The sequence below is a fragment of the Bicyclus anynana genome, chromosome 8 (assembly GCF_947172395.1).
Source record: "Bicyclus anynana chromosome 8, ilBicAnyn1.1, whole genome shotgun sequence".
Lineage (NCBI taxonomy): Eukaryota > Metazoa > Arthropoda > Insecta > Lepidoptera > Nymphalidae > Bicyclus > Bicyclus anynana.
Genome location: NC_069090.1, coordinates 12,306,249 through 12,378,337, shown reverse-complemented (window position 1 = coordinate 12,378,337; position 72,089 = coordinate 12,306,249). Strand labels below are relative to the sequence as shown.

The following is a 72,089-nucleotide window of genomic DNA, read 5'->3' as shown; positions in this document are numbered from 1 at the left end:
ACTGCATCATCGCTTACTATCAGGTGAGATTATAGTCAAGGGCTAACTTGTAAAGAATAAAAAAAAACACTTAATATTCCCTGTACCTTTGTGCGATTCGTATAACTAACTACACTATTCATTCTCAAGTCTAGTCATTAACAATATAAAAATTCACATTTTTGGCAATTTGGTTACATTACAAACAAACCACTGGCCGTAATATTGAGATTAACACATTTCATCTTAATCTATTCTTAATTATTTATCGCTTACGTTTTATTAGCCCGGTCAATTTAGACATTCGAAGGAGCATAAAATCCCAACAAGCTGAAAATGAGTAAAATTGTTCAAAACATAATTATAGACTATGTTCAAAAGTCTAGCCCTGCGAATGATCAATCTGCATGCCCAGCGTGGTTACTCATGGGCTATACCTTGTATGAATAGAAAAACACAAAAATAGCCCCTAGTCTAGTTTGAAATCTCAGAAACGGTGGCTCGTATGAAATAAGTATTGATACATTTTTATAGATACTTTTATGATCTACAATGTTTGTCTCAGGTAATTTTATGATAAAATTTATCGTTTTTCTGAAAATCGCGAAAAAATAATTTTTTGACCTTTGACCTTGAATATTTTTTTTTCCATACATGAGAATGATGGGGAACTTTTAAATATTCTTTATAATTATGTTTTGAACAATTTTACTGATTTTCAGCTTGTTAGGATTTTATGTACCTTCACTCTCATTTGTTGGTCTAGATTGACCGATCTATAATATGTAGATAATACATAGTTATCTTTAACCATTTGCTTATATTTGGGCTAAAACCAGTCATTTTCAAAATTCAATCAACGCTTAACGTTCTGAACGATCCTGGCATTCCCAAATACTGATCGGCTTCCGTCGCAGAGAGTCTTAAATTTTCATCGGTTTTCGCCTTTTTAATTTCTCTTAGATGAGCAGTGAAACTGTCAGAAGATAATACCTCCAAATTTTTTTCTGAAACATAAAAATTATATCGTTTTGTATCACCCAGCTTGTTTATTATTGTTATGTTTGGGACGTGCCGCGTTGCAAGAACCAGCTCGTGACTAAGGGCCCCGTATGTGTTGTAAACTAATCGGGCATACTCCGACGTTGAATTACGTGAGTTTTAGCCGTGTTTCATAATTAATAAATCTCTCAGCTTCTTAAAATAATGGATTCCATTTAGTTGTATAAAAATATTATGTCAAAACTTATAAAGCTATTAGTTATTAGCTGATCCACCAAACGTTGTTTTGCCTTATAATAAAAAAATGTAATGCAAAACAACAAACTTTAAAATATTAGTACCTATAAATTAGAAAAATATCTATAGATATGCATCTGCGGAATAATATTATTTTGGGATGTAAAATTAATAAAACATTCATATTACTCGAGTTCCCCGGGATTTTCATTTTTTGTTATTATTATCAACCCATATTCGGCTCACTGCTAAGCTCCAGTCTCCTCTCAGAATGAGAGGGGTAGGCCAATAGTCTACCACGCTGCCCAATGCCAATTGGCAGACTTCTCATACGCAGTGGATTTTCTTACTTGTACTCAGAAGTATATGTAAGTAGAAGGCAGTATAAGTAGCGTTTACAACTTAATTTTTATATACTCACTATGTAGTTCAATCAGAGGTTTTTCTTTGCCACCATATTCCACAGGTATAATATCTTTGTCTATAATATTTGCTACTTCGTCAATACTTTTGTGCGTATACAAACGTCCAGCCACCTTGGCACTCAGCACTTGTTTGAAAATGGCTACCATAGCATCTAAAGCTTTGGAACCTGATAGAAGGTGGATACCTTTTATCCTCATACCGTAACCTTCCTGAAAATTCGTTCAAATTTAATTTCCTCAAATCTCTATTTCCCTTAGTGCTGCCATATCAACAGCTAACATAAGAATAACTTAACGTGTGTGTGTGTGTGTGTGTGTGTGTGTGTGTGTGTGTGTGTGTGTGTGTGTGTGACGACCTCTGTGGCGCAGTGGTATGCGCGGTGGATTAACAAGACGGAGGTCCTGGGTTCGATCCCCGGCTGGGCCGATTGAGATTTTCTTAATTGGTCCAGGTCTGGCTGGTCCAGACCTGGACCAATTAAGAACCACCCTACCGGCAAAGACGTACCGCCAAGCGATTTAGCGTTCCGGTACGACGTCGTGTAGAAACCGAAAAGGAGTGTGGATTTTCATCCTCCTCCTAACAAGTTAGCCCGCTACCATCTTAGACTGCATCATCACTTACCATCAGGTGAGATTGTAGTCAAGGGCTAACTTGTAAACAATAAAATAAAAAAAAACCTATTTTTTGCATATTTACTAAAACTTTACAAAAGCTGAAGACGGAGCTAAGCTGGTGTAGTTAATTTAATCCATGTCTGAAAGAACTACATGAAAGAACACTGGCTGAAAAACCTAAATCTTTATGATATTTTACATGGCTTGAATAAATCGGGCTAGCACCTTTCCTTTGCCTTCAAACTGATCATCAGTTAGTACATAATATGATATATAGAACTTAGAAAGATATTATTTTTTAGTATGTTATATGTTTTTTAAAGTCGGTTGAAATTTTTTTATTAAATTTTTTTATTTGATGTCATCTTTTATCCTTATACCGTAGTACTTTTTTTTATTCAAAGTCAAAGTCAAAATTCATTTATTTTAAATAGGTTCAGTTTACAAGCTCTTTCGAAACGTCAGGTAATATTATTAAACTGAAGATAATGGTGATAATAATCATTCGAAAACTTTAAATTAAAGTTACGAGGGTTCCAAGTGCGCCTTGGTCCGAGAAGAGCCCACAACAAACAGTCAAGGTTTATTTTTTTTATATTTATCACCATTTTACTAACTTATTTAAAATATTATATATATTTATTCTTTACAAGTTAGCCCTTGATTACGATATCACCTGTTAAAATTTCGTAAAAATTTAATTTTATATCTCTTATAACTAGGCAACCTATTTGCAATGTGTCCAATGTGAATATTTTCTATCATTTATTTTTTCATCCCAAATACCAGATGAAGATAAGAAGGCTTATATCTCGTACTAATAATTGTATTTAACTTGAATGTTCTTTTAATAGTAATCCTAATTCACTTACCCTCAGAAGTGTAAGTGATTCTCGCACATCAACAGCGTTGAACCATTTGAGGACTTCCAACATGTTTGCTTCCGTGTAGTCTGCTACTGCTATAATACCGTTACAATAATCGTGTGCTTGGACATATTCACATTGCTGTAACAGGAGGTTTAAATCCATTAACATCATTCACACAACCCTTAACCTTCATAGAGTCTTCGGGTCTTTTTTGACCCATTTTAGGAATAAAAGAAAGTTTTCTCTGAGGCTCCTTTTCAGATTTGTTTCATATATAATTTAATTAAAATTCCTTTTATTTTTAGACCTACAATTTTTTTTACCTTTACGTCCCTTGGGTCAAATTTGACCCAAATCATTAGTTAATGTATTCATTATTAATTTTATCCATTAATACACTGTATTATTTTATTCTAAGCTCCAATGTCTTGAAATGTACGTAAATATTTGATAGAATTTCAAGTGGATAATTCAGAAACTGAACATATGACTTAATTTTTTCTATTTAATTTTTTTAAAGATTTAATTCGAATTTTGCTAGAACAACTTATATTCATGGTACAGGCTCATTATAAAATATAGATGAATGATTATAATTAATTTAAATAACATAATTTTCTATCTAGAATAGATACATATATAAAATAAACTTACAAATATTAAATTTATAATGTTTATTAATATTGGTAAAAATTATTTTTATTATTATTATTTTTAATAAAATATTATTTACTTAAGTATAATGAATACTATACTAAAAAAAAATATTTAATAAAATAACAGGCAATCATTATCTACTCTAAATAAATAATATCAATAACATAATAAAATAAATTTAAAATACTTTACTAATAAAAAAAACATTAATACTTTACCATGAAAAAATAACGATAGTAGTTAATAAGGCCCGCTTTTAGTGTTTTGGCATTGCATTTGAATATGTATATTCTATAATGATCTTTTGTTAGTTTGGGCAGGAAACAACCATACCTTAAAACATAAAATAAAATTTAAATTTCTGTAGATTCATAATATTATTTAACTTTGACAGACCGCAGTATAAATAGAAATATTTCGTATAGAACTTACAACCATCAAGAGATATTGTAGTCAAGGGCTTACTTGTAAAGACTAATAGAAACGAAATAAAGGTTCAATTTAAGGTCCAGTATATTATATAAAATGCCGCTGGATGCTGTAGCCGCTGTATGTTGGCGGCTCGAGACCATTGTGCTTCGAGGTCCATGCAAGAGGCCTATGTCTAGCAAAGGACGTCCATCAGCTGATGATGATGATGATGATATTATATTAAGTAGTCATCGCCTACAGCAGAACAATTATCTGGACATGTTCGCAAGAATCATGTTGAATAATCATAATACCGATGTATTTTGATTATTCAACACTACTACACTACATTCGTACACACTCTACCGACATGGGAAAGGAATAAAACCCCAATAGTTTAATAGTAGGAGCGGTCGGACTCTTCACGGAGGGGTGACGGTTCGATCCCCGCTCCTGTGGTCTATCGTCGTGCTCTCTTCAGACACAGTCTTTCTCGACTAGTTTGAGGGGTATGGGACTATTGGTCTTATTTAAGCAAAAAAAAAACAAAAGACATGACAAACACTCTTTAAAAAAAAGAATATATTAAGTAAGTAAAGTAAACTCACATATCTTCCAATAAATCTGGATTTTTCAAATCGATTTCTTCATAAAAATGTGGTAGGACTGTTCTAGAAGTGCATAATTTATCCAGTTTAGTCTTAGCTCGTTCTACTGATCCTTTGCTAATAATGATCGTCCGTTCCAAGTAGTCTCGTGCTGTTATTAATTAACATTTTGTAAAAAGAAATAAAAAGTTTAATATTTAATTTATTATGAAATGCGGCTAAAACTCACGTGATTAAATTTTTTTAATCATGCCGCTTTGCAAAAACCAGCTCATGACTAAGGGCGTATAAATTTGAAACTCGGGCATACTCCGACGTTGAATCATGTGAGTTTTAACCGTGTTTTAATATAAATAGTTTAAATTAAAAAAAAAACAATTTTTAATGTAATAAAAATAAAAAATATCAGAATTTTATTTTATGATTTTAGTTCTTAAGTAGGCAATGTTTTTAATTTTTCCTATTTAGTTACTTCATTTAGATGATCATTTTATATTTATCAATACATAATCCTAAAAAAATATGTACCTACCTAATCCGTGAAACATTCAAAATAATTTCCATTTTGTATAAAAACATTCAAACGTGCGCTATTGAAAAAAAAACGTCAAGTAAAATACCTATATTTTAAATAGAAATGAAATCGATACGATACATAAAGAATTCGATTATGAGCAAAATAAATGTGGTTTGTACCCGTCTGACCAAAAATGGCCACTAGACCGAAATAAACATTTTAATCTTTTTTCAACATGGCGGCTAATGTTAAGGTGTTAAGATCCCGAAAACTTAGAATTAAGCTCGCCTAGATAAATAGGTAACTACCCCTTACGCCGTTTTTTATTTCATTCATGAATTGTCTGGAACGCTGTTGTCGAGAGGATTCTATTAGTTTGGATTAAAAAAACTGCACAAGTTTTGGTACTAAAATTAACTGCAAAAAATTATATAACTGCTGGTTATTATCTCTCTCTACTATATAAAAATAAGTCAGGTTTTCCTTCCTGACGCTATAACTCCAGAACGCACGAACCGATTTTCACGGTTTTGCATTCGTTAGAAAGGTCTCGAGCTCTGTAAGGTTTATAGCAAAAAAAAGGGGTAGGGTAGGGGTAGGGGTAGGCGTAAGTCAAAGCGAAGCTTGACCGAGTCCGCTAGTTAGATATAAAAAGGAAATTAATGGTGTAAGGTAACGTGCATCTTACCTAACCAGTTACTTGAAGTTACTTGATTACCTTGATAGCTTGCGCACAACAGGCTAAGAAAATAGGCTAATAATGGTAATGTACGACCCTGTGACACTGACCCAAATATTTTGCTGCTTTTTTTTAGTTGTATATGCAATTTCGAAAAGGGCACATGTCGGATATTCTGTATGTATCTCACAAATATAAAATATATAACAACATGTTTAGATTATTATTAAAATAAATAATTTTCGAAGGCTAATTAACACCAAAATGTTACACAATAGTTACTATTACAAATTATACAATGGTTTGAAAAATAATTACTTTATCTTTTTAATTCCTGGAGATTTAAAATTTTCAGACACGTGCCCTTTTCGAAATCGCATATTCAATTTAATTATCTGAGAAAATTGTATATACATTACACTATTAATCCTTACATCTATGTCACACTAATATTATAAAGGCAAAAGTTCGTGTGTGTAAGTGTGTAAGTATGTTCCTCCTTTACGCTGCGGCTACTGAAGCGATTTGGCTGAAATTTGGAATGGAAATAGATTTTACTCTGGATTAACATATAGACTACTTTTTATCCCGAAAAAATCTATGGTTCCCGCGGGATTTGTGAATAACTGAATTCCACGCGGACGAAGTCGCGGGCGTCCGCTAGTAGCTTATAAAACATAATTAGGAAGTTTTAAATGCGTAATGAATTACCTTAATAGTAGAGGCAATCCGACGCACTTTGTATAGGGCTATAAAAAATGGTAATTATAATGAGCGCGACCCTGTATTTTGTATATATTTTATGTACCTATGCTCATAGAATTTTGTCTAATATAAAATATGTTTTTTTTTTTTCATTTTAAACAAGAAGTTAATTATAATAAATCTTGTGTGTGTGTAATGTATTCTCATTATTATTATATAAAAAAAGATTGAATATTACATTCTTTATTTTAAGTTAGTAAATAGCTTTAAGTAGTATATAATATTTATTTTTTAAACCATATCACCGCACTCCCGCAATTACGTTCGTGTGAAAATCTGTTTTTGACAAATCTGTCAGGACCCTTGCATGTCTCGAGATAAAAAAATAATTTTGAATAAGGGGGTTATTATTACAAAGGCATGAAATTATTAATTACAATCTTGATCAAGTCATCAACATTCTCTTTCAATGCGATTTGTCGACTTCTCTTCCAATCATATTTGTCGATATTCGGTTATTCTTCCCCACTTTAACCCCCCAGAACTTTAAAAGCGCTCAACCGATTTTCATGAAACTCTTTCAAAATGTCTATGAACACTCGCACATAAATCACATTTCATACAAAACTAAACTGAAATCGCTTTGTCCGTTTGGGAGCTATGGTGCCACAGACAGACTGACAGACAGACGGGGCTAAAAAGTAGTCTATGTTCTGATGTTAGGTTATACGATTTATCTCTATACCAAATTTCACACAAATCGGTTAGTGTGTGGATTAAATAGTCAATAATAATTCAATATAACTTATTCTTTGAATTTTAACATTTGCTTATTAATAAAGCAGACAAGAAAAAAATTCTAATAAAATTTATTATCTACGAATATTTGTGTCGGGACGGAATTAACATGCGATGATAATAAAGTTTAGAAATTGGTCCACAGGAAGGTGATAATAATCATTTAACAATTGTAATTGGAATAATTTTAACATCATTGCTACGAATTTATCAATTTGCTTATTTAATATTTGATCTTAATAATTAGGAATATTTATTTTATTAATTCTATTTATTATGTTGTTAGTAGACAAGTAAATATTAAGTAACTTAAATATTTACTAACGTTAATGTAAATAACAAAATAATAAACGAGGCTTTCATCCGTAGAGAGGTTTATAATGAATAAGGAAAAAACTATTGGAAAATTTTGTTATTTTATTCATGCACATAATATTACAAGTACATTATAAGTAGGTAATATTATCTTATTTATTTATAAAACTAAAAAAGGCGTTCAGTCAAAGGTCACTTGGTCAACTAGTTTATGAATAAATAAAAAATATATTTTATGTAAGTAAACCACCTACTAATACTTTATTTTGAAATTGTACCTTAACACTGCTGTAGTGCCTAATACCTCGACTACTTAGAAAAACTACTTAGAAAAGTCAAAATCAAAATTTATAACCTCAATAGATCAACGGTAAGGCGGTCGGACTCATCACCGAAGGGTGGTGGTTCGTTCCCCATCCCGTTGGAATTGTCGTACTCACACATAATACAGTTTTTCCCGACTAGTTGGAAAGGAAATTAAAAAAAGTAGTATTAGCATCAGAAAAAAGTTCCAGCTCAGCATTGTGCTGCATATAAAAAGCAAATAGTATGCATAGATCGCTGACTAATACCTCGAACCAGGTGACATCACAGAAATGCCTTGCCATAGCGATAAAACAATTTTAAATAAAATGTCTTATCTAGTTCGTGAACGATTTTTTTAATGAGTAATAAAATTATTGTACGGTTTACTTACTAAAACTTTTAACTGTAAAGTGATTCTGCTTTTTAATCCAATCCTCCAATATATCAATGGCTTCATCAATCCTCCCGGGTTTGTCGAGATCATATTGCTTCCTCAAATAAACCAAAGTGTCGGGATTGAATTCAAATAAAGTATCTTGCGGTATTGACTCCATAACTGAAGCGATGCAATGTTTACACAACTAACTACTGACACGCAATGAAGCTTGATAAATAACACAGTGTCTGAAGCGAACCACTATCAAAACTGGTTACGGCCATAAAAAAAGTATACGAATAAAAAAAGAAGAATAATATTTAAATGTGCTCGTCAAAGCGTAGAGTCTATGGGCGCACGTCGTGAGATTCTGATGCTAGCGAATTTGTATCATCCGCACTATATTAGGTAGCTACCTATATTAGTGTATTACAAGGTTAAAGACCTACAATATTGAGGAACGGCCAACAAGGCAGTTTATTCCATTCGTTTGCGATATAAATTGAATAGCTGACCCAACAAACTCTGAACTGGATGTAGACAGCAATTTTTGTAAAAAGCGCGAGTCAGACTTGCTCATCGAGGGTTCCGTACAAATCATTCATCGTTATAAATCGAAAATACATAATAATTAAAAATAATTCTTGTACCTACAGGCAATGTTCACCATAAATCCCACAATAGGATTAACGATTGACAATCTGTATGCACTACTCACTGCACGACATAGGCCTTTTGTAGAGACTTCTAAAACATGACGATACTGAGCCGCCTGCATCCAGCGAATCCCTGCGACACGTTTGATGTTGTCAGTCCACCTGGTGGGGGGTCGGCCAACACTGCGCTTATTAGTGCGGGGTCGCCATTCCAGCACTTTTTCAGATTATCTATAGGGTTTTCTTTATTGTTGGTTTTTGACAAATTAAACCAAATAAAGCCCCTAGTATAATATCACAAAAATATGTCACCAACTAAAGGATATATTGCTAAGTTGTGTAGGTAATGTCGTTCCGCTACAATATTGCATGGAAAGCAAACAGGCATCAAATAACCTGTATCTCTATCGCGTCATAATTAAATATGTATATTCATTGCATTAGTAGAGTGAAGCCAAATCCGTATATTAAGTTGTTTTATGCTAAATCTTTCGCTGTGTGTGTGTTTATTGATCAAGTTGATCAAGTGTTACTTAGAAAGGACATGTCCCAAAATGGGCCTTTATTATTTATAATTTTTAAACAGGGTATTTATTATTTTTTACGGATAGAAGATTACTGTTGGGAAAATAATTTTCAGAATCTTTGGAACCTGCATTAATTAGATAAATATTTTTTTTTTTGTTTCACTTACTTGTCTACAAATAAAACATACAACAATACAGTAAAAGAGTTCAAAACAGCCAATAAAAACACTTGAAATCTATTGTGAACGCTAAATTAAGAATTTGTTTCATTGAAAAAGAAAAAAATAACATAAAATAAAAAAAGTCACGGTAAAAATGAAGTCAAAATAAAGCAAAACCGCGAGGAGTCTACTAGTACAAAAAAAATTTATGGAAAAAAAAAAACAGGAATTTGCTGTAGCTAATTCAAAATGAGCTGATAAAAACTAAATAAATTGTCCTGTAATAAAAATATGTACTTTCATGAAACTTTAAATTGTAGTGTACGTATGTGTCAAGTTTAATATTTTTAGGTCAGTTGATAATAAAGGTTAATTGACCGACCAAGTGTTGTTATGTTGGCCAATTTAGGACCATCTATCTTACTAAATCATGTGTAACCGTGATAGTTTTCAGCTTAAACAAAGTGTTATTTATTTTGAAATAAATGAAATTATCTATAACCGTCACGTCGTATCAAAAACTAGCCGACGCCACGTAGATTCACCCGCGTAGTTCCTGTTCCCGTGAGAACATATAGCCTATGACACTCACAAAATATAACATCGTGGATTTCAATTGGTAAAGAAATTTTCTAAATCGGTTCTGTAGATCCAGAGACTATCCCCTAAAATACCCCAAACTTTACCTCTTTATAAAATTATAGTATAGATAAATTAAACGAATTATTGATAAAGAAACGAGAGTATAAACCAACCTCTTTGTTACCTGTAGGCAATGATAATTTTATACTATAGATCGGTTACGTTCCTACAAAATCACCGCAAAAAGTGATCCGAACAATAGGCTACAACACTGAGCGCACACTTGCACAATGTTGTCTTTAAGTCCATTTTATATTTATGTATATATAGTTTTTACACTTCCTGAACACACAACTCGAGATTGTAGACGATATTTAGGTATTATTTGTTTAAATAACGTTCGTTGTTGACCACAACTAACATTGAGTTGTGTATAAATTTCTTCTTTTGATCGCCTTATTTTTCATGCGCTAGTAACACATCTAACAGAATTTAATATCTTTGCCTGTAGGTCTAACATTAGACCGACAACTTATCTCGAGAATACAAAATAACACAATATTATTGACCAATAGCGCCATACTAATTAACCGAAATATCTCTCTCTTTAGTTGCGATTGGACGAAGAAAATTTTTTCTCTTTACAAGATTTATAGTGTGGGTAGCATTTTAGGCCTACTACAGTTCGTGTAGCATGGTGCGGGGGACAGTTCGTTTCACTCTTGAAAATTCGTGATAATAGGTACGTATTATGAACGCCATACAGGCAACTGACACCCGCACCATGCTACATCGCACAGAGTTATAGTTGGTTTTGTTTTACGCTTTTACCTCCGTCAGGTGTCGATTTCTGCCAGTTCATCAACTGTAAGCTAAATAAAAGAAATTACCTCTAAAAAGATTTTGCTCATCCTTATCATCAAAGTTTACCTTAATATATTTTCCTTTTGATTCTACTTGGGTGATAAATAAATATAAGAGTACCTCTCAATTTATTAACAATCTAATAAGGGGCATGTTCGGGCCCTTCTGATAAGCCTAGGTGATTTGTTAATAATTAAATGAAATTTGTGTTTGGTCGCCAACAACAGATGGAATCATAGATGTACAATTCTACTAGATGCTCTATCTCAGGTTTCCAAAAAAAATGTTCTTAATTTTTTTTTTAATTTTAAAATTTAAAATAATTAAAAAAAATATAACACAAAAAGAAATACGTATGGCACTCGGGGACTGCTACGGTAGAGCATAGCATTTTTTATCAACTTTTATGCAATTATAATTATTTATTTATTTTATATAGGCAGTATTTTTTACGTTGAGCTTGAATCGGACTCTGGTTTATAAGTTTTGCCCCATACTTACACCCCAATTGGCAAGTTGAGTTGATATGATAACGTCGAAATGTGTTACTTGATGCACGGCTTAGGTGTTAGATTTATTTTCGTTACGAAATTTCTTGATTCCGTAACGAAAATAAACCAGTAGGGGCTATATTAGTAATTACATTTAATAACTTAACCTAGGTATCAGTGAATTACTTATATCTAGATATACTTGAATAGGACATTAGGTAGGTACCATAATTCATCTAACATGTAATATAAGTACATATTATTCTCTTTTCTACACAGTTAGGTAGAAACCTATGGCAGGAGTGTATTTTTTTTTTATTTTTTACAAGTTAGTCCTTGACTACAATCTCACCTGATGGTAAGTGATGATGTAGTCTTAGATGGAAGCGGTATATACGACAGTGGTCAATCGATTCCAAGGCTTAGCCCACCACGCTTCTTTATTGTGGGTTGGCGAACTTTGGAAGTTAGCGGCGTGTTTTAGTTTGATTATGTGACACTCGCTGTAGGTGGTACTGATATTTACGGTAAGGGAATTTTTTGACGTGTTTTCCAAAGCATTTAACATTATTAACTTCATTACAGAATTGAAAGAAAAACTTTATACTTTTCCATAAACCCAGAAATCGGACCCAGGACATCATTAACAAGTGTTGCACAGGTGAAGTACTGAACCTTGAAAATGATCGAGTTATTATCTGAAGATGCTTTGCCGTTGTAATAATACGAGCTTTAGCAATGTAATCTAAGTACATTGCGAAATTTCTAACATGAAGAATGAAATAAAATTGTTATTTGTAAAATTATATCGTCTACCACTTAAAAGAATTACGTAATTAATGTTAGGTACGCATTAAATTAAGATTTTAATTTAAATTTAAAATTAATTTCAATGTTAAACAATACACAATACAGTCTTCATCGGTTAAGCCAATAAGAATCTAAAAATAAATTAAAAATAAGCAATATTGCATTGAAAAACTGCATACTCATGCAATGACATTGAAATACCAAAGAGATTTAACCTTAATGCCAATCTTTGCTTAAAACTAATTGTTAGTAATAATATAAAAAAAAGCTACCGGTTATACAGTTAGGTTTTATCAACACATAACAATACTCGCTGGTACTAATATTATAAAGACTTATAGTTTGAGAGCATATAGGGGATCTCTTGATTTTTTGCCACTAGAAAGCCACGTTATTTGCGAGTGTCATAGGCTATATTTTATCCCCGTGTGCTTACGGGAATAGAAACTACACCGGTCAGCTGCTAGTGGCATGGTACATTGGAATTGGGTTTTGGATATAAAGTAGTTGAAATAACAAATAAGTACGTTCATCATCATCATCATGTCAGCCGATGGACGTCCACTGCAGGATATAGGCCTTTTGTAGGACTTCCAAACATCACGATACTGAGCCGCCTACATCCAGCGAATCCCTGCGACTCGCTTGATGTCGTCAGTCCATCTGATGGGGGTCGCCATTCCAGCACCTTGGGGAAGTAATAAGTACGTTACTTATTTCTATTAATTTATTTATTCATTTGGTCCACTAGTGACTGTTACCGTTTTTACGTAGGTAATTACAAGCTCAAAAATACAAACACAAGGCTCTGTACAATCTTACTAAAGCAGACACTGCACGTGTACCTATTGCTGTAAGATTAAAAATACTATTACAAACAAAAATTAATAAGAAATGTAAGAAAAGTGACTTACAACAAGAAAATTCTAATCACTTTATTTTATTCTAATATTCTAACACCTTTACGACTTTGCTCACATTTACATTTTTAATGTAAGTTCATGCTTATACTAATATAATACTATGTGCGTTTAATCGCGGACTGACAGAAGGACATGGCGAAACTATAAGGGTTCCTTATGGACTCCGGAACCCTAATTAAAAAAACAGCCCTCACATTGCGGGGAATTTTGAGTGTCCAAGCAGTGATTATAATTAATAGTAATATTGTAATTAGTAGTAATTAATAAGCGAATCAATTATTATGTAATTTACCTACGAGGTAATAGGTTAAATTGCAATGCAATGCAACAAAGGACAATTTTTTTGCTTCGTACAGCTTCGTAACCTTGTAATAATGTAGTTGTAAGTGCATGACCTATTATTAACTTTGTCAGTTAAATTGTAAGTATGATTCGTGGTCATGGTCATGTATACTAAAGTTCCGGGTCGAAATCGAATCATCAATAACTTTTTACTAGCGGACGCCCACGACTTGGACCGACCGCCTCCTTAATCCGGACCTCTTGCAAAATTCGTTCTTAGCAGACCTGTAGAAATCCGCTATATAGCAATATCTATAAACTACCTCCCTGCCAAATTTCCTCTTGGTACGTCAAGCGGTTTTTGAGATTTCGTGATGAATGACTTTTCGCATTTATATACTCGTAATAAGATGATACTTTTTTTTTAATTTTCTACAAGTTAGCCCTTGACTACAATCTCACCTGATGGTAAGTGATGATGCAATCTAAGATGGATGCGGGCTAACTTGTTTGGAGTAGGATGAAATCCACACCCCTTTCTATGCTAATTTGCTTGGCGGTACGTCTTTGTCGGTAGAGTGGTATAGTCTAGCCATGGCGAAAGCCTCCCACCAGCCAAAAAGGCTTATTTCAAGGGATTCAGTAGCCATATCCAGCGAAACTGGCAACTATTTCGTTGGAATGCAGAATTAATTAATGGTGCCTCAGCCACATCTCACAATGAAACCCTCTTCAATCTTGCCTGTGTGGAGCCTTTCACCTTAATTTAGAACAAGAATTCCGTTTAAGTGACTTTTATTGCGAGCAGCGAAGATTCGTGCTCAATTTACAAGCAAACAAATGTTGGTGTTTATTTTCTTTATAATTGTTGCGCGTTATTTTAATGCTGTAAGGTTGTGTCGCTCATAAATTAAGTTGAAATTTATGAGGTGTACGAAATTAATTACATTTACCTTGCTTGCTACTGAGTACTGGAAATTCCATAGTTTCCATAATTTTTGAGTTCTTTAGGTTGGAAATATGCTTTTTTAAGGTTCTGTAGGAACCCTTACAGTTTTGCCTTGTCCGTTTGTCTGTCAGTCCGTCTGTGTCTCGACCGAATTTCGAGTTTTATAATTGAGCTGAAAGTTTACAGAGACTCCGCACGGTTTCACCCGTGTGGTTCTAGTTTCCGTAAGAGTACGGGGATAATATATAGCCTATAGCCTTCCTCGATAAATGGGCTATCTAACACTGAAAGATTTTTTCAAATCGGACCAGTAGTTCCTAAGATTAGCACGTTCAATCACACAAACAAACAAAGAAACTCTTCAGCTTTATATATTATTAAAGAGTATAGATAATATAGAAATCACTTATTACATTTTACCTGGCAAGTCATAAATTTCACTCTTGATCTACATTACTTAAGAGGAGATATGTTATGTTTATTTGAAGCGATGAGGCTCCGAAACTGCTGGACCGATTTCAAAAATACTTTTACTATTCGAGCAACGGAGATCCGTACTCAATTTATTTACAAGCTAACAAATGTGTCGTTATTTTATTGTTTTATAATGAATGCGCGTAATTTTAATACTCTAAGGTTCTGTGACTCGTAAATTAAATTTTAATTTACGAGGTGTATTAATTACGTTTAACTAATGTAATTCATTCAACTTCAACTTTTCAGTTGTGTGCATTTTAAGAAATTAAATATCACGTCTCTCAAACGGTGAAGGAAAAACATCGTGAGTAAACCTGCATACCAGAGAATTTTCTCAATTCTCTGCGTATGTGAAATATGCCAATCCGTATTGGGCCAGTGTGATGGACAATTGGCCTAGCCCCTCCCATTCTGAGAGGAGACTCGAGCTCAGCAGTGAACCGAATATGGATTGATGATGATGAATGTAATTCACAGTATGAACTTTTCGTATTTTGTGTCTCTAAGTATGCGATCAATGTATTGAGATACAAGGTAAAAATTATTTTATGTAACGAGGCAGTCGGGCCTATTTGGTCAATTGGTTAGCATATGTTGCTTCCGCTCACGAGATTCAAGGTTCGAGTCATGAAAAAATTAACTTTATTTTCATCATAAAAATTCAACAGCAAGCCCTTCGGGCTTGCGACCGATGGGAGCAGGTTTAAAAGTATCTTTGACGAAATATCAACACTTACCATGACCTACGTGGAGTCTTCCCGCTCAGATAAAACAACTTATGAAGAATTACACAATGAAACATTATAGTATAGTAAAACACATAGTCGCGGCCAGCAAGTGACAGCTTCAACTAATAAAATCAGTGTCATCATCAACAGTCTGTATTCGTCCACAGCTGGACATAGGCCTTTCCGAGAGCGCACCATCACACACGATTCATCATCTAGCCAGTTCACACTACCTTCTTGACGTCAGTGTCATATCACTTAAATTCAAGTCTTTCATTGTCAAGATTCGAAAGTAGAGTCCTTTTCATGAAAGAAGTCCCGCAGTTAAAACCTAAACTAAAATTGACACAAATGACAAATCAGCGCCATTAAGACATATTTTGTGCCGCGTCTGGGGGACTTATTTCATGAAACGGACTTTATGATCTATTGAAACCACTATTTGGCAGTTTGCGAGAGAAACGTTCTCATTGGTCAAGAAATAACTTGTTTTTTTATTCTTTACAAGTTAGTCCTTGACTACAATCTCACCTGATGGTAAGTGATGATGCAATCGAAGATGGAAGCGGGCTAACTTGTTAGGAGGAGGATGAAAAATCCACACCCCTTTCAGTTTCTACACGACATCGTACCGGAACACTAAATCGCTTGGCGGTACGTCTTTGTCGGAAGCCTCCCACCAGCCAGACCTGGACCAATTTAGAAAACCTCAATCGGTCCAGCCGGGGATCGAATCCAGGACCTCCGTCATGTAAATCCACCGCGCATACCACTGCGCCACCGAGGGCGTCAAATAAACGGCGCGATTGTTTCATCAGCGTATGAGACGACAAAACGCCGTCCACAGGATAAAACTAAAAAGCAACACCCAAAAATCATGACAATAGGGATGATGACGGTTTTTTTAAACTGTATACAAATTAAGAGTATGCTAATATTAAAGCAATTTTGTAAAAGTAACAGAGTATCAGCGATCAATACTTTCGGAACTACAGGTATTTTAAGGGTCAGATTTGCGGCGCTGTCGCGGATCCCTGAAAAACGCGCCATACAAAATGGTACGAACTAATGACGTCGTAGGCGCTTAATGATCGTTAGATTTGTATGGGCATTTAACAAAATTATTAATATCTTTGTTATTTCTGCGTTTATGTTTATAGTTCACATGTTCACATTCAAAAATGTTACATTTAATGTAAGGAAGCTAAAACTGTATGAATTTTCATCTAATTACAATAAAATATTTTTAACAGATTTTGAAATTTTATAATCTTATTTATTTTGCAAATATCCAAACAATCTTTGCTTTTTATATATAAATTAGTTAACTATGACCTTATTTACCCGAATGTATCATAAAAATCAATATATTCTAAACTTTTCATAATCCCCATTGTCTACAATTTCGTATCGTATAGAAAACTTATTTATCCTTTTCCACAAGATACGTACGTACGTATCTTAAGTTATGCTCAAAAATCTGACATGGCTAAGGACCTTTCAATCATAAACATACGCCGAAACGCTGCGTCATCAAGTGAAGTTGGCAAGGATGTGTAAAGTTTTACGATACAATCAGGTTTCCATTTGGAACCGTTTTATTGTTATCGGGGAAGTTTATAGCCGGTATTTATGGTAGCAATTCAAAAGAGAGCACTTGATAATAATATTGGGTCATGAGTTTACATAAATGTAAATAATAAACATATTTATTTGTATCAATTCTCCTTGATGTGATAAGGATTTTAATTAACTCTTACTGGTATATATATCACCAGTGGCGTGCACATGGTTTGTAACTATGGTAGGTACTATTCGTACAAATAGGGTAGTTGACTCATATCCAATACTAGCTGACGTGGCGCGGTTTCACCCGTGTATTTACGGTTTTTTTTAACTTAATTCAACTTAATTAAAAAATCGAAATTGATGGAAATTTGAAAAAAAACCTTCCTATACATAATTACTAAAACAAATTACTGAATTAGAAATTAGAATAACACGGCTCTATCGTCGTTATTAACAATATTCGGCTCACTGCTGTCTAGTCCACCACACTAGCCCAATGTGGATTTGCAAACTTCACACACGCAGAGAATTAAGAAAATTCTCTGGTATGCAGGTTTAATCACGATGTTTTCCTTCACCGTTAGAGATACGTGATATTTAGCTTCTTATACCTAATGCACACAACTGAAAAGTTGGAGGTGCATGCCCCGGATCGGATTCGAACCCACACCCTCCGGAATCGGAAGCAGAGGTCATATTCACTGGGCTATCACGGATACACGGCACGGCTCTATATAAAGTTTAATTTGAATTTACATATATATAAATATAAATACATTTATTATAATTTATTCGTATTTGGAATTGCGCGCTAAACCACAAGTTAAATATGAAATGCTGGTTACAAAATCTTTAACTTCATAGATAGGTAAAGACTTAGAATTATAAATATAATTAATAATTAACTTAGAATAAAGATTATTAGTTTAAATAGTTACCTCATTGTTAGATAGGTGTAAATAAAATATTATAGTAGACTGTTAAATAAACCCTTTATTGTTTATGACCCTTACTTACTTCCATTTTTACACTTTAATCTACACTTAGTGCTCTAAACGATCCTGGTAAACCTAAATATTGATTTGGTTGGTTATCAGATGATATTCTCAAGTGTTCGTTGGTTTGAGCCTTGCTTATTTCGCTTAGATGACTGGTAAAACTATCTGAAGTTAGTATTTCAAGATTCTTTTCTGCAAAATAGAATAAAATATTGTCAACTTACAAAATATATTAAATATAACATTTCAGATATCTTCAATATTTTTTTATGTTGTAAATATATGTATATAGCCGACACCCCGAATTAACCCTCGTAGTTCCCGTCCCTATGAGAATACGGGTATAAAATATCGCCTATGACACTAAGAAATAACGCGACTTTCTAGTGATGAAAAAAAACCCCTACAAACACTAGCTTCTTGTAATATTGTTAAGGATGAAACATATAAAACCAAAACTTATTAATTTTATAGGATATTTATAATATTACATTAAAAGTTTAAATTTAAAACTTTGAAAGCTCCCGATAATCATGAATTTAACTAGAATAGCAACTTTTGTTTAAAGTGAGAAAGAATACAATAAGGAACTTAAGCTAACTTATCCTAATAACTATACAAATCATGCCCACGTGGAATGGTGGCAAGAATACTGGCTGCATTTCCGCGCTGGACAGCCAGGCTGACTTTTGTTTTATGTCAGAAATTCTTTCCATTATAACATTAATCTTTTGATTTATCAACTCACATACAAAAGGGTTATTTGAGATAGTGATCCATTTAAAGCACATCCAGTTATCATAGAAACGTCGCTGGCATATAACCGACCAAATATGCAAATATAAATTTTATACCTATACTAACTGACGGTTTCACCCGCGTGGTTCCCGTTTCCGTAAGAATAAGGTGAAAATATATAGCCTATAGCCTTCCTCGATATATGGGCTATCTAACACTGAAAGAATTTTTCAAATCGGACCAGTAGTTTCTGAGATTAGCGCGTTCAATCAAACAGACAAACAAACAAACTTTTCAGCTTTATAATATTAGTATATATGGATTATCCGAAGCGCAAGTTCTTGGCATTCGAAAAATTATGTAAATAAACAATTTAGTTGCTTTTATTTCTTGTCACGATTTACTCGTAACGATAGCTTACAATGTCGTCTCTGTTAAAATTCGTATAGGTAAATACTGACAACTTTTTCCTACGTCCAATAGAAATAAAGAGCATAATATACATACTGAACAGAATTTCAATTCAATATTTATTAAGTTATCCATTTCGGCGATGAAAGAAACCCTTTTGTTTTAACAATGTTTAAAAGTGTAACTTCTTTCATTTCAACATTGAAATTATTTGCACAAAAAAAGATTATTACGAAATGCGCCAATCTATATTTGGCTATGGCAGACAATGGCATAAGTCTTCGCTGAGATAAGATTCATGTTCATTTTTGTTTTTTTTTTTCTGAATGTGTAAGTGCCGTAGGCTCTTTAATGGGACCTCAGCGGGGAGGTAAGTAAGGTGCTGATGTTAATTTGAAAGATTTAGATTTCTCCCATGTCATACTTACTATGTAATTCAAGCAAAGATTTTTCATTCCCGCCATATTCCACTGGTATAATATCTTTGTCTATAACTTCTAAAATAGTCTCCATATTTTTATGGACATGTATACGTCCAGCCACTTTGGCGCTTAGTACTTGTTTGAAAATCGTGACGATTGCATCCACTGCCCTTGATCCTGACACAAAGTGTATACCTTTTATCCTCATGCCGTATCCTTCCTGAAAATAAAAAAAAAAACTAAATAAAGTAGATACAGGGGCGTAGCTACCGCAGTATAAGCCGTATCAATACGGGCCCTCTTGGCTACAGGGGTCCCTTAAGTGTGGAAGTAAAAATTAGTAAAATTAAACCCAGAATCTCAGTAATTTGGTGTTTTCCGGAGAAAAACAAACATAAAAAACTGCTGAGATTTTCGGGATTTGCCGTTCGTCTATCGGGCCCCCGAACTAACTTTGATACAGGGCCCCTCCAAGGCAAGCTACGCCACTGAGTTACCTTACCTTACCTTATCAGCCGATAGACGTCCACTGCTGGACATGGACGGCCTCTTGCATGGACAACATACGCCACTGAGTAGGCAACTATTATTTTGTGAGCCATTTGCAATTTATAGCTTGGCAAATTCGTTCGTAACACTCTCGATGGTCCGCGCGGGCCGGTGGGTGTGTAGCGATGAATGGAAAACCCACGACTGATGCACCTCACTTCCCCGCACGCATTCGCACCCGCGCACGTCACGAGTGAAATTACGGGCTGGCAACGTTACGTTAGTAGCAGGATTAAAGAGCTCTTTTACAGCTAGCTAATACTCTCTTTCTCCACTCGTGACGCCTTCCAGCCAAGTAAATAACAATGCAATATTATTATTATAATGGAATTACTATACGGATAACTGACTCACCAATTTCCTTCACTCACTGCGAAACTGACTAGATCCAGCTAAAGCGTTCAACTAAATCAACTTGAAATCTACCGCGAGCTATCTCAGGGATCGTCAACTGACAGATGTCCACAGACAAACAACTGACAGATAAACGACACGAGCTCCTTGACGTTTCTAACAGATATCGCTACCTAATTAGTCATCCATGAACACGTATATTTGGACCTGGTATAGGTAAATCTACTTTAAAGTCCTGCAAAAATGTCATCTATATGTGCGAAACCATGGAACACAGCCAGTATGACAGAAATCTGGCAAATGCATCAAAATAGTTACAATACTGTCGTCATCATGTTGTGTAAGCACTAAAATTGCATTGGATGTTGAAGGTCCAAATTTGCGTTTCATTTTCCTTATATTGCTGACTAATTTGATTTACTCGTATTATGACGATATGAGGAAAATTACCTGGTAAGAGCTGGTTGGCATTTTTGAGCAGGTATAATATGAACCTTGTATATTACAAGGTTCATATTATACCTGTTTCATACTTGAATAAAGATTGCGGCCTTGCTTGCATAGCGTGACTTTTTTTCATTTAATAACAAGGTAAAAAATTAAGGTGCTCTAGATCATTGTAGCGTCGGGCTAATACTGAGCTTTCTATATTTTAAGGAATTTTCACTCAGCCCGGAGTTAGTTGGTAGTGTTACACTCCCTTGCTTCCGAAAGCACGTTATCACAATAATCCCACCAACCCGCAATGTCGCAGTCGTATTCGCAGTCGCCACGTGGTGGGTCTAAGTTCCATATCGCTCTGATATAAGGAGGGAATCTTGGCTTAGTTGGTCGATAAAATAGGCTGATACCTAAAGATGAATTAAGTGTAGACGCTTTGGGCTGAAATACCTTCTATTACCCTTGAAACTTAGAGCATTTACCTCTAGCACCACATCTGGATGACATCAATCCGTTTGCAGTCTGCAGATTTTAGGGTCCACGTTTAAGCCCCAAGAGCCAAAGTGGAAAGACTAACTAACGAGGGAGCTTTGATAGCTTAAATAGAAGGGCAGTAGGTTCGAATCCGGTCCGGACATGCACCTCCAACTTTTTTTAACTCTCAACGTATTACAAGAAGTCTGCCAATCCGCATTGGGCCAGTGTGGTGGACTATTAGTCTAATATTTCTCATTCTGATAGGAGACCCGTGCTAAACAGTAACTCGAATATTGTTTGTTAGTGATGATGAATTAATTAACAGAGCGCCTAGTGGGAGTTTTCAATGTTTTCATACTGTGACGATTGCGTAACAAACTCAGCAGTGACAAAAATGCTTTGCCTACCCTAAGACTCAAAACAAACCTATGTTGGACAAGGAATTTTCCAACTTACTGTGCATACATAAGTTAAGTTAGCATAGTTAAGAACCCTATGCACGCTACTGGCACTCAGTATACCTACCAGATTTAAGGCTTTTATGAGTCAGTTAAAATATACGTACTCTTACAATCGAGAAGGCTTCCCGCAGGTCAACCAAATTAAACCATTTCACCGTCTCCATAACGTTAGCCTCTGTGTAATCTATTACGAGAATTAACCCGTTACAATAATCATACGCTTGGATGTACTCACATTGCTGAAAAAGTTTATTGATATAAAAAAGATTAGATACCCATTAAGGCCATTATTATTTGATCATTGAATGAAATTACAAGTTAGCCCTACACAACCTCACCTGATGGTAAGCGATGATGCAATCTAAGATGGAAGCGTGCTAACTTGTTACAAGTAGGATGTAAATACATGTCTCTTTCGGTTTCTACACGACATTGTACCGGAACGCGTAATCGCTTGTCGGTACGTCTTAGCCGGAAGGGTGTTAACTAGCCAAAAAATATAAAAATATAGATAGCCGACGTATCGCGGTTTCACCCGTGTAGTTCTCGTTCCAGTGAAAATAGAAGGATAAAATATAGTTCCTAATACTCACAAATAACGTAGCTTATTGTGATACTCAAAATCAGTTCGATAGAATCAGAGAGGACCCTCTATTATACCATAAACTGTACCTACATCTTCATAATATTAACATAGATGGGCTGGGAAGTATTTCCAAAATCTATAAAAATGGGATATAATACACAATAAATGGCATAATACACAGGAATTTATAAACGTTTTTTTTTTTGTAAAATCTATACTAGTATTATAAAGCTGAATAGTTTGTTTGTTTGATTGAACGCGCTAATCTCAGAAACTGGTCCGATTTAAAAAATTCTTTCAGTTGTAGATAGCCCATTTATCGAGGAAGTCTATAGGCTATATATTATCCCCGTATTCCTACGGGAACTTGAACCACGCGAGTGAAACTGCGCGGCGTCAGCTAGTCATAAATACAAATAAAAATCCTTACCATAAAAAAATAACGGTAGAAATCAATAAATCCCGTCTTAAATGTTTTGGCTTTGTTTTTCATAAAATATACTCTGTAATGATCTTTTGTTAACTTGGGAAGAAAAATTCCATATCTGAAATAATTAGAATTAATGTTAACAACATAATAAATGTTGAACATGAACTGTCCAAATCTGGAAGTATACATTCAGCCTTTACCTTTAGCCTGAGAGAGAATATTCGACAGCCTTGGCATTATGTTACTCATAATAACCAGGTACAGCTCGTCCGCATTAACTTGACACCTAGCTCGAATGACGTTTATACTGTATTTGTTTGGTTTGTTTCGTAACCAGGTGTTAAGTTATTGCGCACGAGTTTTACACAATAATCGATTTATGTAGGTATCTACAGGTTACATAAAAGTCCGAGTTGATTACTTAACTCAGTCATCATCATTATCCATTATTTATTTCAAGGACTTTTCTTAATCTTAATCTACATTTATATTAAATCTAAAGACAGGTATATTCTGTACATACCTAAAATATATTTCCAAAATAACTATCAGGGGGTGATTAGTGATCGATGCTGATGCCAAAAATGCAATCAGTAAAATTTTTGTCTGTCTGTCTGTGTGTTCGTTATATTAATTTTAGAACATATGTTCCTTGAAAATTATTAATTAATTTTCGGTAAAGAATTAATAAATAAACTCCCCAGCAACCTGTAAATGTCTCTGGTCTAATTATTCCTTCCTCTATTAGCTTCCTCTTTTTTCTGTTGGGTGTAGAACCCTAGAAACGTCTAACTAACATTCAGTTACCATTTTTTTTTGTAACTATGAAAGAGTTAAACATTATCACCTTAAGCCCTAAGCCCTAAGCCTTAAGCCTAAGCCGTAAGCCCAGCCACAAGGCTGGCCACGTAGTAGGCCATTCAAATAGCGATTAGGATGATATAATGATGATATGTTTGAGCCGTTATAGCCCAGTGTATATTACCTCTGCCTTCAATTCGGAAGGCGTAGGATTGAATCCGATCCGGGACATGCACATAAATGAGAAATGGGACAGTTATGTGTATTTTAATAAATTAAATATCACTTGTCTCGAACTTTAAAGGAAAAACATCGTAAGGAATCCTGCATACTTGAGAGATTTCTTAATTCTTTATACATGTGTAATGTAAATGTAGGTGTAAACTATCGGCCGAACCCCTCTCATTCTGAGAGGAGACTCGTGCTCACAGTTAGTGAGCCAAATATGTTGTTAATCATAAGACGGACTGATTTCGTAAGTAAAGCACTAATTTAGTAATTCGGTTTCTACACAGCATCGTACCGGAACGCTTAATCGCTTGGCGGTACGTCTTTGTCGGTAGGGTAGTAACTAGCCACGGCCGAAGCCTCCCACCAGCCAGATCTGGACCAATTAAGAAAAATTCAATCGGCCCAGCCGGGGATCGAACCCAGGACCGTTTTGTAAATCCATATGGTATGTCAGTCAGCATTTGCTCCCACCATAGGTAAGTACGAGTGGTGTCTTTGGAATATAGCATGTTTATAAAGTTTCAGGTAACCGTGATAGCGCCGTGGACGTGACCTCTGCCTCCGATTCCGGAGGGTGTGGGTTCGAATCCGGTCCCGGGCATGCACCTCCAACTTTTTAGTTGTGTGCATTTTAAGAAACCTGCATACCAGAAAATTTTCTTAATTTTCTGCGTGTGTGAAGTCTGCCAATCCGCATTGGGCCGCGTGGTAGACTAATGCCTAACCCCTCTCATTCTGAGAGGAGACTCAAGCTCAACAGTGAGCCGAATATGGGTTGATAACAACTTCCCTATGGTATACCTATATTATCTACTAGCAGGCGCCTGCGACTTCATCTCCTTAATCCGGCCCTGTCGCAAAAACTACAAGCTGTCTTAACAATAGGTATGTCTGGGACTTGCAGGCTTTTATTATGTAGACTGAAAATTGTTTTTGTGACGTGGATTAGTTTTTGTTGTCTGTGAATAATTATAGATTCATTTATATAATCCTATGAGAAAAACCTAGGTACCGACTATGATGATGGTGATTCTACAATGTTGAAGTAATTTATACTAATATTATAAAGCTGAAGAGTTTGTATATTTGTTTGATTGAACGCGCTAATCTCAGGAATTACTGGTCCGATTTAAAAACTTCTATCAGTGTTAGATAGCCCATTTATCGAGGAAGGCTATGGGCTATATATTATCCCCTAATTCCAACGGGATCGGGAACCACGCGGGTGAAACCGTTCGGCGTCAGCTAGTAAGGATACTCCAATTTTGTAGTGAAATGTACGAGGAGGTTTAAGTGACAGTCACTTGGATACGTAGGGTTTTGGGCATAATTAAATAAATGAACTAAAAATCTAGTCTTTATTTGACCCGTATTTATTTGACACCGATTTTTTATTTTTTCTTTACCGATGGAATGCTACATTATCACCGAGTAACATAGTCTTTATTTAACCCGTATTCATTAATACCGATTTTCATTTTTTCTTCACCAATAGAAAACTACATTATCACCGAGTACCGTAACACATCCTTATTTAAACCGAGTATTTCTTTAACCCGTATTCACAAGGGAACAGGAACTAAAATTTAATTTAATAAAGATGTTTAAGTATATTGACCTACTTATACAACTATAAATTATCATTAACAACCCATATTCAGCTCACTGCTGAGCACGAGTCTCCTCTGAGCGTTAAACTAACAGTAAACCACGCTGGCTCAATGTGGATTGGAAGACTTCACACACGTAAAGAATTAAGAAAACTCTCTATACCTATACAGGTTTCTTCACCGCTTGAGACACGTGATATTAATTAATGTCTTAAAATTATAATGTAGGTTTCTTTTTTTATTTTATTCTTTACAAGTTAGCCCTTGACTACAATCTCACCTGATGGTAAGTGATGATGCAGTCTAAGATAGAAGCGGGCTAACTTGTTAGGTGAGGATGCAAATCTACACCCCTTCCGGTTTCTACACAACATCGTACCGAAACGCTAAATCGCTTGGCGGTACGTCTTTGTCAGTAGGGTGGTGACTAGCCATGGCCGAAGCATCCCACCAGCCAGACCTGGAGCAATTAAGAAAACCTCAATCGGCCCAGTCGGGGATCGAACCCAGGACCTCCGACTTGTTAAATCCACCGCGCATACCACTGCGCCACGGAGGCCGTCAAAACTCGTGTCATCGTACGTAGCTAAAACCCGGTTTAGATTTTTATGACCAAACGGCATTATACCTATAAATAGCTATGAAGCCATTTATAAGCCCAAGGACAAGAAAAAGAAGTTAAAAATTACATAATCTTGCTAATGCAAAGTGGTGCACTTGCGGTTTCTACACGACATCATCATCATCATCATCAGCCGATGGACGTCCACTGCTGGACATAGGCCTTTTGTAGGGACTTCCAAACATCACGATACTGAGCCACCTGCATCCAGCGAATCCCTGCGACTCGCTTGATGTCGTCAGTCCACCTGGTGCGGGATCGGCCAACACTGCGCTTACTAGTGCGGGGTCGCAATTCCAGCACCTTGGGACCCCAACGTCCATAGGCTCTTCGAACTATGTGCCCCGCCCACTTCAGCTTCGCAACTCGTTGAGCTATGTCGGTGACTTTGGTTATATTAAGGAAAAAATTTGGTGGTATTAAATGTATCTTACAAGTCATCCAATAGAGGAGAGTTTTTCAAATCATACACTCCAAAGAAGTCAGGGAACAGGGTTCTATAAGTGCATATCTTATCCAATTTTGTCTTCGCGCGTTCTACGGACCCTTTACTTATTATGATCGCTCTCTCTAAATAATCTCGTGCTGGAACCAAAATTATATAAAATTAATACTAATCTTTCTTGTGAATTTCAAGGTCAACTGCCTCGTTGCTTTAGTAGTTAACCTATTCAGTTACTTTTGCATCAATTACAGTCTTAATCTGATCCATTACCGTTCTATGAATAAGAATTTATATAGATGTGTTAGTCTAGTATAATTAAATTTAAATTGAAGATAAAACAGAGAGGCATATTCGCTCAGCGAAAAATCTCTTTATATAAAATCTTCAATTTAAACTTAATTATACTAGACTGCTAGATTACGAAATGCCTCAGGCCGGTGTCGGGCAGCAGCGACACCGGCGCGAGTAATCTAGCACTGCGCTGACCAACCCGCATGCCCAGCGTGGTCAGTACTGGGCAAAACTTTGTATGGACGGCAAAAACAAAACACAGCCCCTAGTCCCCGGCAGCCCCGCTATTCCTGGCTCTGGCAGCGGTTATGGTAACGGCGGGGCAAGGGGTGTTAAGAATCTCCGGCAGAGATTCCGCTGCCAACCCCGACGACTAGACCTGGCAACATACAACGCACGCACTTTGAGGTCCGACGAAAAGGTCATCGAGCTGGAAGAAGTTATGAGCAAGTTGCACTGGGATATCATAGGATTGTCTGAAGTCCGAAGAGAGGGGGAGGGCTCGATAATCCTTGAATCCGGCAACATGCTCTACTACCGGGAGGGCGACCAACAGTCCCAGGGTGGTGTCGGATTTATCGTTCACAAGTCCCTCGTGAACAATGTTGTAAAAGTCGAGAGTGTGTCGAGCAGGGTAGCGTTCCTGGTCCTCCGAATTACCAAACGGTATTCGTTGAAGGTTATACAGGTTTACGCACCGACCTCGACACATCCCGACGAGGAGGTAGAGGTATTGTATGAGGATATTTCTAAAGCCATACATGCCTCAAACTCTTATTACAATGTTGTGATGGGGGATTTTAACGCAAAGCTGGGCGAACGTAGCGGTTCAGAGTTGAAAGTGGGACGATTTGGATATGGGCAACGGAACGATAGGGGCCAAATGTTGGCTGACTTCATGGAGAAGGAGGGCCTCTTTATGATGAACTCCTTCTTCAAGAAGCCACCACACAGGAAATGGACCTGGATGAGCCCCGATGGTTCCACGAAAAACGAGATCGACTTCATCTTGTCTACCAGACGGCAAATATTCAACGATGTTTCTGTGATCCATAGGGTGAAAACCGGTAGCGATCACCGAATGGTTAGAGGCACGTTGAATATCAACATTCAGCTGGAACGGTATCGACTGGTGAAGTCTACGCTCCGACCTACTCGTGCCCATATTCAAAACCCTGAGTCCTTTCAACTAGAACTGCAGAACCGCTTTGATTGCCTAGCAAATTGCGAAACTGTGGACGATCTGAACAACAGGTTCGTGGAAACTGTCCATTCCGTTGGGTCTAAGTTCTATAAGACCCACCGTGCGAAAAGAACCAAAAAGTTCTCGGACCAAACACTTAAACTCATGGAAGAGAGGCAAGAAATGAGATTACAGTCTTCAGCAGATGCGTCAAAATACCGACAAATCAGTAGACAGATCTCTAAGTCGCAAACCAGCGACTTGCGAAATTTCAATACCGAGCGTATTAAAAATGCGATTGAAAATAATCGAGGCTCGAAAGTTTTCGCCAGAGATCTGTCTATTGGACAGAGGCAGCTGACGCGTTTGAAGACCGAACACGGTAATCTAATTTCTTCCAAGCCCGAGTTATTAAGTGAGGTCGAGAAGTTCTATGGACAGCTATACACGACTACTCAGCAGCCTGTTGCCAATTTGGCTAAAGACCCCAGAGCCAAGTTGACCCGACACTATACCGAAGATATCCCGGACGTCAGCCTATACGAGATTAGTGTGGCTCTCAAACACCTGAAGAACAATAAGGCGCCAGGTGAGGACGGAATCACAGCAGAACTCCTGAAAGCGGGTGGAAAACCGATACTTAAAGTCCTTCAGCGATTGTTCAATTCCGTCATTCACGAGGGCACGACGCGTGAGGCGTGGCATAGGAGCGTGGTGGTTCTGTTCTTCAAAAAAGGTGACAACACCTTGCTGAAGAATTACAGACCCATCTCGCTGCTAAGCCATGTTTACAAATTGTTCTCGAGAGTCATTACGAATCGTCTCGCTAATAGGTTTGACGACTTCCAGCCTCCCGAACAAGCCGGTTTCCGGAAAGGCTTTAGTACCATAGACCACATCCATACGCTGCGGCAGGTTATACAGAAGACTCACGAGTATAACCAGCCACTTTGCTTAGCGTTTGTGGACTATGAGAAAGCCTTCGATTCGGTGGAAACCTGGGCTGTGCTAAGGTCATTGCAGAGATGCCGAATTGATTACAGGTATATCCAAGCGTTGAAGTGCTTGTACGAAAACGCCACTATGTCAGTCCGTATTCAGGATCAGACTACGAGGCCAATCCAGTTGCAGCGAGGAGTGCGTCAGGGAGATGTGATCTCTCCGAAGCTATTTACCGCCGCACTGGAAGACGTCTTTAAGCTTCTGGACTGGAGCGGACTTGGCATCAACATCAATGGCGAGTACATCACTCAACTGCGGTTCGCGGATGATGTAGTCATCATGGCACAGACTCTGGATGACCTTAGTACCATGCTCAATGACCTCAGCAGCGTTTCTCAACAGGTGGGCCTGAAAATGAACATGGGCAAAACAAAAATAATGTGTAATGCTCATGTATCGCTCCACCCAGTTATAGTTGAGAACGCTGCACTCGAAATTGTAGACGAATACATATACCTAGGACATATGATCCAGTTAGGTAGGTCCAATTTCGAGAAAGAGGTGAACCGTCGAATCCAACTCGGCTGGGCTGCATTCGGGAAGCTTCGCGACATCTTTTCGTCCGAAATTCCTCAGTGCCTGAAGACAAAAGTCTTCGAACAGTGCGTGTTGCCAGTGATGACCTATGGTTCCGAGACTTGGTCGCTAACTATGGGCCTCATAAGAAGGCTTAGAGTCACACAGCGGGCGATGGAACGAGCTATGTTAGGAGTATCTCTGCGTGATCGAATCAGAAATGAGGAGATCCGCAGAAGAACCAAAGTCACCGACATAGCTCAACGAGTTGCGAAGCTGAAGTGGCAATGGGCGGGGCACATAGTTCGAAGAGCCGATGGACGTTGGGGTCCCAAAGTGCTGGAATGGCGACCCCGCACTAGTAAGCGCAGTGTTGGCCGACCCCCCACCAGGTGGACTGACGACATCAAGCGAGTCGCAGGGATTCGCTGGATGCAGGCGGCTCAGTATCGTGATGTTTGGAAGTCCCTACAAAAGGCCTATGTCCTGCAGTGGACGTCCATCGGCTGATATGATGATGATGATGATACTAGACTAACACATCTATATAAATTCTTATTCATAGAACGGCAATGGATCAGATTAAGACTGTAATTGATGCAAAAGTAACTGAATAGGTTAACTACTAAAGCAACGAGGCTATTTATAAAAACTTGTATGTATGAGTGTTGACTCATACATACAAGTTTTTATAAATAGCATTGTTTAGACTTTCTTTTGGGTACAATGGTATCAGTGACAGAAGGCCTGCTAGTTACCATTATGGAAATAGTGAATACGACTTTAAAATTACTAACAGCTAATTGGTAAATTTCGCCGGTAAAAAATGTTATTGCCCAATAACATACATCAAAATTAGTGAATTATTCGGCTGGGCCTCGTTATCCAGAGCTTCGATCACGATCAAGCAATGAAATACAGAGCACTTCTATTTTCTAAGAAATTTTCGATAGAAATTCAGTAGAAAAAACAACCAGCAAAAGGTTGGAAACTCAGAATACAGTAATCTAAGGTTGGAAAGTTGGTGGTGTAATAACGATGTCACGGATAGACCGCCGGTCTCGGTCATATTAGTGATACAATAGTCAGGCTTCTCTTAAGAGCGCGCAGCGCGTCGGTACGATATGGATAAAATTCGAAGCGCAAACGAGACGCCGAATTATGACTTTCACGTGAGTGAAAAGCACGGAGCGATTGACGCGCGACACAAATTTTATGACGTAAGCGCCAAAACCATTTTTACCTAATTGCAAGTAAATTAAACAACATAACGAAAAATAAAATGGGCGTGTTCAAGATATATACCTAATTTTCTATACAAAACAAAAATTTAAGAAAATAAGTTTGCTTTTCCTGAGATTGAAAGCAAAATGTGAGCAAAACATGTATTTTTCAAAAAAATAAACTATCGAGAAAAGTTTTACAAATTGTGTATTTTGTATAGTCAAAACACTTTGAAATATCATTTACCCAAATATCAGGCTCCTAACTTTTCCAGAATCTGAGATCCAGAACCATTTGTATCCACCAAATTACATATTGCACACTCTTAAAGGGGTATTTAAGTTAAGCGTAGCCTACCGAAGCCAAATCCTTTCGACACAGTCGCTAATTCTAGAGGAGTATGCTAATTACATATTTTTTTTTCAATACGTTTCTTGCATACATTTCTTGCGATTACCGCTGTCCATTGTACTCTTTCAACACTAGAAGCTATTATTGAAACATTGTTTAGCTATAAATGCATGAGCAGTGTGGGAAACTTATTACGAGATTCGAGAAACATTTGCAATTGCAAACTTCATTTTTAACAGTAAGCAATATCAATTAATTTAAATCTCCAAGGTTGCTGAATCATATTTAATCAAAATGCAATTTAATGCATTAACGTCATACATTGAAGGTTAAGGCTTAAAACATGTAGCACTTCAATCAATTTAGTCAACAAAAAATTACATGTTTAATCATGTAATAATGATTTATGTTTTTCTGGTATATTTATTTATTTACTACAATTTACTACTTCACAATAGGGTAGTTGACTCATATCAAATTTAATATAAACAATATTACGAAATATATCGATATTAGCTGACGCCGCGCAGTTTCCAGCAGGTTTTAGCTCCCGTCGGAGCACGGGGATAATATATATTATTATCATTATCATTATCAACCCATATTCAGTCTCCTCTTAGAATGAGAGAGGTTAGACCAATAGTCCACCAATACTCATTACCTACCTCTATCTTCCATTGAAAATCTGGTTGAAAACGATTTAAAACGAAACGATTGAAAATATTTGTGTTTAGGTATTGTAACGTATATTATTTATACTTATCTATTCATCAAAAAGTGATTTATATTTAGCTTCCAACTTTTTTCACACACTTAGGACGTAAAAAAGGCTTGGTAGATATGATAAATTAATTCTAGTCGTCATTCGTCATGCTGGTATCACACCAACGATCGCTTAGTTCACTGATCTTACCTCGAAGACAGGCTAGATCACATATTATAGTAATGTTACGCCATAAATCTCGAGAATTTAACAATTTTTTCAAAAGTAACTTTTAAATACTATGGAAGTGTAAATTGCATGTGCATCTTATATGAAGATGAAGAAAGTTCTCTGTGGCCGTCAGCTTTCTCTAAAATTACGTACCAGACTCCTATAGAGTTGTAGATATGGCCCGTATTATATGGATGTGAAGCATGGACCCTAGTGCAAGAACTTCGTAAAAAGCTGGAAGCCTTTGAGATTTGGACATATCATAGAATGCTCCGCATAAGCTGGGTGGGGTAAGTGTCTAACACTGACGTTCTTGCAAAAATGCAGAAGAAGACCGAGCTTGTTATAACCATCAAGCGCCGGAAGATCTTGTACCTCGGACATAGTTTGCGGCACGATAGATACCGTTTGCTTCAAACTATTATGATGGGCAAGATTGCAGGCAAAAGAGGAGTAGGAAGAAGGAAGAAGATCCTGGTTACGAAACAGGGGAGTGACATAAAAACAGTCGAAGAACTTTTCTGCTTAGCCATGGACCAGGAGTAGAAAGCTGACCGCCGACTTTCATTAATGGAGAGGAGAAGTAGGCAGTATAGAAATAATGTTGGTCCCTATAGTGTTTATATGTTATTTTTTTATTTAATTTTCATTATTTTCGATTTTAAATATAAAATGGATATTAATTAATTTATAAATAATGATAGAAAAAAGTATTTTTGATTTAAAAAATTACTAAAAGTATTAACCGGCTGTATAATTGCCGATATTTGCCTCTCTATCCAGTTTCCTCGTAGTATTCGTTCTGTGAAAATTTGCGGTGATTGGAAAAATGGTGATTCTTCTTTATATTTTTGTGATAAATTAAATATTATTAAACTTGAGTGAGAATGAAAACATAATAATTATGCATTAAGTAAAAAAAACTGGTAACATAAATTATAAAAAGATACATAAAGACTATAGCAATGGAGGACAACAATAGAGGAACAAAGTTTGACTAGATAAAATAAAATTCACTTACGAAATTCCTTAACAACAAAATGATTCTGCTTCTTTATCCATTCCTCCAAAATGTTGATAGCTTCCTCAATTCTGCCGGGTTTGTCCAAATCATACTGTTTCCTCAGATATTCGAGAGTGTCGGGATTAAATTCAAATATAGAGTCTTTCGGTATTGACTCCATATCCGATCCGATGTGATGCTTTAGTTGGAATGAAGTTATTCGACCAAGTCAAATAGGAACACGCAACTATACGGGCAACACGATTCCAATGTCACATTTATACCTGTCTTCGACAGGTTATTAAATCTTCCTTTAAATTAAAAAATATCTTTGTGTTTTTTCTATACGTTGTTATGTTTAAACGCAATCTAGCTGAGTGTTGTAATATTCTTCAAACCTACGCTACTACTAGCGGACCCGGCCAAGCTTCGCTTTGACTTATTTGCACTTACTTCTTCCCTACCCCACCCTAAAACCTACTCTACCCCTCCCATGAAAATTTGTGAAAAAAATGGAGAATAATATTCTTTTGGAAAGTTACCACTGCATGCAGTTTGTAAACGGTTAGAATTACTCAAAAATCATGTATGACGAAATTGTTAAGTTCTAAAAAGTCTTTAGAAGCAAATGCCAACGAGAATGACCTCTAATAAAACACTATAATAATATATATAACCCTTTTTTTATTTTTGTCGCGTTTCCGTTAACTATATTGATAAATTTAATAAGCAATATAATTTTTAACGCTTTAATATCAATATGTTGAACAATCTTTAATTTTATTTTATTTTACTTTATTTTCAACGATTAAGTATTCATTGTAAAATTTTACACGCTAAATTCGAATACTGACAGCAAATATTGTATCAATGGATAGTATTTGTAGATTTGCTATAAAATTTGATGCGGGTCCATACATGTTTTTAATAGGCCTTTTTTTCTCTCACCTTGTTAGTGGATAGTCCTTGGATTCATTCGCGTACTTCTCGTAGGAATACGGGGATCAGAGAGTGTTACGTGCTGATAATCTAGATTTCCATTTGTGAAATAATTAATAAAATCTGTTTAGTGTTAGTTGGTTAGTTGACAAAAAAACAAACTCACTTTTTATTATGAATATTTTATATTGTGAATTAATAGAACAATATAAAATATTCAGCTATATCATAATAATGTATGCCCTATATATCTAATTTTAAGTTAAAATTTACAAATACTAATGCTTGTAGGAATTTCATCTTCACACCAGATGTATTGAATTTGGATCGTAGTGACTTTGAAAGATAGGTTTTAAGGACTTTTTTTTTATTCTTTACAAGTTAGCCCTTGACTACAATCTCACCTGATGGTAAGTGATGGTGGGTGGTAACTAGCCAAGGCCGAAGCCTCCCACCAGCCAGACCTGGACCAATTAAGAAAATCTTAATCTGCCCAGCCGGGGATCGAACCCAGGACCTCCGTTTTGTAAGTCCACCGCGCATACCACTGCGCCACGGAGGCCGTCAAAAAAAGAGCGCGTTAATGATAGGAGGAGCAACTTAAAAGAGGATAGCTCAGGACAGAACAAAATAGAAACTGCTGGAAGAGGCTTGTGTGTCAAGAAAACACACTGATAACAAAAAATTAACTATAATTTAAACTGATTTGTGTAATGTTTTATGTTTTATTTATTACTAGCGGACGCCCGCGACTTCGTCCGCGTGGAATTCAGTTTTTCACAAATCCCACGGGAACCATGGATGGATGGAAAACTATCCTATGTGTTAATCCAGAGTAAAATCGATTTCCATTCCCAGCCAAATCGCTCTAGTAACCGCAGCGTAAAAGAGGAACAAACATACTTACACACTTACACACAAACTTTCGCCTTTATAATATTAGTGTGACAGTGTGATGTGATGTGATAGTGTGATTAGTGTGATTGTGTTCTTGTGTGCAATAAAGTATTTCTTCTTCTTCTAATTTGTTATTGAATACAACTTAATTGTATTATTTGTATTAACTGTAAACTTTAAAATACTTGTCAGCAATAAAGGCCTCAAATACCTCAATACCTCAACCTTCTTGGTTCCAAGTAGCAAACTGAATGTAGGCACCTTGAGACCGCGGTGTTTGGAAGTCCTTACAACAGCTGACGAAGACGAAGATGCAAAAAAAAAATTGTAAAAATAACAAAAAATATGCTTACAATTAAGATTGTGTTGAATTGACGCAAGCCAACCAAATCAAGCCATTTGAGGGTCTCAATGATATCTGCTTCTGAGTAATCTACCACAAATACTATTCCGTTGCAGTAGTCGTAGGCTTTGAGGTATTTACATTGCTGATTAAACAAAATTAATAAAAATTTATTCATTCAACTTCTTACTCTTTAATGAGAGTAGATTTCAGAAGAGATGTTGTTTGAACGAAGTAGTTTGAAAAAAAGCTTCACGCTTCGGTTTCTTTGTGTTTTCAAGCTCTTGAAACGTGTTTGCATTTCTTATGCAACCAAAGTTTTCTAAGTTTTGATTGTATTACCACTTTGTACACGCTGTGAGCCGTGATAGCCCAGTGGATATGACCTCTGCCTCCGCAGGGTGTGAATGTGGGTGTGAATCTGGTCCGGGGCATGCACCTCCAACTTTTCAGTTGTGTGCATTTTAAGAAATTAAATATCACGTGTCTCAAACGGTGAAGGAAAAACATCGTGAGGAAACCTGCATACCTGAGAATTTTTTTAATTCTCTGCGTGTGTGAAGTTTGCCAACCCTCATTGGGCTAGCGTGGTGGACTATTGGCCTAACCCCTCTCATTCTGAGAGGAGACTCGAACTCAGATAACGATACGTTTTCCTAGTGACTGATACACACAACTTTGTATCTAAGAAACTAGTGAATGGATTTTGATAATTACTAAATTACTAAGTAGAAGTATATAGCCTAACTAAAATTTATTCAGTTTTCTCATGCTTGAAGGGGAAAGGGGAAAAATGGAAATATCCCTTTTGATATTAAAACATATTTCGGCTCCTTGTACTTTTAAAACTCCAATATTACTCGACCGTGAATTGCTTTATCTTCGGCCTCTACACTTAATGGACCTAAAGCGATAGCCAGACATACTTTATTTTATAATTACTGAACAACTAGTTGACATTTTTTTTAAATGGTCTTAAATATTTCATTATCGTTGAAATTACTACCATAAAAAAATAAATTTAAATTTTTTTTCATACTTTTTTAAAGTTTTAGTTTTTAAACATGTTTTTGACAAGACGAGCTAAAACGCCTGTCGGCCGTGATGGTCTATATTTCAATGTTTCATAACGTCTCGAGTCAGTACGACACGATCAGTAATTTTCAATATTATTCAAAAAAAATGGCGTCTCATATTTTTAAATATTTTAAAAACTGAAGAAATAAGGTGGAATATTTTTTTGTTGATAATTATAAATAAACTGATTATTATATTGATTTACATTATTGTTGTTAGCGTTAATTTTTTAAATACAAGTTATGAAAAAAGTGTTTATATGCTGATGTCAGGAAGACTCGTTTAGACGTTTGGTTTTTATGGGTAACACGAGTTTTACCACGATGCTTGTAAAGACTCATTCTGGATCATTCTTTATTTATTATGTGGTTAAGAATAACTAATTCACCGATCACAATCAATAAAATTTTGCAATTAAGAAATGGTTAGAGAAAAAGATTCTTTTATTTATTTTTTAACTAAAAAATTTAAAAACTCTAGATAGACTTGGCGGCATAATAAATATTGTCTGATTTTATTATTCAAATTATTTTTGCTTCTCCAAAATATTTAACGTTTTTAATATTATCAACATGAAATACTAATTTGATCACAATAATTTAAATTTGTTTTTTTTTTTTTTTTTTTTTTTTTTTTTTTTTTATTGAGAAAGAATACAATAGGGAACTTATGCTAACTTCTCCTAATAACTATACAAATCATGCCCACGTGGAATGGTGGCAAGAATACTGGCTGCATTTCCGCGCTGGACAGCCAGGCTGATCCTTTGCGCAAAAAATGAGCCAGCCCTTCTGTCACCAGTCGAGGCAACTAGCCGCGGTGAAATGGTACGGAAAAATTTTTTGGCACTGCGACTCCATGGCCCAAGGGTCTCCACGGCAATTTGTTTAAATATAATAAGTATTCCTTACAACTTTTAATAGCAAAAGTAGTAATCTAAAACTCGGCTTAATTTTTTCTGAACTCATTTATTTCGTAACATTTTAAACACTATAAACGCCATAAACGCAATACATATTTTAAAGTACCTATTAATTTACAATTATCACCTAATAAACACTGATTCCATTATATTTATTTATTAATAAAATTTTCATCAATCAACAGTCAGACTTCTAAAAGAACCAGGTATTCCAAAGTATTCTTCATTGAATTTTCCGTTCATCCGTTTTGTTTCGTCACTTATGAGTTTGTTGTTGATTTCTATTATTTTTTCTGCTTCTTTTGTTTTTAAGGTATCCCTCCACAATTCTGAAAATGTTAATTAAATTTCAATATTTTATTACTAACCGTTCGCCTGATAAAAATAGCTTTTACATTAATCTAGAGTATGGTCTATCTCGTCATCAACCCATATTCGGCTCGCTGTTGAGCTCGAGTCTCCTCTCAGAATGAGAGGGGTTAGGCCAATAGTCCACCACGCTGGCCCAATGCGGATTGGCAGACTTCACACACGCAGAGAATTAAGATAATTCTCTGGTATGCAGGTTTCCTCGCGATGTTTTCCTTCACCGATTGAGACACGAGATATTTAATTTCTTAAAATGCACACAACTGAAAAGTTGGAGGTGCATGCCCTGGACCGGATTCGAACCCTCACCCTCCGGAATCGGAGGCAGCGGTCATATCCACTGGGCTATCACGGCTGGTCTATGTATATTCCAAAATTCAGCAAAATTGGTTATATAGTTGCGGCGTGACGAATTATCAATCATACAAATTTTCTCCTTCACATTATTAGTGTGGTGACAGCCTATTCAAAATTTGCGATAGTCTTCAGCGTAGGCGTTTGTCAAATATTCTCCCAGCCTTTGGCCTATGAGACTGTGAGAAACAGGCCTTCAACATTTTTTGTATGATGACTTTGGGAGAAGGCATGTTTCAAACAGGCCCTCAATGGTCGAAACATTTACGCTTGTTTTTTTGTATGATTTCTTCCAGTTAACATATATTATTATCAAATCTTTAATCACCAAATCCTGAATTTTATGGCAACCCAGTGCTCGGCTCACCGGCACTGGGTTGCACTTAAGTCCTTAAACAGTGCTTTAAAAATAGTAAAACCATTGTCCAGCCGATCAAATAAACCCTACAAGTTTTCGCTAATTTTGAGTACATATTATATTGTCGAAAAGATGTGATAGCCCAGTGGATATATCCTCTGCCTCCGATTCCGGAGCGTGTGGGTTCGAATCCGGTCCAAGGCATGCACTTCTAACTTTTTAGTTGTGTGCATTGTAAGAAATGAAATATCACGTGTCTCAAAAGGTGAAAGAAAAACATCGTGAGGAAACCTGCATACCAGAGAATATTCTTAATTTTCTGCGTGTGTGAAGTCTGCCAATCCGCATTGGGCCAGCGTGGTGGACTATTATAGCCTAACCCCTCTCATTCTGAGCTCAACAGTAAGCCAAATTTGGTCTGATAATGATAATGATGATGATGATGATGATGGTGATTATACTGTCGAAACGTTGCATACAACTACTTTTTTACTCGTTGGTTTCTAAAAATGCAACCTTTTTAATTATAATAAAAAAATTCAACCGACTTCCAACTCAAAAATTAACCTAAACTAAAAAGCAAAAAATAACATGTTACCTATGTGCTACCTTCTGATCAGTTTGAAGGCGGTGCCAAGCCAGTGATGTTTTAATTTAAGCCGTTTAAATTACAAAATTTCTGTGGTTCTTTCAGAAACGGCTTTAATTAAAACATGACACTGGATTGGCACCGCCTTCAAACTGATCAGAAGGTAGCACATAGGTAACATGTTATTTTTTGCTTTTTAGTTTAGGTTAATTTTTGAGTTGGAAGTCGGTTGAATTTTTTTATTAAAATTGTTATTTTTTAATTTTTAGTGTTAGCACACCTACTGAGTGTGAACAAAAAGTAATAAGCAATTAGTTGACACGTTATTTTCTTATGATAAGTATCTAAGTCCTACAATCCCAATTTAAAAAATACTACCTTAACTCATATACAAAATTTCTTTCCCCCTTTATCCACACGTAATATGAATATTCAAAAAACGTGAAAGGTGACTGTCCTCCGTCTTCATCACTAGACCCCCAATGCAGTCACAATGTACATGGTTGGAAAGTTCTCATCAATATAAAATTTATCAAGTCCAAACACAAGGTAGCTACTGTAAACCGTCGAGGAGTTTCCTTAACTCTCCTTCATCTTCGTCACCAGACCCCTAATACAGTCACAACCTATCCAGGTGGAAAGTTCTCATCAATACAAAATTATCAAGTTAAAACACAAGGTAGCTACTGTGAACCGTAGAGGAGTTCCCTTAACTATCCTTCGTCTTCATCACCAGACCCCTAATACAGTCACAACCTATCCAGGTGGAAAGTTCTCATCAATACAAATTTATCAAGTCCAAACACAAGGTAGCTACTGTGAACCGTTGAGGAGTTCTCTTAACTGTCCTTCGTCTTCATCATCAGACCCTTAATACAGTCACAACCCATCTAGGTGGAAAGTTCTCATCAATACAAATAAATCAAGCCCAAACAAAAGGTACCTGCTGTAAATCGTTGACGAGTTTCATCGTCTGTGTTTCGGCTCCATTATCAGACCTACTCCAGACCTTCATAAAAGTGTAGTGGTTTAAAATACCTTATGGAAACACTAACAAACGCACTAGCCGTCCCTACAATTTTCGAAAGTTCCCCTCGATTTCTCCAGGATGCCATCATCAGATCCTGACATGAAAAAAATGGGACCACCCCGGAATCAAACCCTTCAAAACAAAACAAAATTTTTCAAAATCGGTCCACAAATGACGGAATTATCGCTGGACATACATAAAAAAAAAAAAAAAAAAAAAAAAAAAAAAAAAAAAAAAAAAAAAAAAAAAAAAACATACATACAGTCGAACGTAGAACATCCTCCTTTTTGGAAGTCGGTTAAAAATACCTTCAAAGCAGAAAATATTATAAGATAAGACTCTGAAAGGGAAGGTTGCTATAATTTAGATAGTTTACATACCTGCTAACTTTATACAGCTAGGGCCATCGCCACCGTATTCCTTAGGAAGAATTTCTTTAGATATTTCATTATGAAAATCTTCGTAAGTTCTGTGGACATGAAGTCTATTGGCAACTTTTCCTCTTAAACCTTGTTTGACTATTGCGACCAGCTTGTCAACAAACGATGGGGCGTTTAAGAAGTGGATTCCTTTGATCTTTGTACCAAAACCTTCCTGAAACACAACATTTTTAAAAATATTAAGACATCATCAATTAATTTTAATGACTCTGACACCAAGCAGTTCTCCAATTTGGAGCGTAGCTTTACTATGCTGCTCTAACGTAAGTTTGCAGGTTTACGGTTTGAGATGTGATAGCCCAGTGGATATGATATCTGCCTTCGATTTGGAGGGCGTAGGATCATATCCGACCCGAGGCTTCCAGCTTTTTAGTTGGGTGCAGTCTGCCAATCCGCATTGGGCCAGCGTGGTGGGCTAAGGCCTATCCCGTCTCATCCTGAAAGAAGACTCGTGCTCAACAGTGAGCCGAATGTGAGTTGTTATTGACGATGATTCAAAGCAGAACGTACAGGTAACCTGGACCAGGCAATCGAACAATTTGCTACTACGTTTTTTAAATGCAATGTTATTTTTCTAAATAACATTGCATTTAAAAAATGTTATTTTTCTAAATAACATTGAAGAAGAATATTTCACAGTCACAAATAAATACCGCAAATTCTTTTTCAAATACCGCAAATTACCTTTCTTATTTTTTAAATCTTTGGTTCAACAAATTGTTATCAAAATAATTATATTGTGGAGGTTGAATCAACTCGACATGAGAATATACATTCCAATGTCGAGTTGATTTTAAATATCGTGAAAAAGTAAAAAAAAAAAAATACGGAAAATTCAATGAACGACATTCATTATTAATCATTCAAGTAATGGCTAAAATATAGAAGATCTCATTTTAACCACTTTATCCTACATTTATACTAGGAGAGACTTCGACTAGGGATCGAACCCAGGAGTTCTCTTGCTCTCAGGCTTTAAGTTTTTTCACTTCACAGTAAAGCTATTGAGACTTGACTTACTGATGTTAGTTTTGGTTTTGTTTAATGTTGAAGGTTGTCATATATTTCGAGATTGAGTGGTGATACTTACGGTGCATAAAATTTCAGCCTTTTTCAAAATAATCGGATTTAGTTTAGTCACAAGGCTGAATGTAGTGTTCTGTAGGTCGATGACGTACCGGTCACCTAAACTGTAGTCGTAGTGTAGCCTGAATTCCCCAACCTATAACAAATAGCGTAATTAATAATCATCAACATCATCATCATCATCATCATCATCATCGTCATCATCATCATCATCATCATCATCATCATCATCATCATCGCCATCATCATCATCATCATCATCATCATCATCGCCATCATCATCATCGTCATCATCATCATCATCATCATCATCATCATCATCATCATCGCCATCATCATCATCATCATCATCATCATCATATCATCATCATTAGCGTGCATCTGTCCATTGCTGGACATGGGCCTTTCTGAGAGCGCGCCACCACATACCTCTTCTCATCCTTCTACTGCCCACTACCATGTGAAAAATGCTCACAGCGCCCACTCTAGGGTTTAATATAAAATGTGTTTATAACTTACCAGAAAACTATATCTCATATACGCTAACATATTCCAGTCGTCCGCTTTGCCGCTTATCACTTGGGTCATCATAACTCGTGTTTGATCGGCGGGGTTCAACTTTGGCAATGGTACGTAAATTCTGAAAGACATGAGAGAGAAGGTGATAACTTTTTCGTTCAAGATAAGTTCGTGTACTTAGTTCTAGGTAAGTTTGTAAATTGGTGGTGAACAAAAAAATAAACCTTGACTGAGTTTGTTGTGGGCTTTTCTCAGACCAAGGCGCTTTGGAACCCTCGTAACTTCAATTTTAAGTTTTCAACTTTACTAACCACCATTAAATCACTGACTTGACGTTTCAAAAGCGCTTGTAAACTAAACCTAATTAAAAAAAAAATTAATTTGAATATGAATTTATGTCTTGCGTAATTCATACTAGCTTAGATTCAATACCTGTAGGAATATCTGAATAAAAACTAGCTTGGGTGACTTGGCTTTTCCGACACTTTTAACAAATAGCGTTAAATATCAAGTGATTTACTCAAAACCTTGATTTAAAAATAAACACCAATGTTGAATACAGATAAATTCATAACTTTTGTCAGGAAAACTTAAATAACAAATCAAACCGAAGTATATCCAAAATAAATCCCTAGAATGGCAGAGAATAACACTATGCAATCGCAGAGGCTTGTGTCTCTGGTGTAGGTTTAAATAGATTCTTTGGTGACTCTCAGACCACTCTTTTCTTCCAATATTATAAACGCGAATGTGAATTAATTTGGTACGCTTTCACGCCTAGACCATTAAATCGATTTTTTTACTCATTTTTAGTTATTATTTCAGTCCACCTAGTAAAGGGCCCCACTAGGCCCCCACTGGGTGGACCGAAGACATCAAGCGGGTTGCAGGGAGCCGCTGGATGCTGGCGGCTCGAGACCGTTTTGTTTGGAAGTCCATGCAAGAGGCCTATGTCCAGCACTGGACGTCCATCGGCTGATAATGATGATGAGTTATTATTTATTTATAACGTACATTTTATCCCTGAGCAAAAAAACAGCTCGTGTGAAACATTCTACGTAAAATATTTTGCGTCGATAGTTCTATGGATGAGCATCGAACCCTGAACCTTTCGGTTAAAAGTTCGTTCGCCTAATTTATATAGTTTGTTATCACTATGAGTCGTGCGAAATAATACGACAGCTCGAATGAATTAATTTGTATTCCACAAAGCGGTATAAAACTTGTTTAATAACTCTTCCAAACATATTTCTACTTATAAGTTAAATATTAGATTAGATTGATTTACAAAATCTATTCCAATGAACCATAGAATTTAATATTCCCCAAAATTTCGTTATCAACTCATAATTAGCTCAGCTTGAGTCTTCTCTCAGAATGAGAGGGGTTAGGCTAAATAGTCCACCATGCTGGCCCAATGCGGATTAGCAGACTTCACACACGCGGAGAATTAGGAAAATTCTCTGGTATGCAGGTTTCCTCACGATGTTTTCCTTCACCGTTAATTAAGAAATTAAATATCACGTGTCTCAAGTGATATTTAATTTCTTAAAATGCACACAACTGAATAGTTGGAGGTGCATGCCCGACCGGATTCGAACCCACACCCTCCGAAATCGGAGGCAGAGGTCATATCTACTCGGCTATCACGTCTCTCTCCAAAATTTACCTCAGACAAAAGCAATATGACTCGATAAATGAGTTTTTCTATGTTACTAATTATGGGCCTTCATAGGAAGGCTCAGAGTCACACAGCGAGCGATGGAACGAGCTATGTTAGGAGTATAGAGAGAGTATGTCTGCGTGATCGAATCAGAAATGAGGAGATCCGCAGAAGAACTAAAGTCACCGACATAGGTCTAGTCAAGTTGCGAAGCTGAAGTGGCAATGGGCGGGGCACATAGTTCGAAGAGCCGATCTACGTTGGAGTCCCAAAGTGCTGGAATGGCGACCCCGCACTAATAAGCGCAGTGTTGGTTGACCCCCCACCAGGTGGACTGACGAAATCAAGCGAGTCGGAATCGCTGGATGCAGGTGGCTCAGTATCGTGATGTTTAGAAGTCCCAACAAAAGGCCTATGTCCTGCAGTGGACGTCCATCGGCTGATATGATGATGATGATGATGTTACTTTGTATTTATAATAAAAGTCTAACAATACATACAACCAATCATTGAGTTCTACAAATTCTGGGTAAGTCATGTTGAGACATATATCTGGCATCATTCCTCTCATAGTAAATAGTTTGTCCAACTTGTTCTTAGTCATTTCAACTGAACCTCGTGACATAAGAAACAAACGCTCCAACAAGTCCGGATCTAAAACAGTTAAAAATCCATAAAAAATGGTAAAAACCTTCAACCCTAAGGTCTCCTTGAATTGAATTCTAATTTTGCAAGACTTTTACCTTTTACCAAATTTGGAAACGACTGATATTTTTTGGGTAATTGTCTCGTTGGTCTGGTGGTGGCTGTGATAGTCCTGGATTCTAGTCCTGGTCCTTTTCTCTCTTATAAGAAATTTTCAGTACAAATTCGCAGCCCGGAATGAGAAACTTGCTGATATCTTCTCCTTGCCTTGAAGAGCAAGCAAGCTGTCAGTGCCGGTTATTTTCATTAACTGATAGCGACTGTTAAATATTTTAATATCATCACCTTAAATGAGCCGCAATAGCCTAGTGGATATAACTTCTGCCTTCTATTCAGAGGGCGTAAGTACGAATCCGGTTCGGGGCATACACCTCCAACATATCATTTATGTGCATTTTGAGAAATTAAATAAAGTGTTTCAAACGGTGAAGGAAAACATTTTGAGGAAACCTGCATCCCTAACATAATTTCCTTAATTTTCTAGGTGTGTGACGTCTGCCAATCTGTATCCTGCCGGGCCGGCATGGTGGACTGTTAGCCTAACATCTTTCATTCTGAAAGAAGACTCGTGCTCGACAGTACGCCAAAAATAATGATGAAGTATAGTAGAGAGGATAAATATGGAGCCACCACAAGGAGGGAAGTCTAGCTCTGTAGTACGTATGTGATGATGCTTACACATGAGTCGATACACGTCTGCCAGATGATCTTGCTTCTTAAACCACGCCCCAATGGCCTCTAGGCTTTCTGAGATCCTGTTCTCATCGAGGTTGTAAAACTCCCTCGCCTTTCTTACGTCATCTTCAGTTACTTGCAATAGCGGATGTCTCTGCAACTTGTCCATCTGTACGATGTTGTGAATGTGAGTCTGTAATAGCCAGAACTTCGCATTTTATAAGATGAACGTTGGTTAGCTCATGCTCATACTATAGGTAAGTAAGGTAACTTATTGTAGAGGTTTGTGTTATTATGTTAGCCACTGGCGATCTAATCTCACATGCTTGCAGCGCTAACTGATAAAACTGATCGTGTGTTGGTCACGATGTGCATGACATCATGCTCATAGCAACCAACACACGATCAGTTAAGGGAGGTAGCGGGTAACATTGGCACTTTACTGTGTAATTCAAACCTTATATTGTGATAGTAATCTTGAAATATTTTAGGAATAAAAACCTTGTGCCCAGAAGGCCTAAGTATTTCAGGTTCATTCCTCTGATAGAGTTATAGTAGTCTTGTAATAACTCGTAGGACTCTCCTTAGTACTCTGACAAACTTGGCGGAAACCATCGCATTTTTGTAATAGTAACAAGGTTTGTTGTTAGGTATGTTTAGAAGATCCCAGATAGCCGCAATGTTCTAACGAAATACTAAACTAATGTGATCCGATTATTATTAGTTAGATATTTAAATGCAAATCTATAATATAAATGCAAATTTTTGGGATATACTAAATAAGCTATTTCACGCTGTTTGACTAAAGTAAAACTATGTTTAGCCAACACTGAAATAATATTTCAATTCGAACCAGCTTTCCTGAGATTAGAGTACTTATGCAACCACAAAAACAAACTTTTCGTCTTTACAATTTTATTTATATACGGTTTAAAAGCGTCTCGTTTTATCTAGAAAACCTATATTAAAAGATTCACTGCTAAAATTTAAATATGTATATTATTGTGTCTAATTTGAGTAACCTAATAGCCTATTTTTATACATGTATTTTTTGTACAAATACTATACCTACACTAGCAACATTTTCTCTGGTATAATTAACAGTAATTATGTTGTGTCTAAGTCACGTCAATTAATATCATAACGAGTTATAACATCACTATTACGTTGTTCAAAGAGGGATACTCGCGAATAATTATGTTCTTACGTGTAGTATGCAATATTGACACAGACCGAGGACGACAAGCAGTGTAATAGTCGAGTGCAATTAGGCTTAAACCTCGGAGTCCACTTACAATGAATGATTTTAATTTATTGTTTACTTGCTGACGCCACGCGGTTTCACCCACTTAGTTCTCATTTCAGTGTGGATACAAGGAAAAAATAGCCTATGACACTCAGAAATAACGTGGCTAACTATTGGTAAAAGAATTTTTAAAATCGGTGCAGTAGATCCAGAGATACAACCTACCACCTCGGGTAGTCGTAGGGGTAGGTTAGGGGTAGGGTAAGGGTAGGGTAGGGGTAGGTTAGGGGTAGGGTAGAGGTAGGGTAGGGGTAGGGCAGGGATAGGGTGGGGGTAGGGTAAGGGTAGGGTAGGGGTAGGGTGGGGGTAGGGTAGGGGTAGGGTAGGGGTAGGGTAGGGGTAGGGTAGGGGTAGGGTAGGGATAGGGTAGAGGTAGGGTAGGGGCAGGAGTAGGGTAGTGTAAGGTAGGGATAGGAAAGAAGGGCACATAAGTCAAAGCGAAACTTGACTGGGTCCGCTAGTAAATTTATATTTTTGCATGTTATTTAGATTTAGGTTTTATCAGAGTGTGAATGAACCAGACTAGTTAACCATCCTTGCATTTATACGATTTTGTGAATATCTATATTTTTAATGAGAACTTAGTAGGTAGTAGGTACATGCTACCTTACCTATAAAATAGTAAGCCAGAAATTATACATATATTAAATTAGTATAATTAGGTATAAGTTTATGCAACTAATTATTATATTTTCAACTTTGGATATTTTAACGATCTAATCGAACTTTTTACAACGGTAATAAATTTTCGCAAAATAAATCCGAGTTTATTTAAAATTAGGTATATTTACCTACCTACGTACGTGCATACAGTTAAACAAAAAACAATATCGTAATGTACAAGAACATAATTTAATGCAAATGAAATAAATATTGTTTTGCACTTTGAATTCACTTGATCTGATGATATTCGTTTGTTTTTTTTACGAATAATTATAATGTTACTCAGCATCCAAATGGAATTATGTCCTTACAGAGACATTCGTCGTATGAAACCTCCTAAGTCGGTGTGGACTACGGAACCCTTATCCTTATATTATGTCCGTCTGTCCATCTGTCCGTGTGATCGTCTGTCTGTGTGTTAAAAATAATAATTACTATTATGGTTTAAATTACAAAGAAACTTCGATTTAGTATGTACATACTTTGTAATCGTTGGAGTGAACAAATGCATGCAGCGAAGTACAAATGCATTTGAAATCAATAACTTTAAGTTTTTGCTTAATTTCTAAAACCTGACGTTTCAAAAGTGCTTGTTAAATAAGGCTTACGAATTTTGAACTTGTATTTGAAACATAATATATTATAATAAGAACTTAAATACTCCACTACTGTCCGACCGCTCATAAATTGTTTTTCTGACAACCCTCAATTCGTACGTATATGTCACCGTTAAATTGTAAAATAATTTAAAATTGTAAATTGTCGATTGATTGTGAACTGAACATACTGCTTACAAAACTTAACGTGTTATTATTCGGTAGATTGTAATCTATCGATGTGAAACAGTCAAATTATCAATCAGGATGAATTTACCAAAGAGTTATAAAAATATTACAGCGGGCATGATAAAAATAGTAAAAAAATACAATGGACAAAGAAAAAAATGCGTGCGCCATTGCGTTTCTTATTTTTTTTTAAACACTTTCACCCATTAGTAAAATGTTGTTATTGTTAATTATAAGTATAATTTTGTCAAATCTAAAGTAAGGTTAGGTTAAGTTACAACATAAAAATTCGGTTGCCCTTAGGTCAGTCTTTAGGTATAATAAATAAATACTTGTAATAATAATGTCACAATTCTTGAAGTATTTTATTATGTCATTGACATAATATATGTTTCCTTCCTAACTCTTTGGACACAGAACGGTCTGCTGTAAAGCCAACCAATCAGGGGCAGTTCGGACAGTTGACGTTTTAAGATTGTGATTTAACAGTTTCAATTCGACAATATACCGAAAAATAACACGGTAAATTGTAAGCAATAGGTTTAGTTCACAATCTATCGATAGTTTACATCTATTATTATCTCGCGAAATAAATTATAAAGTAACATTATTTACAATTAAACGGTAACATATATTTGTTAATTAATTAATTGTTAAAATTTTTTGCCCAAAATTAATAGGCCTATTGTAAGTTGACATAATTTTTAAATTTTACTACTCGTTATTAGAGTTTTATTTATTTATTTATTTATTTATTTATTTGGAAGCCAACATTGTATACAAAAAACTTATGACTAATTAAACATAACATGCATTAAAAAGTAATATGCTACATTGTACATCCCACTTACAGGCTAACTCAACATGCGTTTATTATAATACAATTCTTAATTTACCATTAAAAAAAGAAACAAAAACTAAATCTACCTACCACTAAAAAAAAAAAAAAAATATTTAAATAAAAGATATTTAAAAAATTGCCGTAAATTGTACACTAGTTCAAAGTTACATCCCCCACTCGACAACCTGTCAGAAACGCAATCACTGAGTGGCCGAACTCTACCACAATTTATGACAAAATGATGAGGAAATTTTCTCAAAGAGAAGATATTAAAATATTAAATATATAAGCTAATTAACTTGCCCTATGGCAAAGTCTCTCAATTAACATCACAAGGGGCTGATGGAATTGCTTGGATACTAATAAGTTCCACTCAACTGTTAATCAATATTTGTTGTCTTGCCAAACTTAAACTAATATTATAAAGCTTTTTTTTTATTACAAAGAAGAGTTTGATTGAACGCGCTAATCTCAGGAACTACTGGTCCGCTTTGAAAAATTCTTTCAGTGTTAGATAGGCCATTTATCAAGCAAGGTTATAGGTATTTATATCCCGTATTCCTACGGGAACGGGAACCACGCGGATGAAACCGCGCAGAGTCTACTAGTAATAGCTATTTTCAACCGACGAAAGACAGAAGAAAGTTAACAATTCGACGTGTATTTTTTTATGTATGAGCATCTGTAACTTTTTCCTAAGTAGTCCGATTTTCAATTTTTTTTGGAAATAATACATTTTGAAAAATTATCCAACCCAATATATAAAGTTTGTGAGTTTGTCACTTCAATTTATTTACCATACGATTACGATTTATTCATCTATTGATGTGCAGTTGTACGAAAGTAAGCTTTTTTATTTTACTTAAAAAAGACAAGACACAATTATAAATTATAGTTTAACCCTAGAAAGATAACCTTATTCAGTTGTACATAAAATATGACACTTCGGAGGCGCATCACATTCTAATATTTTATTCATAAGCCTACCTAATTATTTATTTATCTTTTTATTTTAATGTGTGGTTGATGAACTAATAAAAATATTTACTTATTTTTTTCTACAAACTAATAAAATTATTCGCAATAAAAATTGTATGCTAAAACCAAATACTACGTATTATAAACATTTTATGTAAGTAATAAAAACGAATACATTCTTTTACTAGTCACACAAAAGATAACCATACGCTTCTGGAACGCATTATCTGGTCTTACTGCAAGAATATGGCATGATCGTCCCGTGACGTTGTTCACCGACAACAGAAAAAAAAGGAAAACTAGATACGCACACTCATTAGACAGATACGGGCAGATCGTAGGTTAACTTTTTAGGGTTAATATCACTAAACAATTTTCATTGTTTAAATTATTTTCTATTGTTAGAAAACATTTTTAATTCCGGAATTTCTTAGTCAAATGAAATATTAATTCATGATAAAAATGGTAATAATTCATTATTTCACAATATAATCCTACATATTATGTAAAAGACAACCTTAAACACAAGATAAAGTTACCTGTAAGTTGACCAGTTCACGGGAAAACTAGATGAAGACTAACGTCTCCAATTACACATAACGCATAGCTAAGTACAACACGTGTAATAATAATAAAGTCTTTTTTATAAAGCTTAGTGTCCACTTAAGACTTATCTATACTACACCCTTTCTTGATGAATACTGTTTACCAACAAAGAAATTAGAAATTAAGTTAGAAAAAGCACGTCATTTCATAACTTATTTATTTTAAATTATGTATTGTTTGTTTATAAAATGTTATATAAAATATATTAACCATATCTAATTGTTCTAAGCTTATTAATCAAACTTATTTTCATTAATTCAAGAACAACTTAATTATAATTATTATTAGGTGTGAAATGATTAGTGATTTATACTTAAACAGACCTACTCATCAAGAAAGGCTGTAGTAAAGGTTAAGTATCAGGTGAGATTGTAGTCATGGGCTAATTTGTAAAGAATAAAAAAAAGTAGTTAATGGCCAGGTGCCCATTTAAACCGCTAAGCCAATTTGGATGAAATCTTATATAAAGATAAATTGGACCTTGGCACAAAATAAAGGCTACTTTTGTTCCAGAAAAATTTTTTATTTCCGCGGAATTTGCAAAAAACAGAATTTAGGTTTACGGAGACGCGGACCTCGGCCAGTGACTTAACGGAAAAAAAACCATGGCCTACGTGATTTTATGTTTAATCGACTAACATCAAACAATGAAACTCTTCGCGAGACACGCTATGAAGGCTTTTATTAAGCTGCCCTACGACGGTCTATTTAAGGTGGAAAATCTCATGTTGCTCGCTATGCGGTAGAAATAAATATGGCAGTAACATTTATCCGATCTGACCCTTAGACTAAAAATACGTATCTGTGATAATTTCCTTTTTTTATTATTTTCTAGCTCATATTATGCACCTCGTTAGGAGAAGGATGAAAATCCACACCCCTTTCGGTTTCTATACGATATCGTACCGGAACGCTAAATCGGTTGGCGGTATGTCTTTGGGTATCCACGGCCGAAGATTCCCACTAGCCAGACCTGGATCAATTAAGAAAACCTCAATCGGCCCAGCCGGGGATCGAGCCCAGAACCCCCGTCTTGTAAATATAATGAAAAAATGTTGCTGCTATTGTTTCTGATTACTTGGTGGTGATTATATTTCCTTTTTAACTTTACAAAAAGATAAATAAAGATAAACTTGCAACAAAACTCAACTGCGCTTAACTCTCTCCGAACAGACTTTTATTACACTTTGTACCATTTCAAAGTATACAAAAACTCGTTAAGTAACAAATTTATTTCACTCTTGGGTTCCGTAGGTATTTTGTGCTAATAATTTTCACAGTGTATTAGAGCGGAAATGCAAAATTAAAACTCCATTTTATATTTTTTTTTTTATTTACGAGTATAAGTGCCTGCCTCCGATTTCGAAGGGTGTGGGTTTGAATCCGGTCCGGGGCATGTACCTCCAACTTTTCAGTTGTGTGTATTTTAGGAAATTAAATATCACGTGTCTCAAACGGCGAAGGAAAAACATCGTGAAGCAACCTGCATACTAGAGAATTTTCTTAATTCTCTGCGTATGTGAAGTCTGCCAATCCGCATTGGGCCATCGTGGTGGACTATTGGCCTAACCCCCCTCTCATTCTGAGAGCTCAGCAGTGAGCCGAATATGGGTGGATAATGATGATGAAGGTAGCACTTTACTGCAACCACGACTATAACAAGCAATGATGGAGCACATGGTGAAGCACGTGTGCATAAATGCCTATTTACTCATAACTTAAAGATTCAAGAACTAACACTCTATACAAACATGGTTCGAGTGAGTATAGTAATTGGCTAAGCATTTTCTTTGTTTGTTTATAACATCACATTACAGACATAAGTGTGTGGATGGGTGTTTGTTGCTCCTTCACGCCACAACTTCTAAAACGATTTCGCTAAAAGTTAGAAAGTAGTTAGATTAAGCAATTATTTATTCTAATAATAATAATAGTTATTCAATAAAATAACAAAAAAGAGGTCTTGCGATTTTTCTTTAATAATATTAAATTATCATTCATGAAAATACACAATGTAGTCACGCCCTAATCCACCATAACAGAGGTTAATAAATGATTTTTATAAGAGGTGTTGAAAAGTTAAACAGTGTTCCACAAGCTATACACTTTTGAGCGATATATTTATAACTAGCGGACTTCCGTGACTTCAACCGCGTGAAATTAACTTTTTTTGCAAATCTGTTTCTTTTTTCTGGATTTTTATGTTGTTTAATAACCTGTCTCTATCTTCCAGTGACAGTACCATTAAAATCGGTTCAGCCGTTCCAGAGATTAGCCCGGACAAATAGACATGCAAGGTAGATAAAGACAAGCCGCGTGTGACGGAGTGATGCTGTACCGCCGCCCCTTTACGTTGCGGCTGACATCTAAAATCTTGTATTCCGCAGCTTATCGCACGAAGTTCGGAAACGTCAAAAAGATTGCATCCGACTGTACCTTACAAGGTACGCAGGCTTTCGGTATCCTGATATATTAATAAAAATAATTTCAGGATTTGATAACGGAACCCTGAAACAGGCATTTAATTTTCATTGTAAAGTTTACGTCAAAAATTTTACCCTCTTTATATTCAAAATCGGTGTTCTTGACTTCAAAGATTTGTTATGGCCAAAAATAAAAGTTTATTATTGCTTTAATTTGCAAACTTTTTGTTTTAACACCTTCTTTTAAATTGTTGCTTATTAATTTCGCTTATTATCTTTGATTAAACTTATGCGTAAATAATTGATAAATACATAAACATTTTCTAAAAAAGCGTTTGTAGAAACTAGGAATCACGCACTCACATACATACACTATGATAAAGATACCTTGGGCTCACTAGAACTGCAGCAAATTTTATATAACAATCAGTATCCAAAACTGCTCTTTCCAATCTTTCCAAATTACGACGGCCCAAATACAAAAATCGAATTCAAATTATTTATTTGTATCAAAGCATGTGCACAAGATGTCAAAAATTTAAAAGCAGATACAATGTTTTTCGAGGGAAATGTTGTTATGAAGGAGCTTCCCTCTGCATCCATGTCGCAAGTCCCAGGTTATGCTTGAAGTTTCTCTGTAACAAATTGGAACCAGAGATAGTAAGATATATACGATACACTAAGATATATACGATATGCTATGATATTCGTCTCATGACTGTTATGGATTTTTCAAATTTTCTAAAAACTTTTTTATCATCACTAACAACCCACATTCAGGTCACTGTTGACCTCGAGTCTCCTCTCAGAATGAGAAGGGTTAGCTAAATAGTCCACCGCGCTGGCTCAATGCGGATTGGCAGACTTAAGAAAATCATGTATGCTGGTTTCTTCACGATGTTTTTCCTTCTCTTTTTGAGACAGGTGATATTTAATTTCATAAAATTCACCTAACCCAAAAGTTGGATGTGCATGCACCGAGCCTGATTCGAATCTACGCCCTCCGAATCAAAAGCAGAGACCATAATGCACTGGACTATCATGGAGTATTTTTTTTAATTTTTTACTTGTTTATCTACTGTTTAAAGCGAAGTCAAACTTCAATAGGTATACTTAGCAGCACATAATAACTAACGACTTCGAACAAAATCGAACCTACGCCCCCCGAATCGAAAACAGAGACCATAATGCACTGGGCTATCATGGAGTATTTTTTTTTAATTTTTTACTAGTTTAACTACTGTCTAAAGTGATGTCAAACTTCAATAGGTATACTTAGCAGCACATTATAACTAACGACTTCAAACTAAAATCGAACCTACGCCCCCCGAATCGAAAACAGAGATCATAATGCACTGGGTTATCATGGAGTATTTTTTTTTAATTTTTTTACATGTTTAACTACTGTTTAAAGCGATGTCAAACCTCAATAGGTATACTTAGCAGCACATAATAACTAACGACTTCAAACTAAAATCGAACCTACGCCCCCCGAATCGAAGACAGAGATCATAATGCACTGGGCTATCATGGAGTATTTTTTTTAAATTTGATACTTGTTTAACTACTATTAAAGCGATGTCAAACTTCAATAAGTATACTTAGCAGCACATAATAACTAACGACTTCAAACTAAAATCAAACCTACGCCCTCCGAATCGAAAACAGAGATCATAATGCACTGGGCTATCATGGAGTATTTTTTTTAATTTTTTTACTTGTTTAACTACTGTTTAAAGCGATGTCAAACTTCAATAGGTATACTTAGCAGCACATAATAACTAACGACTTCAAACTAAATTCTTCCTAAAAGCGTTACTCAGCTGGGTCTGACATGCTCCCCTCAATGTTCTGCAAACTGTCTCACAGAACCAAAGTTTTATTAAATAACAAAGTTTCGTGTTTCAAGTTTGAAAGCTTGTAATATGTGGGTAATAAATAATAATGTTAGCAACTTTGTATCGGGGCTTTTTAAATGTGATATTCATCGTCACTGCAATTTACCTTTTGGTAATTTAGTAACCTCAATACTTTGTTGGTACTTAATTGACTGATGTCGCATTGTTATTCTTCTGTTGCAAGTTATGTTTATTATGGTTTGAATACAGTTTTAACTTTATAACCTACAGAAAATGGTGGTTATTATAGTGCGTAATAAAATATTATTGCAAACAATAATCAAACTCTTTATTATATTAGTATGGATAGGCTTTATTTAATACTGTCTGTGTGTCTGTATATTAGACCGAGCGTCCGAGTTGAAACAGCTGAACCGTTTTTAATGGACCTTTCACTGGAAAACAGAGGAAGTTAATAAACATGTAGTGGACGAAGTCGCGAATGTCTTCTTGTAATAATATAAAATTATACATTTAACTGATCATGACAAAAGTAACTTTAACTCATTCTGAGGAGTTCTAAATCAGTTCAGAATTTTACAGCAGGACAACGAAGTTTGGAAGCAAATGTTTGCGTATAATATATACTTGATTCGTGCTGTCATTTAGATCAGGGTAACAGCTGAAATACTGCTCTGTATGCTCCAGCATTTGCTTGGTTCATTCAGCACAATCCTGATCCATTATCAAGGACTAGCGGACTCCCGCGACTTCGTCCGCGTAAAACTCGATGTAAACTTTCAACTGCCCCAATCCTACCCCTACCTACCTCTACTCGACCCCTGCCCGACCCCTACCTTACCCCTACCCGTACGCAAAATAAGTAACTTTTCTGGTTGATTTTTTAGACCTTGTGTCCAAAAAACCCAAATATCCTACGGAACCCTATTTTTTCCTAAATAAAATTTAGCCTATGTTACTTGTGGATAATGTAGCTTTCGAGTGGTGAAAGAATTTTTAAAATCGGTCCAGTAGTTTTTGAGCCTATTCATTACAAACAAACAAACAAACAAACAAACAAACAAACAAACACAAACAAAGTTTTCCTCTTTATAATATTAGTATAGATGTGCAAATATGACAATGTGGTATTTTGTGGTCTAGCACTTGAGTTATGTTCTTGCCATTCTCAGGTGGTTGAGGCATCGTAATATGTGGCACAGTTTTAGAATAAACGTTTTTATTTCTTTCTTTCTTCTTTCGAGTGTGGGACAGCATCATGTTATATTCCATGAACGACTTTTGCCTCAGAACAACCTATGCCTATCTTATTTCGTTATTCAATGTCTGAGTCTTAAAATAATTTTATCCCTTGGGAAAAAAAACATTATCGAGGGTTCTGCTGACACATCCAATATGTACCATTTTAGGTCTTTTGTATTCTATTATCAAAAATGTTTATACGTCAGCTTATAGGCGGGGTTCAGATGTTTTTATGTTCCAAGAAAGTCCTTTATTGAAACTTTTTCTCTTGTTGTTTGTTATTGCGGCAGTTTCGCGTGTCCTATTGGTTATACTTGTTGATACAATTTGCGAGATCGTAAGGTTTTTCTGTCCCAAAACATTTCACACGTACGTATGCTAGTGAGCGGAACGGATAAATAGGATGTTACTTTTTACCCGACTGCGGCAAAAGGAGGGTTGTGTTTTTCGAGTGTACGTATTTACTGTGGTGTGTGTTATGTTTTACAAATTGTAAAATTTATTTCTTCATAATTATGTTTGTAATGAGTATTTTTGTTTCTATGAAATGCACATAGCTCAACGAGTTGCGAAGCTGAAGTGGCAATGGGCGGGACACATAGTTCGAAGAGCCGATGGACGTTGGGGTCCCAAGGTGCTGGAATGGCGACCCCGCACTAGTAAGCGCACTGTTGGCCGACCCCCCACCAGGTGGACTGGCGACATCAAACGAGTCGCAGGGATTCGCTGAATGCAGGTGGCTCAGTATCGTGATGTTTGGAAGTCCTTACAAAAGGCCTATGTCCTACAGTGGACGTCCATCGGCTGATATGATAATGATGATGATGATGAAATGCACTGTCGATGTTTGGAATATTCTAGATCGTCAAAACTTTGGCGCCAAATTATTTATTCGATTCTTTCATCTTCACTAATAAAAACAAAGTTATTAATGTTATAAGCATGTATTTGTGATGATGTTGATAAAAGTGACAGATATATGTACCTACTCGTAGGTACTATAATCTACTAATAGGCAGTTAATAAGATTCATCTTTATTTTTATACTCTTGTTTTATAAACTCTCGTTATTATTCGGTTGACTATACAACAAAGCAAGGCGAATAAGGAAAATCATTTATGACCTGTAGTTAATTGAGCAATATTCCTAGAGCAAAACTCAGCAACCTTAGGAGAAGGCCAAACCTGCGTCATGGGTTAATTGTTTTAAATATAAACATCTACTTTTAAGTTTACTACAATACACGTATACTACTTTGCCTGTTATCAACCCATATTCGGCTCACTGCTTAGCTTGAGTCTCCTCTCGGAATGAGAGGGGTTAGGCCAAATACTCAATAATTCACCACGCTGGCCCAATACGGTTAGGCAAGCTTCACACACGCAGAGAATTAGGAAAACTCTCAGGTTTCCACACGAAGTTTTTCCTTTTATCATTTGAGACACGTGATATTTAATTTCTTAAAATGCACACAACTGAAAAGTTGGAAATTCATGATCTGAACCGGATTCGAACCTACACCAGGTGATACCCACATATCCACTGTCATACTGATAATGTCATTCAAATGTTGAAAAATTATTTATCGACCACTAACGGTAATTAAAGAAAAAATATCTCCGTATCTCATAGCTTAAGCCAGGAATTGAACTTGTGACCCCGCCACTCAGTAAATAATTCCAATACATACAAAGTATTTGAAAAATATTTTACACAATGTACTTAAGTATGAGGCTTTAAAAACTCAATAGCTCAATGGTAAAGAGGCCCGACTCATCACTGAAAGGTTTATAGCTGGTGGGAGGCTTCGGCCGTGGGTAATTACCACCCTACTGGCAAAGACGTACCGTCAAGAAATTAATAGTAGAAACCGAAAGGGGTGTGATTTTAAATCCTACTCCTAACAAGTTAGCCCGCTTTCATCATAGATTGCATTATCACTTACCATCAGATGAGATTGTAGTCAAAAAAAAAATAAAGAGATGCAGAAGGTAGTTCGATCCATACCTGCTTCACTATTGTCTACCCGCTCCTTATACAGACTTCTCCGACTAGTTGGAGGGAAATAGTAATATTGGTCACATTTAAAAGATATGAAAAGTGTCCTTTTTTTAAAAAAAAAAAAAATAATTCGTTCAGCTTCCGTTACTCCTTTCTTCCCTGAGCTATCTTCTCTCAAACAATTTAATCATTCGGGAGATGAGTCTCCCAAATTGTTTAACCATAAGCTTTTAGTCACATTGTGTGACTAGTCATCATCATTATTAACTACCAATGTTCAGCTCACTGTTCAGCAAGAGGCTCCTCTCAGAATGAACGAATGAAGGGTTACGCTAATAGTCCACCACACTGGCCCAATGTGGATTGGCAGACTTGACACACCTAGAGAATTAAGAAAATTCTATACATACAAGTTTCCTGACGATGTTTTTCCTTCACCATTTCGTAGGTTCGTATCCGGTCCGGGGCACGCACCTCCAATTTTTCAGCTATGTGTATTTTAAGAAATTAGGTATCACGTGTCTCAAACGGTGACTAGGCTATAGGGTATACCAACTAGTATACCAAAGTCAAAGCATTTACTGGTGTTCAAAAGTTTATTAACTATGGTAGGCACTATTCAAAAAATACAAATTTTTCTTTTTTTTTTTTTTTATTCTTTACACGTTAGCCCTTGACTACAATCTCACCTGATGGTAAGTGATGATGCAGTCTAAGATGGAAACGGGCTAACTTGTTAGGAGGAGGATGAAAATCCACACCCCTTTCGGTTTCTACACGGCATCGTACCGGAACGCTAAATCGCTTGGCGGTACGTCTTTGCCGGTAGGATGGTAACTAGCCACGGCCGAAGCCTCCCACCAGCCAGACCTGGACAAATTAAGAAAATCTCAATCTGCCCAGCCGGGGATCGAACCCAGGACCTCCGTCTTGTAAATCCACCGCGCATACCACTGCGCCACGGAGGCCGTCAAACAATACAATTCAAAAAATACAAATTTTCAAATTCAAAAAATACAAATTTTTCAAAGTTGAAAATCCATTCTCCAAGGTTTGTAACGGGTCTTTAGGGTAGACAAAGGCGTTTTGCATCTGTGAAGTGCACACCTCTGCCAGCAGTGTACCGGAACGTTAAGCAAAACAGTATCCTTCCCAGTAAACTGATAATGTAACTCTAGTTAAATAAACAGATACAAGCATATGGTGATCAAACGTTGTTGTGTAAGTAAACCTTTTTGTTAGCCTTGCTCAATAGTACGTAATGCGTAATCGTACGACAGTTATATTTCTTGCAAGTACAAGTATTACTCGTAATGTGTCTATTAATATTTCCTAATCGTACCTCTTTATTTACCTGCCTTGTTAGTCCAGTGGTTGACCCACAGAACCTAGAAAACGCCAAAGCTGACTCTTTAACAAGGTTGACCACTGTTGCTTCATATCATTAGGTTCTGGTTTTGACTCTTTTTTGGGGTAGTCAAATATCGAGTTTTCTTTTTTCCAAGAAATTGAAAAGTGGGTATTGCAAAGGCCTTTACTCGGATTTTGATTTTTCTCTTCTCTGATACGACTACTAGGTACACTACTTTATTATTTGTCTGATAGTCAAATAATCTTTACAGCTCCAATATTAGTCAGTAGACAATAGTTTAGTTTTTAATTTTCAATTATTGTACCTACTATTTTTTGACATTTAATTTAATATTGACATTTAATATAAGTTAAGTCATACCTGTTCTTTTGTTCCTTGTGTGATATTTGACTGTTTACATGTTTTTTTTTAGTTTTTAGTGAATGTTGTGTGCACTTGTCATAGATGTACGTATAAGTCAATGTGAGCTAGTTATATATGTATATTGTAAGTGTACGTAAACAAATAAATAAATAATGAAAGTGTGGTCATTTAATTTAATGCAAGTGTAGCCTATGATGGCTCACGATGCCCTGGGTTCGAGTTCAAAGTCGGGCTATGTAGCTTTATTTTCATTTAATAATTTATAGTAAAAATAAATAATGAATATTAAGTACAGTAAAAAAAATGCCAGCTGATTATGATCTCTATATTTACGATATTATATTTTGAAGACAAATAAAGTACTAAGAGAAATCCTTGCCTTTACCCACAAATATAAATCGCGGCCGACGGCTCTTATTAAAACGGAGGCAATGAAATTGATGTTCCCATTACTCTCGGAAGAGATTTATTGTGAGACAGAGCTCGGGTCAATTAATTTGCGATTCATATAATTACGGCGCTTTAGAGTATTTCTAATTACAAGTCCGGTGTAGCTTGACCTCGTTGTTTCGGTTTATTTCCACCTAACATAAGGCGCTCAGTGGAATTATTCTTTGATTATATGGACGGGTTAGATTAAAGATAATCAGACTAAATGTTTAAATAAAATTTTCTGAATGTTGTATATATTTTTTTGGAGTTTTATATTACAATTATTTCCTTTTATTTATTTATTTGCTCCGGATTTTATCCTTCAAAGAGATTTCAAGCAGAGCTCTGTCCATAACACGTTGTGCTACTTGGAATTTGTGGACTAGCCTCGCTGTCAGTGTCAATGTTTCTACAAAGAACGAAAGTAACCGACATAGCTCTCAGGGCTAGTACATTGAAGTGGCAGTGGGTCATGTCTGTCGATGGTCGTTGGAGTCGTAAGGTTCTTGAGTGGAGACCGCGTCTCGGTAAGCGGAGTGTGGACTCCCCGCCACTAGGTGGAGAGAAGACCTTAAAAGATTCTTATGTTCAGCCGTGGATGCACGATGGCTGATGATGATGTTGATTATTTATTTATAATTTTAAGAAGCAGTAAGTGTTTACTTTAACTTATTTTGTGCTAACTCAGAGCTGTAGGTGGAAACAAATCTGTTTATGATCAAAATATATCACTGCATGTGTGCGCCTAAAACTGAATGTTCATTGGGCTATTTCAAATTTAGAATGCCACTGGTTTTCCTTTTTTTGATTCGAGTAAAGCCCAATGTACTGCTGCATCAAAAAGAGCATAACATAGTTAACATAGAACAACGAAGCACGAGAAATAAATGAATTAAATTCTCTAGTAACATTTTATTGTAAGAATAAATACAAAATACAGACATCCTTAACATAAGACACGTGGCCAGTTCCCTACCACTTTGAATATCCGTTAACAAAATATTGGATATTCTCTAGTTCATAAAGTTTGATTAGAAACTTCAGCCGAAATCGTTATCAATTTATGAAGGTTCTTTGGGCACTTTGGATAAGATAGCGTTATTTATTGGTTGCCTTTTTGCCTCCCACAACTTACGCCTTCTGGTTACTTGATTTTATATATTGTGTAAAATAATTCACTCTGAAATAATAAAAGCCTTAGACTTTTACAGGCACATAGTAAATGAGTTGCTTCATTTTTTAAAGGGTTGTTTGGAGGGGTTTGGTCATGATCTTCCACGGTGCCAATCGTGTAAATGAGTTGCTGCGAAATTTTTGCAGTTAAATAATAATGATTATATAGTTAGCAAACAACTCAGAGTAGATATAAGAAAACCAATGTTAAACAAATGTATATTTGTCAGGGCAACTTAATTACAAATCAAAATAAAACAGACTTCACTACTCGAGACAGAGAGAGATTCTCGCTAACTAAGAATAATCCGAGGAAGATTCCACAAGAGATGTTGGCGGATCGACCACCACCAGCACACTGCCACCGACCGTACGGCGAGCGACGCACACCACCAGTCACCTCCCGCCCATCAACTCCCACTCTGCACGGAAACAACCAGCGCCCTCTAGTGTCAGGACGAGACAACACGAGATAGTCGAGTGGCGTCATATTCTCCTTCTCAGACTACTTATTTCCTACAATATTAGATAACCGCCTTGGTCGAGTGGTTAGCGTATGTTTCTTCTGATCACGTGATCCTTGGTTTGAATCTTAGTATATGCTATGATATACTGAGCTTCTCTTTATTACAAGAAATATTCTGTAAAATATTCAACCCGGAGTTGAGACCTTGGTTGACCAGACTCAGCACACCCCGTGCGTTGCGTCCACATAATCCGCATCGTAAATATCGGACGCATCACTTTACGAGAAGCGTCCACATATTCACATCGTACGTATGCGTCTGATGTGTGCGATGTGGATTTGTGGACCCCTGCCATTAAACGGATTATTAATTTTACGATAGATTCGTGCGATCCGTACGATGCGGATCAGTGGACGCACTTGTATGACTTTATAAACAAAACATATTACGATCCGTTTAATGCGATGTATCCGCATCATTATTATCATTTCCAATAGATCTGTGATGATCGTAATAGCGACATAAAATAATTGATTCAATAATAATTAAATAACCTGTGGTTTTCCTTCTTTTCACTTTGTTACGAGTATCATTATATTAATGTTAACACGACAAAACGCTTACATCCTTGACGATTACCCGCTCCGTAGCAGAATAGGTAGGAGACGCGTGCTTCTGTGCCACTCCTGTAGACATACATCATTGTGCACTGACGACCATGTCGGAATGGCGATGTCAAGGGTTCCGCGATCCTTTGACATTATCCCAAACACAGACAGACGGTTGCGCTGGTAGACTACAAGCCCTTGAACAAAAGTTACATGTGAAATGAACCAACATGAAGAACTTATAAAGCTGTTACAGCTGTTACTGAGTAAGGTTCGCACCCTTTTATTTCGACTCCTGCGCTGGAAATATGTACGGCGTTTACGGGTAAAGTATCTTTAATGTGTACAAAAGGAATTGCACAAATGCCGTACAGTAGTAAATTACCTATTTTGCTTCTGCAGTTGTCAATGAATTAGCATTTGTTCTGACTTCCGGCACAACCATTTTAGAACGGCACTAGGATTTTCGACATTTATTTTTAATCATCTTTAACATTATAACAAAGCCGTGCATTAATAATTAGTCGTAATTCATCATTTTTACCTGAGAAATTCCATTCACTCGCGTACTCACCACTGTACCACTCGGAAATGACGGCATAGTGTTCAGAGTTATTGTCTGATATAGTAACAGCCTTCTAAGCGTTATTCACGTTGGTTCATTTCACAGGTAATTTTTGTTCAAGAGCTTGTAGTCTATGGGGTGTGCTGGCTGCTTGACAGTGTGCCACATACCTGAACGTAGACTCGTAGATTTCCGGAACGCGGAAATGCATTTCCCAGCGACAAAAGAAAATTCACTCCAATCCTAAACCTACCTTCTCGTTTAAGTGGCAAAAACATACATTCTACTAAGAAACGACATCATGAATTGCCATATAACTCAAGCCATAAAGTAACGAGATTATTACCGTATTTCAGACAGTACGCAGACGTTAGAATAATTTCCCAAGAGCTTTTTTGCGTATGCAATTCCCATAGTGGGAATTAATTAGATACGCCCGTTAGTATTTGTGCTAACCTAATTAATCCTCGTACCAATGATTAACAATGGGGTGATTATTAATGCACAATATAGCTCCAAATTATTGTGATGTGGCTTTGTATAATGGGCTGTTTAATTGGTGATGTATATACATTATATTTGATTGAAACCTCTCATAGTATCAAAAATTCAAAAAAAATCAAAATTCATTTATTTCAAGCACTTTTGATACGTCGGTGGGCTATTTGTAAAGATTCTACCACCGGTTCGGAAAGCAGATTCTTCTGAGAAGAAAGCGGCACGAAACTCAGCAGTTGTTCTTTTAAAAAAAATCATATAGTATATAAAAATCATATAGGATGGTTGCTAGTCTTTCGGTTTTCTTACAGAATATATTTCGGAGAGTGTGCCCAAGAGATTTTTGAGCTTGTACCACCGTCCTTTTTACTCTCGCACTGCAAGACACCGGGTAGGTTTCCATCTCTACGTCATTGAGATTCCTAGAACTCATAAGAAGCGATTTGCTTTTTCGTTTCTTAATACGTATGGCTAGGATATGAAACTCTGTCCGGAAGTCAGTATTTCTTATTTTTTACAACCTGGGCATATTTTATTTTAAATATGCCCAGAAAATGATATTTTAAATAGGCATTTTCTAGGCAAGCGCGTTCCACCTTAGGCCATGTCATCTACACTTACCACCAGTTGAGATCTTGGTCAAGCGCGAGCTTATTCCTTATAAAAAAAACTCAAAACTCAGCCACTAAGCCGGTTGACATATGTTATGACGTATGGTATGACGTCACGTAACGGAAAGGCGTAAAACAGCATATTTGTGTATGTGCTACTAGCTGACGCCGCACGGTTTCACCCGCGTGGTTCTCATTCCCGTAGGAATACGGGAATAATATATAAACTATACCCTTCCTCGATAAATGGGCTATCTAACACTGAAATAATTTTTCAAATCGTACCGGTAGTTCCTGAGATTCGCGCATTCAAACAAACAAACAAACTCTTCAGCTTTAAAAGGTTAGTATAGAAGTATAGGTGAGTCTTGAGATTTGACAGTAAGCACTGTTTATGGTGAACGATATATTCTCAATTCCATAAGATATAAATGTAATTTTTATTATTTTTAAAGCCATGCTTCATAGGTCAAGCTGTGTCTCCTAATGAAATTACAGGCTTCATAGGAAACGTATAAGTTACTAGCAAGTGATCCTAGCAAGAAATTTTCTGATCTAACCAAACTCATCGATCAAGTAAATCGATCAAAATACTCGTAGTACCAGTTCTGGCATATGAAATATATTATACAGAGCATATTTTTCTTATGCTGGATCTTGGACTACAACACTTTAATTTGTGTCTCTATTTAAAAATCACAGCAAATGTTTCGATGTGTCAAATGTCACAATGTGCCAATAAATACTAATGTTGTTTGGTCAAACGTGATGACATCACGTGTAAATATTGTGCAAATATTTAGACGTTTTAGCCGTATCGTGTCAAAACAAAGTAAGGCTGGCTTCCCACTACACCGGACCGGGAGATATGGCCGGTAAAACTGCCGAAAGGGCTAATGGCAGTACAATGCATATAAAGCTACTAGCAGACGCCCGCGTCTTTGTCCGCGTGGAAATCAATGTAAACTTTTAACACCTATTTCACCACTTAGAAGTTGAATTTTAAAAATTCTTGAATCACATTTTCTTTTATATTTTTTATGATTAATGAACACATTCTTAAAACTCTAATTGTAAAAATGAAGGACTTTCGATACAAACTTTCAACTTCTATTTCACCCCTTTCTATTTCCTTACTACTCGACGGATTTTAACGAAACTTGGTACAATCGTTCTTTATACTCCTAGGCAGGTTATAGTATACTTTTCATCACGCTACGATTAATAGGAGCAGAGCAGTAAATGGAAATGTTGGGAAAACGGGAGAACTTACTCAACTTTTTAAGCTTCCGTCGCGTGGTAAGTTCGTTATAGAAACAAAAACTACTCGACGAATTTCAACAAAACTTGGCACAATTATTTTTCATACTCCTGGGCAGGTTACAGTATACTTTTCATCACGCTACGTTCAATAGGTGCAGAGCAGTGAAGGAAAATTGTAAGAAAACGGGAGAAGTTACTAAATTTTTTAAGCTTCCGCTGCTGTCGCATGGTTCCTACCATAGGGGTAGTAGAATAGGGGTAGGGTAGGGGTAAGGTAGGGGTAGGGTCCCTACCCTACTACTACGCCTACCCCTACCGTACACCTACCCTACCCTGCCCTATCCCTATAGGGCAGGGTAGGGGTAGGCGTAGTAGTAGGGTTTCACGCAGACGAAGTCGCGGGCGTCCGCTAGTTTATACATATAATCATTAACACTATAGTAAGACTTTCCTAGAAGCTTGCGTTTAATAAACACTTTTAACTTTTTGAGAGACATTAGAGTGGCTTCATGCGGTAGTTTATTATAAACACTTATGCAATTGTCCTTAAAAGAATTACAAATTTTTTGAAACCTAGTGTGGTGTGCAACAATTTTATTTTTATTTCTGACATTAATATTATTACAATCACAACGTTTATTCTTCTTCTTTTATTTCCGGCAAAACAGCCAGCCCGACGTAGTGGGAACCCAGCCTAAGCATCTTCTCATCAACCTATTAATTAATATAGTTAAACTCTAAATCATCATATCTAAATCACTTAGAAATCGCAAAGCGATATACGACGCCTATATTTAGGTCAGAGAATCAGTACTGCCATCAACGTGGCAATATTGCCAGCCTTTTGGGCACTTTACCAATGAACATCGATTCGAATAAATTCTACGACGCCTAAGTCTGTAGATATAATTTTTCATTTCCATTTTCCATTTTATTTTTATATATATTATTAATAGGTTTAGGAAGTTATTTTAGTTAATTTTTAAAGCTGTTTATGATAATTAGATTACTTTCATCATGTCATAGATCAATGTGTTTTATAGAAAAGATCAAATCCAATCACGATCTAAGAATAAAAGAAGTGAATAAAACATTTTCACGCTTATGATTATTATCCGAGTCCCATTTATATTGCTTTCCGCCTCAAATTTGGTCACTATCGCCTCAAAGACCCGACACTCCTTAGAGAATAAGTAGGGTGGAAAAATTATATAAAAATCTATAAGATTCCTTTGATAATCCCATTTCCGTATTCTATAAAGATAGTGCTATGGCGACCATTATTACGGGTATCTTAGATATCCATATTAGTATTTTTTTAGAGTTTGGTAGCCTCAGTGGTAGCGCGGTGAATATATATGACGGAGGTCCTGGGTTCGATCCCCGGGCTGTTTGGGGTTTTCTTAATTGGTCCAGGTCTGGCTGGTGGGAGCTTCGACCGTTGCTAATAACCACCCTACCGGCAAAGACATACCGCCAAGCGATTTAGCGTTCCTATACGATGTCGTTTAGAAGCCGAAAGGTGTATGTGTAGGGATTTTTATCCTACTCCTAACAAGTTAGCCCGCTTCCATCATAGATTGCATCATCACTTACCGTCAGGTGAGATTGTGGTCAAAGGCTAACTTGTAAAGAATAAAAAATAAATAAATAGTCCCGGGACCCTCCTCTTTTTGATTTCTTAAGGAGGTTTTCTTTCTTCAAAGAAATTTTCAGTACAAATTCTCAGGCCAGAGGGAAGTCCGTGCCTGAAAGAGCACGTTAAGTCATCGGTCATTGTAATTAACATCTAATACTGATAGTTGTAGAATCAAACAATACCATTCTAAGCCCGCCAGCTCGCATCTGAGCAGCATGGTGGGTCTAAGTTCAAACTCTATAAAAAATGAGGCCTAGTCCTGTAGTTAAAGAAGACAAGACGATAAATGATGTTAAATATACTTGTATTGTACGTTTCCAAAAACCTTTGAATTGTTTTTTCTTCAATATCTTTTTATTCTCCCGTCTGTAAGATTATTACGTTTTGATAATCAATTTCGCGTTTTTTTTTACGCGAACGTAACTCCTTTCTTTATGAAAAATTTATGCTGTTATTATATTGAATTTTACTGCCTTTCTGGCCATTTTGATCCCATAAACTGTTGAGGGTTGAAATAATAACCGGTCATTGAGAAATAAAAACGGTGTTTTATATGGAAAGTAGGACATTCTATGCCCATTTATTTTCTACAATATTAAGAAAATTTATGAAGCAAGAAGCTATTCATTTGACCAGTCAAAGCACTTTTCCCGACGGTTTTTCCTTTTTACTCGTATCAGCGCTTTTCATGTACATTTCAATATGATGAATAAACCTCTTTGGCGTAAGAGGATGCACAATGATTTAGTGGGATTTCCGGGATCTATTTCTTTGACGTTCTCTCTGTAGCCGCAGTGGTATGCGCGGTAGTCTTACAAGACGGAGGTCCTGGGTTCGATTCCCGACTGGGCCGATTGAGGTTTCCTTAATTGGTCCAGGCATGGGAGGCTTTTACTACCCTACCGGCAAATTTGTACCGCCAAGCGTTTCAGCGTCACGGTACGATGTCGTGTAGACACCGAAATGTATGTGAATTTTCATCCTACGTCTAACAAGTGCGCAGTTTCACCCGCATAGTTCCCGTTCCCGTAAGAATGGATACTATATTATAGCCTATAGCCTTTCGTGATTAATGGGCTATCTAACACTCAAAGAATTGTTCAAATCGGACCAGAAGTAGTTGAGATTAGCGCGTTCAACCAAACAAACAAACTCTTCAGATTTATAATATTAGTATAAAGGACAATGGTCTGGTGTTTGTTGATAGAATTCATAAGCGTCTACTAATGTAAATTATTATAGTTTGTAGAAAATAATTTATTTATTTTTTTGAAAAAGTGCACAATGTCTAATTATGTCCATAAAGTAAAATATAATCACATCAATTACATTTAAATAATTGAGTATGGCAACCACACTATTTATACCAATATTACATCTATCGGACAACTAGGGACGCGCACGGTATCGAAAAGCCAGTATCGAATCGAATAAAGTATCGTCATTGAACTACACGTAGGTATTCAATGACATCAGTTTAATTTCAGTAGAACAAACATATAAACTAATATTTATAACGAATTAAAATAATTATTTTAAAATATTAAATACCTATTGCATTTAAATTACTTATTTCTAATCATGACAAAATACTGCTAAAGTTAACTCTTACTTGGCGGCATTTTACATTTAACTAATAAAATAAACAAAATATAATAGTCAAACATGTTAATAACAATTATTACCAACATTAAGTCATATGATGTATTTTAATAACCAAAGGAAGGGATCAAGTGTTTACAAACGTATTTATTGTTTAAGTATGTTCGACATGATTTTAAATAAAGGTACATGCAACACCACACACAGTAACAATTCCACTATGAACTGTCAGTTCAGTTGTCACTTCGCGTCGTATTTTCGTTGTTTGCACCTATGCTTCTTATAAATCTTGTATTTTTCTGATATCAACTGATTTTCCGTACTTACATCCTTTTTAACGACCGCTTCTGTTTATGGACACCGATTCTCCCGCTTAACTACTTACTTAAAATAGTAATGTATTTAAATTCCACGTTGGTTTTTATATTTAATTATGAAGGTTACTTTTTATAAAGTACCTATGTATATTATCAATGTCTAAGAGAAAAATGGGGATCAAACCTACTTTTTATGTTCTTTGATCTAACCTAAATACGCGGATTCATAATCATGGAATAATTAAAGACTTTAATTTAAAAAGTAGGTATCTATTCGTTGTTGACAAAACATAACCTATAAAACTTCAAACATAAATATCTTTAATTCTTGACATAATACTAAGCCTTAAGAATAAATTGTTAAGAAAATAATTATCTATCATTTTATATTTTTTTCATTCATAAACGCTTAAAAAAAATGTCAGCAAAAATTTGTTTGGGAATAGACCATTGTCCTTTAGTGACAATCTATTGTAAATATTGGAATAAGGTAAGTTGGTAGTGATCTAAATTTTCAACAGATCCTGTGTCTTGAGTTCGATTTCCTGCTCGGGTCAATTTAAGATTTTAAATTTCCTACAATGGTTCAGGCCGGACACTTCTAAAAGTTACGGCTTTGAATTCAAAGTGACATAACCTTCGATCCGAATGATGTTTCTTAGAATCAGCTCTGCCAAAAAATCGTCCTATTGATCACAAATAGCAATCAAATATCAACTGGTCATCACTGCTTTGTTTTGAAACTACCAATACTTACTTACTTTGGGCAACATCCCAATGTAGCTTGTCTGTTGGTTTTTTACCGAATATCCTTAGGTGAGTGTGCTCGGGTACTTCACCATCTAGTTCCTCCTTCTCCTTTCTACCACAGCAAGACGTCGTGAACGGTGGTCTCTTTACATTGTAGATGTCCAGGCAACTTGTACGAAACGAACTTGTATCCATATTTCTAATCCGCACAGCAAAAATTTTGAATTCCCTTTCGGACGAACCTTTCCCCGCAGACGAACTAAAGTCACTGATATAGCACAGCGAGTCGCGAAGCTGAAGTGGCAATGGGCAGGACACATAGTTCGAAGAGCCGATGGGTCCCAAGGTGCTGGAATGGCGACCCCGCACCGGAAAGCGGAGTGCTGATCGACCCCCCACTAGGTGGACGGAAGACATCAAGCGGGTTGCAGGGAGCCGCTGGATGCTGGCGGCTCGAGACCGTTTTGTTTGGGAGTCCATGCAAGAGGCCTATGTCCAGCAGTGGACGTCCATCGGCTGATAATGATAATGAATGATGATTGTTTTTTGATGTTCCAAATACACTAATGGAGTGATGGAGGCAATTCGGATCGGATATGTAATTTAAAATATTGTGTTGTGTGGCAAAATTTATAAATAAAGATCTTTTCTTTCTTTATTCAAGTGATTTGTTGTTCGTTTCAGGCGCTGTCAATTTTAGTTCAAGTTTTAGCCGCAGGACTTCTTTCATAAAAAGGACTCTACCTACATTCTTGTACATTTTATTATTGTAACATTATGCTATAAATAAATATCCACCAAAACCATTAATTACTATACATAGGGGTGTGTTAGATAAAAATAATTGCTTTTCTATCCTTGTCAGACCAAAGGAAATAAATATATGGAATGAATCAACACAAAATAAATGCAAGACGTCATTATACGCAACTATTTATCTTCCCTCATCCCCTTTTCTTTCAACCCTTTTCTTATAGTTGTGATATACGAAAAGGGCTTTGGGATTGTATTTTAGCCGACTTCAAAAATCCAGGATCTTCTCAATTATTTTTTTTTAGTTTTTAATTTCCCTCGATCACCTATCTCCCAATGCAATGAAAGAGATAGCGGTTTTTCCGGTTGAATCACCATTGGTTGAAATTTTTCCGTTATTCTTTAAGAGATTTCGGTTTTATGATCTAGGTCCTTCAAATTAAAAATAAAAATCTGTAGTCTTTGAAGCATTGATTGAATATGTAGTGTAGGAAATAGTAGTCTGAGATGGATATGACGTCGCTCGATCCCGTGTTGGTTTGTGCTGACGCTAGGTGGCACGACTTGTTTCCTTAAAGTGTAGGGAGTTAGAGAGGGGTTACGATCGGTTGGCGGGAATGGCGTGCATTTTATGGCGCTCGTCGCACGTCGCACGCAGTATCCTCGTAGCGTTTGAGCCGTCCATATTTCGTTGTTGTGTAATTCTTTATCGGTTTCTTGGGATAAGCGGCGAGACACTTGAGTAGAAAAGGTTACTACACTACACACAACGTTCACAAGGGTGTGACTTCACTCAAGATCATTCTCTGCCATTCTAGGGTCTTATTTTGGTTACAGTCTGATTTGTTAATTAAGTTGTTCTGACAACTATTGTGAATGTTTGTTTGGCATTGGTTTTCTTATTTTAGTAATCCACTTCTGAGTCTGCTAAAAGTAGGTTTACCAATGAGATGAAAATAAAAGTTAAATAATTCAATCATTTATTTTTTTAATAAATTGATATTTTTAGAAAGGTAGTTACTATTCACATGAAAATTGTTACACCTATATCTTTGATATTTAACAGTTGACGATTAGACGTGACTAAACTTATGTATGATGTCACACATCATTCTAATATAGCCTAGGACTTACATACAAATATAAACATTACCTATATTTACAGAAATGTACATAATTCATAGAGGTTTTTGATTATTAAATAAATCAGACGTCGTCTTTTGTTTTTCACTAAAACGGTCAACGTTGGAAAATGTTAACGAGAAAGTTTGAGCTGAAATGTGATATTATTTTTGTTGAAATTGGAACTGGAAACCTGGAAAATGCGCGACGGGACTTAGCTCTGACCTATGAAGATAAAATAATATTATTGTGCTTTAATAATGCCCTTTTTAATAGGTCTTT

General features: G+C 36.1%; 4 protein-coding genes across 4 annotated transcripts in view; all 4 read right to left on the bottom strand.

Moving 5' to 3' along the window:
* Positions 1-753: 753 nt before the first annotated feature.
* On the bottom strand, positions 754-8,808 carry LOC112052493 (uncharacterized). The gene is made up of 6 exons (XM_024091595.2): positions 8,518-8,808; positions 4,807-4,957; positions 4,006-4,120; positions 3,134-3,268; positions 1,640-1,853; positions 754-986 (listed from the first exon to the last, which is right to left on the bottom strand). The coding sequence occupies exons 1-6, from the start codon at positions 8,678-8,680 to the stop codon at positions 832-834; spliced, it is 933 nt and encodes a 310-aa protein (XP_023947363.2). The 5' UTR covers positions 8,681-8,808; the 3' UTR covers positions 754-831.
* Positions 8,809-18,506: 9,698 nt separating this feature from the next.
* Positions 18,507-33,976, bottom strand: LOC112055905 (uncharacterized). The gene is made up of 6 exons (XM_052883280.1): positions 33,620-33,976; positions 27,087-27,237; positions 23,389-23,503; positions 22,477-22,611; positions 20,097-20,310; positions 18,507-18,711 (listed from the first exon to the last, which is right to left on the bottom strand). The coding sequence occupies exons 1-6, from the start codon at positions 33,780-33,782 to the stop codon at positions 18,554-18,556; spliced, it is 936 nt and encodes a 311-aa protein (XP_052739240.1). The 5' UTR covers positions 33,783-33,976; the 3' UTR covers positions 18,507-18,553.
* Positions 33,977-37,805: 3,829 nt separating this feature from the next.
* On the bottom strand, positions 37,806-50,782 carry LOC112055904 (alpha-tocopherol transfer protein-like). Its single transcript, XM_052883279.1, has 7 exons — positions 50,680-50,782; positions 45,571-45,760; positions 44,688-44,841; positions 42,525-42,645; positions 42,010-42,141; positions 40,860-41,073; positions 37,806-38,108 (listed from the first exon to the last, which is right to left on the bottom strand). Exons 2-7 carry the CDS (start codon positions 45,734-45,736, stop codon positions 37,954-37,956), a joined length of 942 nt encoding a protein of 313 aa, XP_052739239.1. The 5' UTR covers positions 45,737-45,760; positions 50,680-50,782; the 3' UTR covers positions 37,806-37,953.
* Positions 50,783-71,648: 20,866 nt separating this feature from the next.
* LOC112055902 (TWiK family of potassium channels protein 12-like) overlaps positions 71,649-72,089 on the bottom strand; it is a 201,118-nt gene continuing 200,677 nt past the window's right edge. Inside the window, exon 4 of the mRNA XM_052883277.1 lies at positions 71,649-72,089. This exon is cut by the window's right edge and continues 1,816 nt beyond it. The gene's annotated coding sequence lies outside the window, so the exon portion shown is untranslated.

What these genes read in the sequence shown, in the direction of transcription:
- LOC112052493 (XM_024091595.2), bottom strand. Translation starts at nt 8,680, where the DNA reads ATGGAGTCAATACCGCAAGATACTTTATTTGAATTCAATCCCGACACT. An exon ending in CCAGATTTATTGGAAGATAT is followed by an intron (nt 4,121 to 4,806) that starts GTGAGTTTACTT and finishes TTATGTTTTAAG; the next exon opens with GTATGGTTGTTTCCTGCCCA. An exon ending in ACTATCGTTATTTTTTCATG is followed by an intron (nt 3,269 to 4,005) that starts GTAAAGTATTAA and finishes CTCCTGTTACAG; the next exon opens with CAATGTGAATATGTCCAAGC.
- LOC112055905 (XM_052883280.1), bottom strand. Translation starts at nt 33,782, where the DNA reads ATGGAGTCAATACCGAAAGACTCTATATTTGAATTTAATCCCGACACT. An exon ending in TTTTGTTGTTAAGGAATTTC is followed by an intron (nt 27,238 to 33,619) that starts GTAAGTGAATTT and finishes TTTTGGTTCCAG; the next exon opens with CACGAGATTATTTAGAGAGA. An exon ending in TCTACCGTTATTTTTTTATG is followed by an intron (nt 22,612 to 23,388) that starts GTAAGGATTTTT and finishes AAACTTTTTCAG; the next exon opens with CAATGTGAGTACATCCAAGC.
- LOC112055904 (XM_052883279.1), bottom strand. Translation starts at nt 45,736, where the DNA reads ATGGACAAGTTGCAGAGACATCCGCTATTGCAAGTAACTGAAGATGAC. An exon ending in ATATGAGATATAGTTTTCTG is followed by an intron (nt 42,142 to 42,524) that starts GTAAGTTATAAA and finishes TATTTGTTATAG; the next exon opens with GTTGGGGAATTCAGGCTACA. An exon ending in TAGCTGTATAAAGTTAGCAG is followed by an intron (nt 38,109 to 40,859) that starts GTATGTAAACTA and finishes TAACATTTTCAG; the next exon opens with AATTGTGGAGGGATACCTTA.